The 72,089-nt window shown below is 45.7% G+C and overlaps 2 protein-coding genes across 4 annotated transcripts; one reads left to right on the top strand and one right to left on the bottom strand.

Annotated features, from left to right (window-relative positions):
• Nucleotides 1–46,699: 46,699 nt before the first annotated feature.
• LOC127309015 (uncharacterized) lies at nt 46,700–56,133 on the top strand. 3 transcript variants are annotated; one of them, XM_071821366.1, is made up of 4 exons: nt 46,700–46,834; nt 52,820–52,931; nt 53,327–54,432; nt 55,802–56,133. In XM_071821366.1, the coding sequence occupies exons 3-4, from the start codon at nt 53,804–53,806 to the stop codon at nt 55,812–55,814; spliced, it is 642 nt and encodes a 213-aa protein (XP_071677467.1). In that variant the 5' UTR covers nt 46,700–46,834; nt 52,820–52,931; nt 53,327–53,803; the 3' UTR covers nt 55,815–56,133. The 3 variants fall into 3 exon arrangements, with proteins under 3 accessions (XP_071677467.1, XP_051195950.2, XP_071677466.1); XM_051339990.2 differs by lacking the exon at nt 46,700–46,834 and adding an exon at nt 51,912–52,096; XM_071821365.1 differs by lacking the exon at nt 46,700–46,834 and adding an exon at nt 51,912–52,096 and having other exon boundaries at nt 53,248–54,432.
• A 765-nt stretch (nt 56,134–56,898) lies between these two features.
• LOC127309016 (uncharacterized) lies at nt 56,899–59,667 on the bottom strand. Its single transcript, XM_051339991.2, has 2 exons — nt 59,529–59,667; nt 56,899–58,211 (listed from the first exon to the last, which is right to left on the bottom strand). Exon 2 carries the CDS (start codon nt 57,797–57,799, stop codon nt 57,134–57,136), a length of 666 nt encoding a protein of 221 aa, XP_051195951.1. The 5' UTR covers nt 57,800–58,211; nt 59,529–59,667; the 3' UTR covers nt 56,899–57,133.
• Between the last annotated feature and the right edge of the window lie 12,422 nt (nt 59,668–72,089).

Raw genomic sequence — 72,089 nt, 5'->3', positions numbered from 1 at the left:
TTTTCTTTACATATAGTGCTATGCATATTTGATCATGCATTCTTGTATGCCATTGCCATGATGAGTGTTTGTTTGTTGTTCTAATGTGCTTAAACCCTAACACATGATCATAAAACCCTAATTTGAGAGAAATAAAGAAATTGGAGAAGAATGCCATTTTCACTCTCATACCCATTTAGCCAATTATGCAAATCCTCACCCAAGGCCCCAATTGCTTGTGCCATTGCTTGTGAAACACAAATACCTCAATAACAAACACTTTGGCATCAAAGGAACACAAATCAAATTAAAGGAAAAATAAATTCCACTCACATATGATATGGGTCACTTTGCCACTTTTTAACATCATACCCACTTTGCACCCCTGGTTTGGAAGATTCCTAAACCAAACTTGGCCAACTCTTTCCACCTCATCCAAGACCATGTCAAGGTGAACCATTTTGATGTTGACCACTAAGGTTGACTCTGCCTAGGTTGACCAGAATAGAGATGACAAGTGGAGACTTTGAAACAAAGAGAAGATCATCTCATTTTTTGAAATCTTGCAAACCAGCACCAAATTGACCACCACCACCACCATTCCACTCCTTGAATTATATAAATGAACTTCACCTAAAAGAATTTCAATATTTGAACAAAAGTTTCATGCAGCCATTGTGTCGAACACATGGCAGGCAACCTTTCAGTTTTGACACACACCTTAATACCCACCAGATTTTTGCCTAAACCCCTTTACAACCTTGATGATCATTGCTCCCCTATGACCTCTGCATCAAGCCATGTCCTTGCCCTTGCTGATTAAAGTGAGGAGAGAGAACTTTCTTCACCATGCCATGCACATGCCGGCCACCCTGCTCACTCTTTCTCTGATCTCTCTCTCTCACCGAAACCTTGTCCTGGAGAATCCTCTGGCAACGTAGATCATCACGGTGCACGGCCTCAGCTCGCGCGAAGCTAGCATTGGCCAGGCAACACGCGCCCAGAACCATGCCAGTGCGCGCCCAGGCATGCCAGTCGGCGTGATCACCGCGTACTGGATGCGCCAGAGCGTGGCAACGCCTCGTCGCCTCAGTCCTCTCCTGCATCCCTACCTCTGCGTCGAGCAACGCCTCCCTCACCTCTAGCTCCTAGACATGCTCCAGAGCGCGCAGAAGCAACGTCGCCGTCGTCCTCGTCGGAATCTCGCCGCCAGTACCGTAGCACTCAATACAAGCTCCTGATCAATCCCGTCCACCTTTTTCAGCGCCGAAAGCAGGTTGAGCATCGCCATGCCATCGCCCATCGATTGCCGTCCTTCACTTGCCCCTTCGAGCGTCGGAGACGCCGCGCCATGGACGACCCTTCTCAGCACCCGCGGCACCTCCATGACCCTATAAATACAGCACTCCCGCGGCTCCATCCTTCACACCATCCAGGTCTCCTCCCTTCCCTGCTTCTCCTCGATCCATTAGCTAGCTCAATCGTCGCCGGAGTCGTCGCAATTTGAAGATCGGAGCCGCCAGTACCCGGAGGTTGCCACCGTCGATTGGAGCCTCCCCAAGCGCTGCCACCGGTACCTATCGACTCGCCGTCCTCGCCAACGTCGCCGCGCACCTCGCCGTCGACCGCGGGAACGCCGGTATGCCCTCCGAGCCCCTAGGCTCGACGCCAGAGCTTCGGGTTCTCGCCGGAGAAGACGACGATCGTGCACCGCATGATCGCGTTCTAATCCAACGCTTCTCAGCGCGCGTACCGCTTCGCTAGTTACAGAGCCGCTGACGAGTGGACCCCTCCTCGTCAGGCAGCCCACTCGCGCTGGCCGCGTTGCTGGGCTGGGTTTCTGTGTTTATTTCGTTTCGGCCCGTTAGGCTTTTCCCGCGCGGCCCAAATTTTCAAATCTGGATTAATTCGTTTAACTCAAATTCAATACTGATGTCAACTTTAAATTTGAATAGTTTCAAATCTACTGCACCAAATTTAGCAAACTTTATATCTTTGGAAAGCCCATGAAATTATCTAAACACTCTCACTGGTCTCACCCTCAATTTCATAGTAGAATTCAAATAGTAAAAATGACAAGGCAGGGACTTTTCAAATTTTAACTTTATTTAAAATTCAACCATAATTGATTTTGAGTTGATTCCAACTCTCATAAATCACATTTGATATACTCTAATTGATTATGCAAAAAGATAGCCAAGTTGTTTGTATGATCATGGACTAGATCAAAATAATGGCTATGGAGCCATTTCTAGTGCATTTAAATCATATCATTCAAATTGTTTAAATAGTATGAGAGCTACTCTCTCATTTAAATCTTGCTCCTAAGTAATTCAATAAGAGGTAATGACCTTAGTCTAATGAACCTCATATTCTATTACTTAGTGATTTTAAATCATTACCATGCTATTATTAAAATGCATGAGGTGTAGCACCTCATTTAAATCATACTCCCACCTAATAGATATGACATGTTGACCTTGGTCAACATATATTCATACCTTATTATTATGTGAGGAGATTAAATCTTAATAGGATTTAATGAGAGAAAATTATTTTCTCCAGAGAATTAAAATAGCAAACTAAATCAATAATTGTAATGAGAGGAAATTATTTTTCTCTTAAATAAGAAAACCAAGTCAATCACCATGCTATGAATGATGTGATGCTAGAATAAGTTTGTGTGAACCTTTGGTGTGTTTAGTCTAGCATATAAGTTTGGTGTGGTGATTGTATACCTCGTATTCGTGTATAGACGCTAGTACCGAGGAATATCAAGAGGAGGAAGCCTACTCTCAGGAGGAGGAAGAAAACTTTGACCACTACCCTGCTCAAGGCAAGCTAATATTCCTGCAAAGTGCAAAGCTCTACAAGAGCAAGGCACACTCACCTATTACTTTATGCTTCATGATCCCGTCCCAAGCTTTATTCTTGCAAAGTTTTTACTTTATGTATTAAAGCTTCCTTTTATAGTTAACTTTGGTCTAAGTATAAGAGGAGTACAAGAGCATCAAACTTAGCCTAAATAGCTACAAGTAAGTTAGCACCACTCATGCCTAGTGGCTGGTGCTAAACTAAAATTGACTACTCTAGACAGGAACTTGTGAAAACCAAGGACTTTGAAAACCTTGGAATGATGAGTCATTCTATTGAAAGAATTTGAAGGTGAATATGACTTGTGAATGACATGGTGAACTTTACAAAAACTGATGGTTGGGTTTGAATGCGATACCTTTCCAATTATACAAGTACCCCCACAATACCTGATTATGGGTAGGGCTTAACTAGAAGTTTATGTATCCTAGTATGGGTTCCCTCTAAACAAGCATCATAGGGGTTATGCCGGGGCTGCCTCCGTTAAAGGTGAAATGATGTGAATATGAGGTGAATGTACGACCCAAGCCCTGTGCAGTTCCCGGGTTGACGGTTTGTTTTCACCGGGAGGCCAAACTCATGGGGAGAGGTGCCTATACTAGGGTGTATAAGTGAAAGGTTAAGGTTGATGATCCGCGTACTGAGTTACGATGATTCGGGGTTATCCTCGACGGGTGTAATCAAAAGTTGTGGCACAAGAGTACAACCTCTGCAGAGTGTTAAACCTATTCGAATAGCCGTGTCCACGGTTACGGACGATTGGAAAGGCCATACTGTTCCGTTGTCAGAACTTTTGTCTTAAAAAGGAATGTTGAATTTAAAGGTGATTTGACTTGAATCACAAATGAGTTGTGGGAATGACACTAATGTTCCCACTTGAGTTAGTCTAGCAAATGAAGAGTCTTCACTAAATGTTTATTGAACTAAACTTGGCTTTATGCAAATAAACCTAGAGCTTAGCACCCCTTACTACAATCGATAAGTAATTACATTAGTGTTAGTTTGCGAGTACTTTAAAGTACTCATGGTTGTGTCCCTGGCTATTCAAATGCTAGACTATGAAGAGGAGCAACAGTATCAGGAAGACGGACAACAGGACTTCTACGATAACTAGGATCATCTTCTAACGTCAAGCGTTGCCTGTGGAATAGATAGTCCACAACTACTTCGCTTCCGCTATGTATTGTGTTGTTGAACAATCTATTTGTGTAATATTGGATCCAGTGATCTATTGTTGTAAGACAAGTATGTGTTGTAATAATGATGACTCTATGCTACTTAACTATTACGTCTCGCAAAAACAATCTTCCTGGGATTGCGATGTATGGCATAATAGGCATCTGGACTTAAAAATCCGGGTGTTGACATAGATCTCGAGGGTTTGAGCCGGAAAAGTACTCGACTGATAGAAAACTAGGGTTATGTTGACAATGGAATCGATCCTTTCTTCGTTCCTCGACTCCCCCTTATATAGGAGGCGGAGCCGAGGGTTTCGTGATGTACAAGTTTACAAAGATCAGGAGACTCTTTGAGTTCGTCCCGTAATAGTTACAAGCTCTTATTCCTAATACAATTCTATCTTTCCAAACCGACGCTTAATTGGGCTTCCAGGCTTCTTATTCCTCGAGTCATGGGCCGTTAGTAAACTCCGGGTACCTTCTTCGGCAGGCCCATTGGGGATGCCTATGTCACCAGGTGGTGCACCAATGGTAGGGCACATAGCAGTGGCGCACCAGGTGGTGCGCCACAGATATATTTTCTTGGTGCGCCATAGGTATACTTTTGAATTTCTTTTTGCTCATTTTTTCTCATTTTTTCTCATTTTTGTTTTCCGAATTATTTGTTCTCTAACCCTAGCCGGCGGCCGGAGAGGAGGGATGGTCCGGCGGCCGGAGAGGAGGGAGGGACCGGTGGCCGGGAGCAGAGCAAGGAGGAGCAGAGGAGGGAGGGGCATCGAAGATGAGGGAGGAGGAGAGGAGGTAGGAGTAGAGGGGCGCTGGAGAGGAGGGGCGCCGGAGAGGAGAGAGGAGTGTTGTGGGTATACTTCATGGGTGTACCATCGACAGTGCCTAGATCCGGCAAGCCCGGGTGGCCCATAGATGGCGATGTGGCGTGTGGCCCGTCGGGCGGCCCAGTTGCTGTTGATCCTAAAGGATGAAGTCCAGCCCAGGATAGGGAAGCCGGATCCCAACCGACCATCGGAGGAACCCGGATCCATGGAGGCCCAGGAGTAACCCGGATCCATGGAGGCCCATGTGGAACCCGGATCCAGTACGACGTAGGGAGGAAGGCAGATCCTTGACGTACACGGCAAGACCTTGTACCGTAGTTAGGCGACCTGTAATCCGGCTAGGACTCTCCATGTAAATCCTAGATCCGTGCGCCTATATAAGCCGGATCCGGGAAGCCCTGAGGGGGGATCTGGAGCTAGAAGCGAGACAACCACAACTCATTGTAACAACGCGAAAGCGCCCAGATAATTCCAGACAAGCAGCAGTAGGCCCTGTCATCGTGCAGGTGTTCCGAAGCTGGGTAACTCGCGTACCACCGTCCCGTGTGCACTCCGCCCTATGGCCCCTACTTCTTCTCCCCCTCGTGAGGATCCCTCCTCCGAGGTACCGTCGATTAGGCAACGACAGTTGGCGCCCACCGTGGGGCCTGCGGCGTCTGGAGGCCGGAACCGGGCGGGTTCCACATCTTCATCTGCGAGACCGTTGATTTCAACGGAAACGCACTGGTAAGTAATGTAGCTACGACCGCCGCCGAGCAGGACGCAGCTGCAAAGATCTGATCCGAGTCGCTGGAGCTTTCCACGGAAGAATCCGCCTTAGACCCGGAAATTTCAAATTCTGGTTTTGGTAGCCGGATCCGCGCCTACGTTTTTGGTAGTCGGATCCGCACCTATGTTTTTGGTTGCCGGATCCGCGCCTACGTTTTTGGTAGTCGGATCCGCACCTATGTTTTTGGTTGCCATATCTGTGCGTACGTTTTTGGTAGTCGGATCCGCACCTATGTTTTTGGTTGCCGGATCCGCGCCTATGTTTTTGGCAGCCGGATCCATACCAAAATTTTGGTAGGTGGATCCGCACCTATTTTTGTAGCCGGATCCATGCCAAAGTTTTGGTAGGTGGATCCGCACCTAAATTTTTGGAAGTCGGATCCACACCTAAATTTTGGTAGGTGGATCCGCACCTACAGGACCACTGCGACAATCAATCTCGCACCGGCTCGACGGAACGCCGAAGAAAAACCGCCACGTCCGACGTTTGACTCCGCTCCAAACAGCTAAGTCCCTATTTATATTTAAATTTTAAAATTTTATGATCATGAGATTAAGATTGGTTCACTCATATCCTGAGTCTTTTACCGCTTTCGCTGTTGGTCATATCTTTCCCACGATTTGCCTCGCGCTCGTGAAAAACTTTGTACTGTTTTTGCCGCTTAAGGCTCCAGTACGCTGCAAAATTTCCGCCTTCGGGCGTTAGCTTGAGTTTTCTGGCCTACACGTTTTCTGTTGTTTTATGTGTGGATTCCTTAGTAGTGACATCTCGGTACTTAAAGCCGGCCTCTGTTTCTGAGGTTCTTGATTGTTTCGCTATTAAGCGCTATCGCCTCAGCAGATGTTCTGTGTTTAAAGTTTGCCGTCTCGCGAAAAGTCAAGCATATAAACCAGAAGAACGGATAAACCAGCACTTGCTTAAAACATGTAAATTACATTAACTGTTCAAGATAGTCGAGTTTTTTCCGCCTTGACAGTTTTATGTTGTTCAACTGCTGCATAGTTTCAGCTTTAAAACATTTGTTCAAAGGCCGTTTTTGTTCCGCCTTACATTTGTTCGTTGAACATGATCAAAGAAACAATTTAATACAAATATGTTTTTATGTTTATGTATCAGGTACATGACACTTGGACGTACAACAGTCCTCGATTTAAGGTGTTTTCAAGCAGATCTAGCATCGCGCGAAGCCCCAGGTGAAGCTAGCCGGATCCAATGAGAGAAGGTTAGGCGGATCCATGGCGTGCACAGCTGGAGAAGCAGCTTGAGTCTTGATTCCGCTATGCTTAGCTGGAACCAACCCTCGGGGGCTGCGGTTTGATCTTAGGTGAAAAGTGTGTTTCTTTTCGGTATCAGTGCTGGAAATTTCCGCCTAGATGCTTGGGATTTATGCTATTCCTAAGTCACATATAAAGATAAAGCTACTCTAAGAGCACCAAGCCGGATTTTCAAGAAAATTCACCTTGGCGCTCGGGGGCTACATCGATGAAGTTCTCTGAGTAACAAGCCGGAAAATTTCCACCTTGACGCTTGGGGGGTAAGTTTCTGAGCATCGAGTCTCCTTGGAGCAAGCCGGCTCAACGCTCGGGGGCTAACTAGCCGGATCCGCACCTATATATTTGGTAGCCGGATCCGCACCTATATATTTGGTAGCCGGATCTGCAACTAATTTTTGGTAGCCGGATCCGCACCTAATTTTTGGTAGTCGGATCCGCACCTCAACTTACCGCTCAAATCACGCGAAAATGGCGCCAAGATAGGCGGAACCGTTTGAATCTTTTAAGGTTCCGGGTAACGGCGTGAAGATAAGCAAATTCTTGTCCGCAAGCAGGGGAGTAACCCGGAGACATGTTATGTACTGTCGATGGATGAAGTCCCGCAGGATGAGGGTTTTTTCCGACTGAAAGTTGGGAAAGAAGAAAATATGAAGTTAGAGCTCTTCAAGTTTCTCCGCGTTACCAATATTGCCGGAGACCATGATGGACTAGTGAGGCGGAAACAGCAGGTGAAACTCGGAGAACTCACAGGGGCTACTGTTGTGGGTATACTTCATGGGTGTACCATCGACAGTGCCTAGATCCGGCAAGCCCGGGTGGCCCATAGATGGCGATGTGGCGTGTGGCCCGTCGGGCGGCCCAGTTGCTGTTGATCCTAAAGGATGAAGTCCAGCCCAGGATAGGGAAGCCGGATCCCAACCGACCATCGGAGGAACCCGGATCCATGGAGGCCCAGGAGTAACCCGGATCCATGGAGGCCCATGTGGAACCCGGATCCAGTACGACGTAGGGAGGAAGGCAGATCCTTGACGTACACGGCAAGACCTTGTACCGTAGTTAGGCGACCTGTAATCCGGCTAGGACTCTCCATGTAAACCCTAGATCCGTGCGCCTATATAAGCCGGATCCGGGAAGCCCTGAGGGAGGATCTCGAGCTAGAAGCGAGACAACCACAACTCATTGTAACAACGCGAAAGCGCCCAGATAATTCCAGACAAGCAGCAGTAGGCCCTGTCATCGTGCAGGTGTTCCGAAGCTGGGTAACTCGCGTACCACCGTCCCGTGTGCACTCCGCCCTATGGCCCCTACTTCTTCTCCCCCTCGTGAGGATCCCTCCTCCGAGGTACCGTCGATTAGGCAACGACAAGGAGGGAGGAGCCGGAGAGGAGGAGAGGAGGGAGGAGCAGGAGAGGAGAGGAGGTCAAGCATAGGCGCGCCACGACGAGGCGTAGTAGCGGCGCCGACGGAGCAGGGTCGGGGCAGAGAAGAGAAGAGAAGAGAAGAGAAGAGAAGATAAGGGATGTGTGGATGAAAGGAAGTGGGGGTAGGTGGCCGATGCAAACTTACCAGTGGCGCACCACAGGTAAGTTTTGCCCATTTTGATATTTTTTTAGCGAGATTTAAAACGTTCGAAAACTCTATTTTCCTTTTTTATTTTGAGCAATCTAAAAAAATCGGTAAACGGCCGTAGGCAGTTGAGATCGGATGTAACTTTTCCTGTAGATACTTTTTCATATAAAAAACTTTTTCATTCGACGTCGTATGCAAAATCGAGAGCCGTTTTACCGAAACATGACGCCATTTTACAAAATATATCGAAATTTCTGTATGTTATTTTTCCTAACAACTAGAACATATAACATATGGACATCTCAAAGTATTTCAAAATTTGAAATTTCTATCATTTTCCTTTTTCATCCGACGTCGTATGCAAAATCGAGAGCCGTTTTACCGAAACATGGCGCCATTTTGCAAAATATATCGAAATTTATGTTTGTTATTTTTCCTAACAACTAGAACACATAACATATGGACATCTCAGAATATTTCAAAATTTGAAATTTCTATCATTTTTTTTAAAATTGGAAAAGCGATCCATGGGGGGACCAAACTTACCAGTGGCGCACCATGATGTGGTGCACCACTAGTATCGTGGTGCGCCACTGGTAAGTTTTGCAACCCCATCCAACCTGGCCCAGACATAGGAGTGGCGCACCAATACAAGCAGTGCGTGATTAGTAAGTTGCTACCAGTGGCGCACGTCTTACTGTTGCGCCACTAGTATATTACAGTGTGCCACTAGTAGCAAACCCACGGATAGCTGTTTTTCTAGTAGTGAAGGAAATACCACCCAAACTAACTATGCTTTACCAAGCATTTTATATAATTTCAAAAGCAGCTACTAGGTAAATATAAGTAAGTGGAAAAAGAAAAATGGTATAGAAATAACTGTCACCCTGAAGCAAGCCAGTAGAAGGAAAAGAAAGGAAGCAAGAAACATGTCGAGCTCGGAAAACTCGGACACTAGGGGTGTTGACACCCCCTTTTAGAGGTTCGGGGGGGGGGGGGGGGGGGCAGCAAAGAAACTCTAGATCATCATCAAAGTGGAAGAACACGCAAGAATTACCTAGGTTCAGGCCGCACTAACGCTAACAACCTTATGTCGTTTTTGTGTATATTGATTCTCTCGATGGATGATTACATGATGAACTCCTTGCCGGGGGTTCTGGCTAGGTCTCCCCTTTCTTCTTCTTTGGCCGCAGTCCTCCTTTTATACTGCCGTGGCCCACATGATACTGCACTCTGATTCCTACCGGGAGCGATGACCGGGAAATTATTCACTACACGACAGGAAAGACGGTGGGCAAACGGCGCCGAACGGGCGACAACCGCTATCAGCCAAGCGCTCTACCACCGCCCCATCCCATCTTTTGACCGTGGTCCCCAGCCCGGCATGCTTTCTATTCCCGGGGAACTGTCCTTCCCTGCTCTGTGGGGATCCTCTGCACCGGCCTACGTTTAGGCCTTCCTGAATTAACTTGGACACATTCTTCCACTCCTCTGGCCCCGGTTACACTTTAAACACAATTTGGGGGCATGCTTACGTTGAGGGCGCTAAAGCTGATAACTAAGCCAGAGGGCACACACTCGGCGCTGGGCTATCTCCCTTTTGCATTCGCCGGTCCATGTCCAAAATGGTCAAACTCAAGACCTGGCTGAGTCATGGCTGACGTGGCCCTTTCCGGGGCCACGGAATTCGTCATGGCTGACGAATTCTTCCCACAACTGAAGCTGCGAAGGTAGCTTCCCAGGCTTGTTAGCTGTTTTGACATAGGGTTTACTGTAGTATATAGAAACAAGGTGTGGGAAGCGGGGCTTAGGGTTTTTTATGGTTCTTCCTTCACCATTTCTGGTGCACCAGCCGTGTTCGGTGGGCAGTGTACTTAGGTTTGTTTTGTACTAAGTGTGTATTGAGCCCATTTGAAACTATTATTTGCCTGGCCAACTAGGGAGAAAGACGCTAAACCTAGTTAAAAGAAAAAAGTGGCCACAATGAAGTGGCACCCTCCACAGCTGAACCATTGACCGTGTTCTTTTCTCTTCCCTTACTCATGCATTGATTGGAGCTGGAGAATATTTCTCATGACTATATTATTTGTATAAGGAATGCTAGAATTAAGCCAGAATGGACGGTTCATTTTCACAAGACTGGACATATCAGTAGTTTACATCTCTTCTAATCAGTTCCGTTGTTTTTCTAACACACTGGAGCAAGGCTCTGTTTAAACAAAGAGACTCTTGCAAGAGATTGCCTAGTTTCATAACGAACTTGTTTCTCCTCCAAATTGAAATGTGTTTACTAGAGCTCCACACATGGGATCATAGGTGACCACCTTGCCTTTCGACGTGGCAATGAAAATCACCTTGTTCTTTCCAAACACTCTGACATACCGTGGGCTCAGATCATCTCTTTCGACATGCTGCGCTGCCAAATCGATGCGATGCTCCAGCGACCAGCAGTCATCACCAGCTGCCGTCGCGCTGCTGTATCTCCAGATCTCCAGCAGACCAGAGTTGTTAGAGCGAAGGTCCCGGACCATACACAGCCTGCCATCAAGCTCCGCCAGGTGTGCTTTGTCGTCCCAGTCGAAGGGCGGTGGCCGGACCCAGCAGCCAAAGGTCTCGTCCGCGACGGAGAAAGACAGCACCGCCGCACGCATGCTAGTGGCGGCGGCGGCGGGATTGTTGATGATCGGGCTGACGAGCCAGTGGAGGAAACCGTCCGCGAAAACTGGTGCCAGCTTGTGCTTGGTCGCCGTGCGCAGCGCATCCCGGACGAGCGTGGATGGCACGACGCCGCCGTCAGCTGCAGTGGAGGAGGGTGGCCTCCAGCGGCAGTCTGGGCCGCTGCCGAGGGTGTACAGCTCGCACTTGACCATGCTCGACCTGTCTTCGGGGCGCTCGCCGGAACCGATGAACAGCCGCACCACCTTGTGCTTCTTGGCCCCGGCGTCGAACCCGATCGAGGCCGGCGGTCGATGGATAGAGCGCCGCCCAGTTATCCCGGCAAGAAGGAGGCGGCGGCAACTTGGCGCTCGCTCGCGTGGTCGCATTGAGGACATGGTAGGGTTCTGACATCGACAGTGGTTTGTACAGGAGGCTGAGGCCGCAGCACGACGCCGGCGATATGGCTGCCAAGTGGCTTCGCGCGTCATCGAGGGTGAATAAGGTTAGAGAAGGCGAATTGCCTGTGAATGCTGAAGAAATTCTCTGGCGCTCGGTTTGTCAAACTGATGAATATCTGGAGCTTTTTGGTAAGAACAAGGAACAAGAGAAATTAGATTGGGAGAAGTGGTGTCCGCCAGTATATGGTTATAGCTGAATTGCGATGATGCGTATACTCCAGGTGAAAATCATATAACTTGTAGAGTTGATGTTTGTGATCATCATGGAGAACTGATTGCTGCAAGAGCAGGGAAGGTGGAAGGGATTCGTGATGTTTTTGCTGCTGAATTTTATGCTTTGGAGAAAGTTGTTGATGCTGCTCTGGATATTGGAGCTATACGTGCAGTTTTTGAAACTGACTCTGAAATTTTGGCCATAGCAATGAATTGGCGAGGTCAAGATTTTTCCTAGCTAGCAGCTTCAATTGATGATCTGAAGATCAGACATAAATCATGGTTTTCTACTACTGAAGTATGAGCGTGTAGACGAAATGCAAACAAAGTTGCCAATATGTTCGCTATTGTAGGAAAATCATGTAATGCAAATGAGGTCATACTGTGGGACAATGATGTACCAGCCATGGTGGCTGAAGTTGTGGTGGGCGATTTGCCCCAATAATAAATTTATTTTCCCATAAAAAACGCGGTAATCAGAGCGCCCCTTCCTTGACGTTGAAACAGGGACAATACAAACAGAAAACCGAAAATTTGGCGCTCCGTGGGTAAGGGTCGCCCAGGTCCGAACCAGGATAGAGCCGTGCCCCCCCCCCCCCCCCCCCCCACCACTTACCGCTGGCGCACTATTATATTATAGTGGTACGCCGGTGGTATATTGCTACCGCCGGTGTACTACTATATTGGTGCGCCGACGGTAAGTGTAGGCAGAATTTGCGCCCCCCTAGATCGTCTCTTCAGTTTTGAAAAAATAAAAGACAATGATAAAAATTTCAAATTTCAAAATCCTTTGAGATGTCCATATGTTAGGTAATCTAGTTGTTAGGAAAAATAAGAAACATGAATTTCATTATATTTTGCAAAATGGTGCCATGTTTCGGTAAAACTTCTCTGGATTTTGCATACGACGTCGGATGAAAACGTTTTTATATGAAAAGGTATCTACAGAAAAGTTTCATCCGAATTCAAGGGCCCATGGCGGTTTACCGATTTTTAGATTCCTCAAAATCAAAAAGAAAAATAGAGTTTTCGGAGGTTCTAGATTTCGATGCAAAAGAATTTCATGTTGGGATTCGTAGCATAGAAAACAAAAAAATTCCTATCGCAAGAACGAAAAACAAGCCAAGATCCAATCAAGAAGATGGTAGCAACGAGGTGAAGATCAACATACCCTTGAAGATCACAAAGCGTTAACGAGATCAGATCTCATGGTGGATGTAGACGATCACTTGCCGCTTGCAAAAGCGCGTAGAAGATCCTGACGGTGCCACGAATGGGCAGCACCTCCGTACTCGGTCACACGTTCGGTGTTGATGACGACGTCCTCCTCCCCGTTCCAGTGGGCAGCGGAAGTAGTAAATCCTCCTCGGAATCCCGACAGCACGACGGCGTGGTGGCGGTGGTGGTGGAGATCTCCGGCAGGGCTTCGCCTAAGCGCTGCTGGAGTTACCGGTGGAAGAGGGGGGGGCTAGGGTTTGGGAGAGGGGGAGCTTGGGGCGCCGGCCTCAAGGGGGGCAGGGGTGGTGTGGCCAATGATGTGCTGCCCCCCTCCCTCTCTCCCTCATTATATAGGTGGATCCCCAAGGGTTAGGTCAAAAGTCTCCGAATAAGACCCCAACACAAAACCTTCCATATTGCCAAACCTAGGGGGAGTGGGACTCCCCCCTTCCTTTGGTGGGGCTGGCCGGCCACCATGGGAGGAGTCCACCTGGGACTCCTCCTCCCTTAGGCTGGCCGGCCATGGTGGGTGGAGTCCCTCCTTCCATGGTGATTTCTTCCGGACCCGTCTAGAACCTTCTAGAACCTTCCAGAAAAAATACCGGATCATTTTCAAACCTAGAAAATGACTTCCTATATATGAATCTTATTCTCCGGACCATTCCGGACCTCCTCGTGATGTCCTGGATCCCATCCGAGACTCCGAACAAACATTCGAACTCCATTCCATATTCCATATCTACTTAAACGACATCAAACCTTAAATGTGTCACCCTACGGTTCGTGAACTATGCAGACATAGTCGAGACTCTTCTCCGACCAATAACCAATAGCGGGATCTGGAGATCCATAATGGCTCCCACATATTCAACGATAACTTAGTGATCGATTGAACCATTTACATACGATACCGATTCCCTTTGTCACGCGATATTTTATTTGTCTGAGGTTTGATCATCGGTATCTCCATACCTTGTTCAACCTCGTCTCTGACAAGTACTCTTTACTCGTACCGTGGCATGTCATCTCTTGTGACCAAGTCACATGCTTGCAAGCTAATCAGACGACATTCCACCGAGAGGGCCCAGAGTATATCTATCCGTCATCGGGATGGACAATATCCCACTCTTGATCCATATGCCTCAACTCATACTTTCCGAATACTTAATCCCACCTTTATAACCACCCATTTACGCAGTGGTGTTTGATGTAATCAAAGTACCCTTCCGGTATAAGTGATTTACATGATCTCATGGTCGAAGGACTAGGTAACTATGTGTCAACACCCGGATTTTTAAGTCCAGATGCCTATTATGCCATACATCGCAATCCCAGAAAGATTGTTGTTGCGAGACATAACAGTGGATATCATAAGTCATCATTCATTACAAACCATAATCATCTTACAAAAGGGGATCACATGATCCAATATTACACAAATAGTTGATCTACTGATCAACGAACACATTACATAGCGGAAGCGTAGTAGTAGTGGACTATATAATTCCACAGGCCAACGCTTGACGTCAGAAGAACTCCTAGTGGTTGTAGACATCCTGCTGGCCGTCGTCTTCATATTGCTGCTCCTCTTCATATTCTGGCCATTTGAATAGCCAGGGACACAGCCGTGAGTACTCCAAAGTACTCGCAAACTAATACTAGTATAAGTACTACCAATTTTTGTAAGGGGGTGCTAAGCTCTAGGTTTCTTTGTATAAAACCAATTTTTGTTCATAAACCTTTAGTAACAGACTCCTCCTATGCTAACTAACTCACGTGGGAACATTAGTGTCATTCCCACAACTTAGTTGTGATTCCATTCAAGTCACCGTTCAAATTATCAACCCTTTTCAAGAAAACCTCTGGCAATGGAACAGTATGGCCTTTCCAACCGTCCGTAACCGTGGACACGGCTATTCGAATAGGTTTACACTCTGCAGAGGTTGCACACTTGTGCCACAACATTTGATTTCATCCGTCAGGGATAACCCTGAATAATCGTAACTCAGTACGCGGATCATCAACCATAACCTTTCACTTACATACCCTAGTATAGGCACCTCTCCCCATGAGCTTGGCCTCCCAGTGAAGACCAACTGTCAACCTGGGAACTGCACAGGGCTTGGCCGTACAATTCACCTCAATTCACATCATTTCTCAACAACGGAGGCAGCCTCGGCATAACCCCTATGATGCTTGTTCAGAGGGAACCCATACTAAGATGTATAAACTTCTAGTTAAGCCCTACCCATAATCAGGTACTGTGGGGGTACTCAAAAATTGGAAAGGTATCGCATCCAAACCAATATCAGTTTTATCAAAAATCACCATCTTCTCTTGGTCATATTCACCTTCAAAATTCATTCAATGGAATGAATCATTATTCCAAGGTTTCAAATTCAAAACAAGTCACATGTTCCCTCTAGAGTAGCCACTTTTATTTGTTAGCACTAGCAACTAGTCTTGATGAGTGCTACTTAACTCATGAGCTTCTTAGGCTAAGTTTGATACTCTTGTTCTACTCTATACTTAGACCAAAGTTAACTATAAAAGTAAGCTTTAATAAATAAAGTAAAAACTTTGCAAGAATAAAACTTGGGATGGGATTATGAAGCATAAAATAATAGGTGAGTGTGCCTTGCCCTGATAGAGCTTTGCACTTTGCAAGAATATCAGCTTGCCTTGGTGGTTGTACTGATCAAATTGGGCTTCTTCTCCTTGGAAGTAGGCCTCCTCCTCCTCCTCTTGATACTCTTCCGTACTAGCGTCTAAAATACGAATACGGGGTACAATCACCACACCAATCTTAAGTACTATACCAAGCACACATAAGTCACACAAGCTAGGCTATCCTCATACATTACTAATAAGTTGGTGGATTTGTTTTCTTATTTAAGAAAAGCAATTTCCTCTCATACTCATTAAGGTGTTATTTTTAATTCCTTAGAGCAATAATTTCCTCTTATTATCTTATTACCATTTAATTTCCTTCATGAAGGATATATGACCTAGGTTGACCAAAGTCAACCTCTTCATACTCCTCATTTAGGAAAATGATTTAAATGAGGTGAAGCACCTCATACAATTTAATCCTAACATAGAAATGTTTTAATATCATCAAACAATCTCACATGAGACCTAAATGACCAGAGTCTCTACCTCATTTTGAAATGTTTGTGACAAGATTTAAATGAGAGAGAAACCCCCATGTGATTTTTAAATAGTTTTGGACAATATCTTTGACTAGAAATAGCCATATAGTCCTTTAATTAAACCAGGCCATGATCATTCAAAGTAAGCATGGCATATTTTTGCAGAAACAATTAGTGCAAGTGAAATGTGATTTATAGGAGTTGGAATCAACTCAAAAGCATTTTTGGTTGATTTTTAATAATTATTTTAAGTCACAAAAGTCCCTGCCTTGTTTATTTTGCCACTTTAATTATACAATAGATCTAGGGTTCAATCCAGTGGCATTGTGTAGATAAAATCCTAAGCTTTCCAAATATATAAAATTTGTAAAATTTGGCCAGGTAGATTTGTCCCTATTCAATTTTGAAAAAGTAACCAGTAATCAATTTTGGAAATAACTGTAAATTCGAATTTGAATTTAAACGGGCTGGCGGGAAAAGAGATGGGCCGGCCCAGCTTCGCGTCTGGCACGAGTGGGCCGCCTGACAAGCGGGCTCCACTAGTCAGTGGTTTTAAACGAGCGAAGCGGTACGCAGCGCGGTGACCGTCGGATTAAAACGAAGATCTACGGCTGTGGGTCGCCACCTTCCTCGACACGGCTCGCCGGAGAGCTAACCCTACCGGCGGCCAGACTAGGGGGTCGGGGAGCTACCTGGAGGCAGGCGAGCATCGGCGAGGCGGGCAGAGGTCATGGAAGACGGTGGTGAAGCTCCTGGCACCAACAGCGGCTCCAATGGGGGCTCCAATCGCCGGCGAGGTAGCAGGGGTACTGGCGGAGCTCCGGCAAGCAATTCGGGGGCTACGGCTTAAATTGGTGGGCGGCGCTGCTCGAGGAGAGATTGTGAGATGAGAGAAGAAGGTTGGCGTGCTCAGATCGATCGGAGGGTGCCTCTATTTATAGGGCGAGGGGGTGGCCGTGGCGGAGCGGGCAGGGCGCCTTGATAGGTGGTCTTGACAGGGATAAAATGGGCTACCTTAGTCAATCTATCGACTACTACCCAAATGGAATCATTTCCTCTGCTAGATTTGGGCAATCCGGTGATAAAATCCATTCCTACTGAATCCCACTTCCATTCCGGAATCTGTAATGGTTGCAACAATCCTGCGGGTCGCTGGTGTTCTGCTTTGACTCTCTGACAGATATCACACTTGGCGATGTAGCTTCCAATTTCTCTCTTCATTCCATGCCACCAGAATTGTTCTTTCAAATCTTGATACATCTTGGTCCCTCCAGGGTGAATGGAATAAAGGGTATCATGAGCTTCCTTCAGAATGACCTGCTTCAACTCTGAATCTGAGGGTACACAAAGGCGTCCGTTGTACCAAAGAACTCCTTCTTCATCTATGGTGAATCCCTGTGCTTTTCCTGTAGCTATCTGACTCTTGATTCCGTCAATGCTGGCATTTCCCTTCTGGGCTTCCTTTATCTGACTCATCAAAGTGGGTTGGAGCTCAATGCTGGCTAAGAATCCTTCGCTCACTAGCTCTAGTCTGAACTGTTCAAACTCTTGATACAGGCTGGGTTGCTCTATTGCGATCATGGAGTTCAACTGACATGGAGTCTGCTCAAAGCATCCGCTACCACATTGGCTTTGCCGGGGTGGTAGTGAATTTCCATGTCGTAATCCTTGATTAATTCTATCCATCTGCGCTGTCTCATATTCAGCTCCTTCTGTGTGAAAATATACTTTAAGCTCTTGTGATCTGAATAAATCTCGCATCGATTACCCATGAGGTAATGACGCCAAACTTTCAGGGCTAAGACTACGGCTGCTAACTCCAAGTCATGAGTTGGGTAGTTCTGCTCATGTTGCTTCAGTTGCCTTGACAGATATGATATCACCTTGCCTTCTTGCATCAACACACATCCAAGACCAATCTTGGATGCATCACAATAGACGTCGAATGGCTTAGTGATATCGGGCATGATCAGGATTGGGGCTGTGGTCAATCTTCTCTTGAGCTGCTGAAAACTCTCTTCACATTTATCAGTCCATTCAAACTTCTTATCTTTCTTCAACATTTGGGTCATTGGTCTAGCTATGCTTGAAAAGCCTTCCACAAATCTGCGGTAATATCCCGCTAACCCAAGAAAAGCGCGGACCTCGGTCTGGGTGGTTGGGGCTTGCCATTCGGTAACGGTCTTGATCTTAGCGGGATCTACGGCAATACCTCCGGCAGACAAGATATGTCCCAGGAATCCTACTTCCTTCAGCCAAAACTCACATTTGCTGAACTTGGCATACAACTGATGCTGTCTAAGGGTTTCTAGGATAATCTCTAAATGTTGCTCATGTTCTTCTTCGGATTTGGAGTAGATAAGAATGTCGTCGATGAAGACAACGACGAACTTATCCAAAAAGTCCATAAAGATCTTATTCATGAGATTCATGAAATAAGCAGGGGCATTGGTTAATCCAAATGACATGACATTGTACTCGTACAATCCATATCGGGTGGTAAAGGCAGTCTTAGGAATATCTGTGGCACGGATCTTCAGTTGGTGGTAACCAGTCCTAAGATCAATCTTAGAGAACACTTTGGCACCGGCCAGCTGGTCAAACAGGTCTTCTATCTTTGGCAGGGGGTACTTGTTCTTGATGGTGACATCGTTAAGCTTACGGTAATCCGTACATAAATGAGTGGCACCGTCCTTCTTATCCACAAACAAAACTGGGGATCTCCAGGGTGAGGCACTTGGTTGGATCAAACCTTTGGCTAGCATATCATCCAGTTGCTTCTTCAGTTCGACTAACTCGGCGGGGTTCATGCTATAGGCTCTCTGGGCTATAGGTCCGGTTCCAGGGATTAACTCAATGATAAACTCGATATCCCGATCTGGGGGCATACCAGGTAAATCATCAGGAAACACATCAGGGTATCGAGAGACGACCCTGATCTGATCCAAGGTTGGCTGGGCTATACTCTAGTTGCAGGTAAACTTTCTGGGCAGCCTTTCAGATACATGCTCTACTAATATTCCGGTGCTACTAGTCATGGTGATGGCCTTCTTGGCACAATCAATCAATCCATGATGTTTCGACATCCAATCCATACCCAGTACTACTTCCAAACCTTTTGTTCCCAGAACAATCAAATTTGCATAAAAATCTACTTCATGCATTCTGATAGGCACATCTTTGCAAATTTTTCTAGCTTTTGTAGTTGAACCAGGTATTTGTACTATCATGACATGCTTCAAACTGATTGGTTGAATTTTACTTGTGCATGCAAAGTTTTCAGTGACAAATGAATGTGATGCCCTGGAATCAAACAACACTCGTGCAGGTACTGAATTAACAGAGAACATACCCAGCACCACGTCTGGTGCTTACTGGGCTTCCTCGACGCTCATGTGGTAGAGGCGACCGTTGCGGTTGTTGGGGTTGTTGGGGATGAACTTCTTGCCGGTGGAGACACGGCGTTGCTGCTGAGCAGGTGCAGCGGTGTTGGCGGCATTCTTGGCTAACCTTTTGGGGCACTCATCGGAGTAGTGTCCCACGACTCCACACTCGTAACAAGTGATGGTGGACTTGTCCTTGGGGGTGACGGGGATGGCGTTGCTCCCAGTCCTCGGAGCGGTGTTGGTGTTGCTGTTGTTGTTGTTGGGGGCTCTTGGCGGAGCGCGGTTGAAGTTGTTGTTGTTGTTGTAGTTGCTGTTGTTGTTGTGGTAGCCTCCTGGCCTGGGGTTTCCTCCACTCCGGTTCTGAAAACCCGGACGTGACATCGGTGCATTGGGCTTGTTGTTCCTGGGGGTGACACCTCCGCTTGAGCTGGGGCGATACTTCTGAGAGTTGCTGGGCCCACTTTGGTGCATCATGCGGCGTTTGCGGTTCTCGTTGGCTTGGTGAAGTTTGCCTTCCATCTGGATGGCGGAATCCACCAGGGCTTCAAGGTCGGCGAAGGGGATATTGACCAAGACTGTCTGCATCTCATCATGCAGACCATTCAGGAATCTCTCCTTTCTCTTTTCGGTGGTGTCGGTTTCATCGGGGGCGTACCTTGACAGGGTGAGGAACCTGTCGCGGTATTCTACCACCGACATCCGGCCTTGCTTCAATTCAAGGAATTCATCCCTCATCTTCTTTATCAGACCCGGGGGCACATGGTACTTGCTGAACTTGAGCTTGAAATCTGCCCAAGTCATGAATTGTCCCGCGTTCATGGCACGGGTGCTTGTCCACCAAGCTCTTGCTGGTCCTGCTAAGTAGTGCGTGGCAAACAGCACTTTCTCATTGTCTTCAACTCCAGCTACTTCTAGATTATTTTCCATAGTCTGGAGCCAATCATCGGCATCCAGGGGTTCTTCAGTTTTGCTGAACACAGGGGGATTAGTGTTTTGAAAGTTCTTGAGTTTTGATCCTGGGTGATCATGGTTTCCATGGCCTTGATTGTTCTGAGCTAGCTGCTGGAGTGCAGCAAGATTGGCCTGTCTTTCGGCTCTTTCAACTTCTCTGTCAGCCATCAAAGTCTGCAGCAGTTGCATCATGGCATCCTGACTTGCGCTGCGAGTTGGAGGGGCCATCTGAACATGGAAATAGATCATGAGATGAGAGGGAAATTTCTATGGCTTATTTTGAGTCGGTTCAAAAATTTAAATCTTGAATTCTTTGGATGGTAAACATAAACACACATTCATTCATTCAAACATCACATGTTACAAGCTAACACCTCCATGGTTTTAAGAACCATTTACTCGCGCTACGATACAAAGGACGGGATACAAACTCACACCTACTCAAGTGATCAAGTGCAACTACTCATCATCCACATCGATCGGGATAAAGTCATCTTCTCCGGCCTCCAGGAACTCGTAGTCTTCCTCCTCGGTGTTCTCATCCTCCTCGAAGTCGTCATCATCACTCAGGAAGGCTTCTCCTCCCTGAAGGTCTTCACCGTCTTCTTCCATCTCATTTAGCTGGTCCTCTTGGGCCTTGACAGTGGCCTCCAAGGATGCTATCCTGGCGCGAAGGCGCGTGATGGTAGCGTTCTTCTTGGCACGCTGCAGGCGGAGGGTCTTGCGGTCCTTGGCAAGCATCTTGATTGCATCGGCATGATTTGCCAGTGCAAGGTGAGTCTGGTTGGCGTAGGCGCGGGCGTTGTCCAGATCCTGCTGAGTGTGGTACAGCATGAAGTCCAGATGATCCACATGGTGCCTCAGCTCGGGGTGTAACGGCAGGTCCATGGGTTCTCCGGCGGAGTTACGCCTTGCGAGATGCGCAAAGCGTTCTTCTTGGAGGGCTGCCACGTTCTGTCCGCACAAACGGGCAAGTGCTTCCTGAAGAGCACGAGCGAGTCCGTCCAGCCAGTTGCTTTCCCTGAAAGAAAAGAGGATCCTCTCAGAGGTAGGAGGCTCCATCTTGCCCCTCAGATCAGCGGTGATAACCCACTGAAGCTCCCCTCCGGGCTGGTCGTTGACCTCGACTCCGTGGAACTCTGGGTGCGGGCGTCCAAGAAAGTCAGACAGGGCATTCAGGTCATTCTCGAAGATCAGGGCACCGTCATTGCCCAGCTGGTAAAACTTGGTGTTGGTTGGCTCCATCTGAAAGCGAAATGGATGAGTAAGTTAGAGATGTGTAAGTGTATCAAAATTTTATGTAGAATTGCAAAGTGAAGCATGAATTTCCTCCTTTGATAAAAGTCTTCAGGGTAAGAGAGTGAATAAGTTTTTCGTAAATATTCACTTCATTTGTTTTTGAAACTAAGTTTTCAGACGTCCATTCTAAATAGGGTCTCCTAAGGTCAAACAATGGCTCTGATACCAACTTGTCAACACCCGGATTTTTAAGTCCAGATGCCTATTATGCCATACATCGCAATCCCAGGAAGATTGTTGTTGCGAGACATAACAGTGGATATCATAAGTCATCATTCATTACAAACCATAATCATCTTACAAAAGGGGATCACATGATCCAATATTACACAAATAGTTGATCTACTGATCAACGAACACATTACATAGCGGAAGCGTAGTAGTAGTGGACTATATAATTCCACAGGCCAACGCTTGACGTCAGAAGAACTCCTAGTGGTTGTAGACATCCTGCTGGCCGTCGTCTTCATATTGCTGCTCCTCTTCATATTCTGGCCATTTGAATAGCCAGGGACACAGCCGTGAGTACTCCAAAGTACTCGCAAACTAATACTAGTATAAGTACTACCAATTTTTGTAAGGGGGTGCTAAGCTCTAGGTTTCTTTGTATAAAACCAATTTTTGTTCATAAACCTTTAGTAACAGACTCCTCCTATGCTAACTAACTCACGTGGGAACATTAGTGTCATTCCCACAACTTAGTTGTGATTCCATTCAAGTCACCGTTCAAATTATCAACCCTTTTCAAGAAAACCTCTGACAATGGAACAGTATGGCCTTTCCAACCGTCCGTAACCGTGGACACGGCTATTTGAATATGTTTACACTCTGCAGAGGTTGCACACTTGTGCCACAACATTTGATTTCATCCGTCAGGGATAACCCTGAATAATCGTAACTCAGTACGCGGATCATCAACCATAACCATTCACTTACATACCCTAGTATAGGCACCTCTCCCCATGAGCTTGGCCTCCCAGTGAAGACCAACTGTCAACCTGGGAACTGCACAGGGCTTGGCCGTACAATTCACCTCAATTCACATCATTTCTCAACAACGGAGGCAGCCTTGGCATAACCCCTATGATGCTTGTTCAGAGGGAACCCATACTAAGATGTATAAACTTCTAGTTAAGCCCTACCCATAATCAGGTACTGTGGGGGTACTCAAAAATTGCAAAGGTATCGCATCCAAACCAATATCAGTTTTATCAAAAATCACCATCTTCTCTTGGTAATATTCACCTTCAAAATTCATTCAATGGAATGAATCATTATTCCAAGGTTTCAAATTCAAAACAAGTCACATGTTCCCATCTAGAGTAGCCACTTTTATTTGTTAGCACTAGCAACTAGTCTTGATGAGTGCTACTTAACTCATGAGCTTCTTAGGCTAAGTTTGATACTCTTGTTCTACTCTATACTTAGACCAAAGTTAACTATAAAAGTAAGCTTTAATAAATAAAGTAAAAACTTTGCTAGAATAAAACTTGGGATGGGATTATGAAGCATAAAGTAATAGGTGAGTGTGCCTTGCCCTGATAGAGCTTTGCACTTTGCAAGAATATCAGCTTGCCATGGTGGTTGTACTGATCAAATTGGGCTTCTTCTCCTTGGAAGTAGGCCTCCTCCTCCTCCTCTTGATACTCTTCCGTACTAGCATCTAAAATACGAATACGGGGTACAATCACCACACCAATCTTAAGTACTATACCAAGCACACATAAGTCACACAAGCTAGGCTATCCTCATACATTACTAATAAGTTGGTGGATTTGTTTTCTTATTTAAGAAAAACAATTTCCTCTCATACTCATTAAGGTGTTATTTTTAATTCCTTAGAGCAATAATTTCCTCTTATTATCTTATTACCATTTAATTTCCTTCATGAAGGATATATGACCTAGGTTGACCAAAGTCAACCTCTTCATACTCCTCATTTAGGAAAATGATTTGAATGAGGTGAAGCACCTCATACAATTTAATCCTAACATAGAAATGTTTTAATATCATCAAACAATCTCACATGAGACCTAAATGACCAGAGTCTCTACCTCATTTTGAAATGTTTGTGACAAGATTTAAATGAGACAGAAACCCCCATGTGATTTTTAAATAGTTTTGGACAATATCTTTGACTAGAAATAGCCATATAGTCCTTTAATTACACCAGGCCATGATCATTCAAAGTAAGCATGGCATATTTTTGCAGAAACAATTAGTGCAAGTGAAATGTGATTTATAGGAGTTGGAATCAACTCAAAAGCATTTTTGGTTGATTTTTAATAATTATTTTAAGTCACAAAAGTCCCTGCCTTGTTTATTTTTCCACTTTAATTCTACAACAGATCTAGGGTTCAATCCAGTGGCATTTTGTAGATAAAATCCTAAGCTTTCCAAATATATAAAATTTGTAAAATTTGGCCAGGTAGATTTGTCCCTATTCAATTTTGAAAAAGGAACCAGTAATCAATTTTGGAAATAACTGTAAATTCGAATTTGAATTTAAACGGGCTGGCGGGAAAAGAGATGGGCCGGCCCAGCTTCGCGTCTGGCGCGAGTGGGCCGCCTGACAAGCGGGCTCCACTGGTCAGTGGTTTTAAACGAGCGAAGCGGTACGCAGCGCGGTGACCGTCGGATTAAAACGAAGATCTACGGCTGTGGGTCACCACCTTCCTCGACACGGCTCGCCGGAGAGCTAACCCTACCGGCGGCCAGACTAGGGGGTCGGGGAGCTACCTGGAGGCAGGCGAGCGTCGGTGAGGCGGGCAGAGGTCGTGGAAGACGGTGGTGAAGCTCCTGGCACCAACTGCGGCTCCAATGGGGGCTCCAATCGCCGGCGAGGTAGCAGGGGTACTGGCGGAGCTCCGGCAAGCAATTCGGGGGCTACGGCTTAAATTGGTGGGCGGCGCTGCTCGAGGAGAGATTGTGAGATGAGAGAAGAAGGTTGGCGTGCTCAGATCGATCAGAGGGCGCCTCTATTTATAGGGCGAGGGGGTGGCCGTGGCGGAGCGGGCAGGGCGTCGACGAGATCGCCGTTCCAGGGCAGCGAAGGGGCAAGTGATGGGCGCGGCGTGTTCCTGGTGTCACGGTGAGCACGACGCGCATCCAGGAGAGGCCAGGGGTGGAGTGGCCGCGTCGTCATCGTCATCGGGTACCAGGGTACAGCGGCGGATGGTCGCCGTCCGTGTCGTCGTCTACAGGGCTGGCGCGTCCAAGTGGAGTTGTCTGGGAGCTTGTTGAGGTCAAGGGGGTCGTGCAGGTGCGAGGAGAGAGGGAGGGGAGAGCTGAGTCGACGGGGCACGGCGGCGTCCGGTCGCGTCCAGGGACATGTCCTGGCGCGCTCTGGGCGTCGTGGGCGAGTCTGGGCGCGCGTGGCCTGGGCAGTGTCGACGCCGTCTCGGTCAAGGGCGTGCATGGTCAGCATCAGCCATGTGTGGGCAAGCTCAGAGACATGAGGTGGCTCAGCTGAGGTGAAGGGATGAGGTGATGGCATGGGGAGGACATGGTGAGCACGGCATGGTCATGTCTGGGTCAAGGTGAGCAAGCCCCAGTGCTTGGCAAGTGGTGGTGAGGTGAGAGGGTGCTGCAGGGAGGCAGAGGAGAGCCAGGGCTTGGACTTGGTCTCCTCAAAACTCAGCATGGGCACAATTCTCCTCTCTGCCCACCATGTGTTCAACATAATGCCCGAAAGAAATTTATTTTCGAATTTTGAAAATCTTTTTGGTGGGTTGTAATCATATCTTATTTGAAGTAGAATGGTGGTGGTGGTGGGCAATTTGGTGAAGGTTGGCAAGATTTCAAAATGGGGTGAATCTTCTCTTTATTTCAATGTCTCCACTTGTCAATTCTATCCTGGTCAACCTGGTCAAAGTTAGCTCTGGTGGTCAACAGCAAAGTGGTTCACCTTGACATGGTCTTGGATGACATGGCAAGTGTTGACCAAGTTTGGTTTAAGAAACTTCCAAACCAGGGGTGCAAAGTGGGTAAGATTTTATAAAAGGGCAAGGTGACCATTATCACATGTGAGCTCAAATTTGATTCAAATTTGATTTGATTTGGGTTTCTTTGATTCCCAAAGTGTTAATAAGTGTTTAGTATCCATTTACAACCAATGGTGCAAGCCAAAGTGGGCTAGGTTAAGAATTGCAAAAATGGCATAAGCCATATGGGTGTGTTGAGTTGATTTTTATAATTTCTTTTCTCATTTCTTTTCCTTTGGATTTGGATGATCATGAGATCATGGTTAGGGTTTTAGAGTAAGTGTAAACACATAAACAAGCATCATGGCAAAATGCACACTCAAATAATTAATAGGGTGAGCTATATGCATAGTCATATATGATGAGAAAAAGTTTTTGTTGGTTCTAATTTTTGGTATTTTGGGAAACTCTCTCTTTATCTCTATATTGAAAAGTTGGGATGTTACACTATGTATCGAAAGCTTATAGCAATTTGAACTTAATGACGTGATCTTATGCTACGCTTAATTGGGTGTGTCCATTATATCATTCATCTAATGATATAACCTTGTTATTAATAACATCCAATGTTCATGATCATGAAACTATGATCATCTATTAACCAACAAGCTAGTTATACAAGAGGCTTACTAGGGACTCCTTGTTGTTCACATAACACACATGTATCAATGTTTCGGTTAATACAATTATAGCATGGTATGCAAACATTTATCATAAACATAAAGATATATAATAACCACTTTATTATTGCCTCTTGGGCATATCTCCAACAGTCTCCCACTTGCACTATAGTCAATAATCTAGATTACATTGTAAGGTACCTAACACCCGTGGCATTCTGGTGTTGGTCATGCTTTGCCCTAGGGAGAGCTTTAGTCAACGGATCTGCCACATTCAGATCTGTGTGTACTTTGCAAATCTTTACTTCACCATCTTCGATGTACTCGCGAATCGAATGAAAACGCAGCTTGATATGCTTCAGCTTCTTGTGTGACCTTGGTTCTTGTGCATTGGCGATGGCACCCATGTTGTCACAATAGATGACTAATGGGTCCAATGCACTAGGAACCACACCAAGCTCAACAATGAACCTTTTCATCCATACCGCTTCCGATGAAGCCTCCGAAGCCGCTATGTATTCAGATTCAGTTGAAGACTTCGCCACCGTGCACTGCTTGGAACTCATCCAGCTAACTGCAGCACCATTCAATATAAACACGTACCCAGACTGAGACTTAGAGTTATCAGGATCAGTGTTCCAACTTGCATCGGTGTAACTGGTTACAACGAGCTGTTGGTCACCGCCATAACAAAGAAACATATCCTTAGTCCTTTTCAAGTACTTTAGGATATTCTTGACCGCTGTCCAGTGTTCCATTCCTGGATCACTTTGATATCTGCTGGTCAAACTAACAACATGTGCGATATCCGGTCTAGTACACAGCATGGCATACATGATAGAGCCTACTGCTGAGGCATAGGGGATCTGATTCATCCTCTCTCTTTCTTCTGCCATAGCCGGACCTTGAGTTTTACTCAAGACCTTACCTGGCAACATAGGCAAGAACCCTTTCTTGCTTTCATCCATTCTAAACTTCTTTAGAATCTTGTCCAGGTATGTACTCTGTGAAAGCCCTATTAGGCATCTTGATCTATCTCTATAAATCTTGATGCCTAAAATGTACGCTGCTTCACCAAGGTCTTTCATTAAAAAACACTTATTCAAATAACTTTTTACACTGCTTAATAGTTCTATATCATTCCCAATCAATAATATGTCATCTACATATAATATCAGGAATGCTACAGAGCTCCCACTCACTTTCTTGTAAATACAGGCCTCTCCATGACACTGTATAAACCCGAAGTCTTTGATCACTTTATCAAAGCGTCGGTTCCAACTCCGGGATGCTTGCTTCAGTCCATAGATTGAACGCTGAAGTTTACATACCTTGTCAGCATTTTTAGGATCGACAAAACCTTTGGGTTGTACCATATACAACTCTTCCTCAATGTCACCATTAAGGAACGCCGTTTTGACATCCATCTGCCAGATATCGTAATCGAAAAATGCAGCTATTGCTAACAAAATCCTCACAGACTTTAGCTTCGCTACAGGTGAGAAAGTCTCATCGTAGTCAACTCCTTGAATTTGTCGGAACCCCTTCGCGACAAGTCGTGCTTTATAGACAGTAATATTACCATCAGCATCTGTTTTTCTCTTGAAGATCCATTTATTCTCGACAGCCTTGCGGCTATCAGGTAAGTCTACCAAAGTCCACACTTGGTTATCATACATGGATCCCATTTCGGATTTCATGGCTTCATGCCATTTGTTGGAATCTGGGCTCATCATTGCTTCCTCATACGTCGCAGGGTCTTCATCATTGTTGTCCACAATCATGACATTTAGACAGGGATCATACCAATCAGGAGTGGTACGCTCCCTCGTCGATCTGCGAGGTTCAGTAGCTTTCTCGTTCAAAGTTTCATGATCATTATCATTTGCTTCCTCTCCTATCGGTGCAGGCTGTACAGGAACATCTTCCGGTACTGCGCTACTCTGATCTATGAGAGAAGGTTCAGTAACCTCGTCGAGTTCTACTTTTCTTCCAGTCACTTCTTTAGTGAGAAACTCCTTCTCAAGAAAGGATCCGTTCTTAGCAACAAAGATTTTTCCTTCGGATCTGTGATATAAAGTATACCCAATAGTTTCTTTAGGGTATCCTATGAAGACGCATTTCTCCGCTTTGGGTTCTAGCTTGTCAGTTTGTAACTTCTTTACATAAGCTTCGCAACCCCAAACTTTAAGAAACGACAGCTTAGGTTTCTTGCCAAACCATAACTCATACGGTGTCGTTTCAACGGATTTAGATGGTGCCCTATTTAAAGTGAATGCGGCTGTCTCTAAAGCATAACCCCAAAACGATAACGGCAAATCAGTAAGAGACATCATAGATCGAACCATATCCAAGAGAGTTCGATTACGACGTTCGGACACACCATTGCGCTGTGGTGTTCCCGGCGGTGTCAACTGTGAAAGTATTCCGCATTTCTTTAAATGCATGCCAAACTCATAACTCAGATATTCGCCTCCGCGATCAGAACGCAGAAACTTAATCTTCTTGTTACGTTGATTTTCTACTTCACTTTGGAATTCCTTAAACTTCTCGAAAGTTTCGGACTTATGTTTCATGAAATAGATATACCCATATCTACTCAGATCATCCGTGAAGGTTAGAACATAACGATAACCACCGCGCGATGCTACACTCATTGGTCCGCACACATCGGTATGTATGATTTCCAATAAGTCTGTAGCTCGCTCCATTGTACCAGAGAATGGAGTCCTAGTCATTTTTCCCATTAGACATGCTTCGCATCTATCAAGTGACTCAAAGTCAAGTGACTCAAGAAGTCCATCAGAATGGAGTTTCTTCATGCGCTTCACTCCAATATGACCAAGACGACAGTGCCACATATAAGTAGAATTATCATTTAATTTAATTCGCTTAGCATCAATGTTATGAACATGTGTATCACTACTATCGAGATTTAACAAGAATAAACCATTCATCTTAGGCGCATGACCATAAAAGATATTATTCATATAAATAGAACAACCATTATTCTCTGACTTAAATGAATAACCGTCTTGCATTAAACAAGATCCAGATATAATGTTCATGCTCAACGCAGGCACCAAATAACAATTATTTAGGTTTAAAACTAATCCTGAAGGTAGATGTAGAGGGAGCGTGCCGACGGCGATCACATCGACCTTGGATCCATTTCCAACGCGCATCATCACCTCGTCCCTCGCTAGGCTTCGTTTATTCCGTAGTTCCTGTTTCGAGTTACAAATATGAGCAACCGAACCAGTATCAAATACCCAGGGACTACTACGAGAACCAGTAAGATAGACATCTATAACATGTATATCAAATATACCTTTCTTTTTCTTGACAAGGCCGCTCTTCAGATCAGCCATGTACTTGGGGCAATTCCGCTTCCAGTGCCCCTTCTCCTTGCAGTAATAGCACTCAGTATCAGGTTTAGGGCCAGCCTTAGGCTTCTCAGGAGGCGCAGCAACTTTCTTGCTACCCTTCTTGAAGTTGCCCTTCTTAGGCTTGCCCTGCTTCTTGAAACTGGTGGTCTTGTTGACCATCAACACTTGGTGCTCTTTCTGTATTTCCACCTCAGTAGATTTCAGCATGGAGAAGAGTTCAGGTAACTCCTTGTTCATGTTCTGCATGTTGTAGTTCATCACAAAGTTCTTGTAACTAGGTGGCAGTGATTGGAGTACACGATGAATACCCAGCTTGTTAGGAATCACTATTCCCAAGTCACTGAGCTTCTTCGCATGCCCGGACATAGCGAGCACGTGTTCACTAACGGAGCTACCCTCTTCCATCATACAGCCAAAGAAGTGTTTCGATGCCTCAAAGCTTTCCACGGCCGCATGAGTTTCAAAGATAGTTTTTAGCTCATGGACCAGCTCATAAGGGTTGTGGTGCTCAAAACGCTTTTGGAGCTCCGCCTCTAGGCTGCACGGGATGGCACACTGAACTTGAGAGTACCGATTTACCCGAGTCTCGTAAACATTCTTTTCATCCTCGGATACTGCAGGTGGTGGTGGGGGACCTAGCGGTGCTTCGAGCACAAATTGCAGATTTCCACCATTGAGGAAAATCCTCACATGACGGAACCAGCCGGTGAAGTTGCTACCATTGCTTTTAAGCTTTTCTTTCTCTAGGAACAGGTTAAAATTGATGGAGGGGGACGCCATGATCTACAACATATTTGCAAAGACTTTAGACTAAGTTTATGATAAAATTGAGTTCAAATTTTAATTCTTAAATTAACTAGGTGAACTCCCACTCAAAACAATATCCCTCGCATTGTCTTAGTGATCACACGAACCAAATCCACTACACCAATTCCGATCATCACGAGAAAAGATGTAGCTTCAAAGGCGAACACTCAAAGTGTTCATCATATCATTCATATGACTCATGCTCTACCTTTCGGTATCCTGTGTTCCGAGACCATGTCTGTACATGCTAGGCTCGTCAAGGCAACCTTAGTATCCGCGTGTGCAAAACTGGCTTGCACCCGTTGTATGCACATGTAGAATCTATCACACCCGATCATCACGTGATGCTTCGAAACGACAAGTCTTAGCAACGGTGCATACTAAGGATGAACACTTTATTATCTTGATATTTAGTGAGAGGGATCATCTTATAATGCTACCGTCGCGATCTAAGCAATATAAGATGCATAAAAGGATTAACATCACATGCAATTCATATGTGATATGATATGACCCTTTTGTCTTTGCGCCTTTGATCTTCATCTCCAAAGCACGGACATGATCTCCATCATCAACGGGCATGATCTCCATCATCGTCGGCGTAGCGTCAAGGTCAATGGCGCCGTCTTCATGGTTGTGCTCCCATGTAGTAACTATTACAACTACTTTGAAATAATACTTCAACATGAAATTTAAAGACAACCATAAGGCTCCTGCCGGTTGCCACAATACAATAATGATCATCTCATACATATTCATCATCACATCATGGCCATATCACATCACCAAACCCTGCAAAAACAAGTTAGACGCCTCTAATTTGGTTTGCATATTTTACGTGGTTTAGGGTTTTCGAGTAAGATCCAATCTACCTACGAACATGAACCACAACGGTGATACTAAAGTTGTCAATAGAAAGAGTAGATTGAATCTTCACTATGGTGGGAGAGACAGACACCCGCAAAGCCACTTATGCAATCCAAGTTGCATGTCAAGCGTGGAGCAAATCTCATGAACGCGGTCATGTAAAGTTAGCCCGAGCCGCTTCATCCCACCATCCCGCAAGATGCAAAGTACACGAACTAAAGACAACAAAAGCATCAACGCCCACAAAACCATTGTGTTCTACTCGTGCAACCAATCTATGCATAGACACGGCTCTGATACCACTGTTGGGATTCGTAGCATAGAAAACAAAAAATTTCCTATCGCAAGAACGAAGAACAAGCCAAGATCCAATCAAGAAGATGGTAGCAACGAGGTGAAGATCAACATACCCTTGAAGATCACAAAGCGTTAACGATATCAGATCTCGTGGTGGATGTAGACGATCACTTGCCGCTTGCAAAAGCGCGTAGAAGATCCTGACGGTGCCACGAATGGGCAGCACCTCCGTACTCGGTCACACGTTCGGTGTTGATGACGACGTCCTCCTCCCCGTTCCTGTGGGCAGCAGAAGTAGTAGATCCTCCTCGGAATCCCGACAGCACGATGGCGTGGTGGCGGTGGTGGTGGAGATCTCCGGCAGGGCTTCGCCTAAGCGCTGCTGGAGCTGCCGGTGGAAGAGGGGGCGGCTAGGGTTTGGGAGAGGGGGAGCGTGGGGCGCCGGCCTCAAGGGGGGCAGGGGTGGTGCGGCCAATGATGTGCTGCCCCCCTCCCTCTCTCCCTCATTATATAGGTGGATCCCCAAGGATTAGGTCAAAAGTCTCCGAATAAGACCCCAACACAAAACCTTCCATATTGCCAAACCTAGGGGGAGTGGGACTCTCCCCTTCCTTTGGTGGGGCTGGCCGGCCACCATGGGAGGAGTCCACCTGGGACTCCTCCTCCCTTAGGCTGGCCGGCCATGGTGGGTGGAGTCCCTCCGGGACTCCACCTTCCATGGTGATTTCTTCCGGACCCGTCTAGAACCTTCTAGAACCTTCCAGAAAAAATACCGGATCATTTTCAAACCTAGAAAATGACTTCCTATATATGAATCTTATTCTCAGGACCATTCTGGACCTCCTCGTGATGTCCTGGATCCCATCCGAGACTCCGAACAAACATTCGAACTCCATTCCATATTCCATATCTACTTAAACGACATCAAACCTTAAGTGTGTCACCCTACGGTTCGTGAACTATGCAGACATAGTCGAGACTCTTCTCCGACCAATAACCAATAGCGGGATCTGGAGATCCATAATGGCTCCCACATATTCAACGATTACTTAGTGATCGATTGAACCATTTACATACGATACCGATTCCCTTTGTCACGCGATATTTTACTTGTCCGAGGTTTGATCATCGGTATCTCCATACCTTGTTCAACCTCGTCTCCGACAAGTACTCTTTACTCGTACCGTGGCATGTCATCTCTTGTGACCAAGTCACATGCTTGCAAGCTAATCAGACGACATTCCACCGAGAGGGCCCAGAGTATATCTATCCGTCATCAGGATGGACAATATCCTACTCTTGATCCATATGCCTCAACTCATACTTTCCGAATACTTAATCCCACCTTTATAACCACCCATTTACGCAGTGGTGTTTGATGTAATCAAAGTACCCTTCCGGTATAAGTGATTTACATGATCTCATGGTCGAAGGACTAGGTAACTATGTATCGAAAGCTTATAGCAATTTGAACTTAATGACGTGATCTTATGCTACGCTTAATTGGGTGTGTCCATTATATCATTCATCTAATGACATAACCTTGTTATTAATAACATCCAATGTTCATGATCATGAAACTATGATCATCTATTAATCAACAAGCTAGTTATACAAGAGGCTTACTAGGGACTCCTTGTTGTTCACATAACACACATGTATCAATGTTTCGGTTAATACAATTATAGCATGGTATGCAAACATTTATCATAAACATAAAGATATATAATAACCACTTTATTATTGCCTCTTGGGCATATCTCCAACATTTCAAACCTCACCCTAATCTGAAAACCATACCATGGCTCTTCTCCCTCTAGCCTTTCTCACTTTCCCACCTTCTTTCCTTCCTCCTCTTCCCCCTTCTCCACCTTCTTTCCCTCCTCCTCTTCCCCCTTCTCCACCTTCTTTCCCTCCTCCTCTTTCCCCTTCTCCACCTTCTCCCCTCATCCTTATCCTCTTCCACTTCTCCACCTTCTTTCCCTCATCCTCTTCCACTTCTCCACCATCTCTCCTCCTTCTCCCCTTCTCCCTCCGGCGCCCCATCCTCTCCCTCCCTCCGATGCCCTTCCTCTATCTCCCAACGGCAACCTCAAGCTCGAGCAACTCCCTCTGGTGACCACCTCCGAGATGGATGCCTCCGGCGACCTCGAGCTACTCTCGGGGACCCACCTCCTCTCCCTCCCTCCAGCGACCACCTCATATACCTTCCTCCATCTTGCACGATGCCCACGGCCACGGTTCCCGGGGGATTGCCAGATCTAAAACTAGATCTAGGTCGAGGATTTTTTATTTCTAAAAAATAATACCGTCGGCGCACCATAGTGGTGTGTTGGCGATACATGGTTTTACCGCTGGTGTCCCAGGCTGGTGCACCGGCGGTATTCTGTTACCACCAACGTGTTACCATCGGTGCACCCGCCAGTGTACCAGGCTGGTGCGCCGGCAGTATGTTGTTACCGCTGGCATGTTACCACCAGCGTGCACGGGTGCGCCAGTGGTAACCTTTTAGGTTTTTTCCTAGTAGTGAGTTCTAAGTTTTTTACTCAAAGGTATGACCCAAGATATATTAGCTCATGTTCTTGGACTTCACCATGCGGCCAAGGTATGGGCCACCGTTGCCGATTTGTTTAAGGAGCTGCCCAAGGCCAAGATCGGCATGCTTAATGGCGCCCTCACCAACACAACAAAGCTTGACATGACCACCACCCAATTCCTCTCCAAGATCAAAGGTTAAGCCTCTGAACTTTCCGCTACAGGTCGCATCATTAGCGATGAGGAGCTCAAGGAGTAGCTCCTCGCCGGTTTGGACAGGATTTACAACCCCCTGGTTGGCTCCATCAACGCCAACCCGGCCATATCCTTCACCGACTACTGCAATTAGCTTACTGCCTACGACCACTAGTGGAAAACAGGGCTTCCGTGGGAGCCTTTTGTCGCGGGCGCGCCTGCACCCGCGACAAATGGCCTGGCCACGTCGCCCCGAAACCATGTGGAGCGCGCGGAGGCTTTTGTCGCGGCCTTTTGTCGCGGGCCGTATTACGACCCGCGACAAAAGGGGTAGGAGCGACGTGGCCACCCCTTTTGTCGCGGGTCGTAATACGGCCCGCGACAAAATGTCCCCGCCCTATATATAGAAGCAGCCAGCCACCCCCCCCACCTCATTTTTTCCTTGGTGGTGAAGGTGGAGGTGTATGCTAGCTCATTTTTTCTACATGTGCACAAGAGGTGTTTGATGGAATGCTTGTGAGAGGGATGCCACTTGGTTTATTTGATAAGATTTCTCCTCTTTTTGATCCAAAAAGGTTAGCAACTATTTTCTTGACTATATATATATGCATAGTCCGTACAATACTAATTTTAGCAAGGTGATTGCATCTGATACATATATAATTGTGCTTATGATGCAGATGAGTCATCCATGGATGTACGGTAACCGATGTGCTCCCGCTTTCAGAGAGGGCGTGAATTCTTTCTTGCTTGTGGCCGAGGCCAACAAGTCGAAGCAAGGTTTTATGTGCTGTCCATGTCTAAAATGTAAGAACGAGAAGGATTACTCTTGCTCAAGAGATATTAAGAGCCACCTGCTTCGGTTTGGGTTCATGTCCAGTTATAATGTTTGGACCAAGCACGGAGAAGAAGGGGTTATGATGGAAGACGGCGATGAGGAAGAAGATAATGATGAGAAGTATTATCGATCTATGTTCTCTGAATGCTTTGATACCGCAATGGACGACAATGAAGAAGAAGGAGGTGAAGAACAGGCATCGAGATGATCCCGTTGATGATGATCTTCGTCGGGCCATTTCTGATGCAAGAAGAGACTGTGACACGGATAAGGAGAGGTTGCGGTTCGACAAGATGTTAGAGGACCACCACAAATTGTTGTACCCAGGTTGTGAAGATGGGCATAGAAAGCTGGGTAGCATATTGGAATTGCTGAAATGGAAGGCAGAGGTCGGTGTGACTGACTCGGGATTTGAGAAATTGATGATAATATTAAAGAAGCTGTTTCCAAGAAATAATGAATTGCCCGTCAGTACATATGAAGCAAAGAAGCTTGTCTGCCCTCTAGGATTAGATGTGCGTAAGATACATGCATGCATTAATGACTCGTATCCTCTACCGCGGTGAGAAGTACGAGAAGTTGAAAAAATGCCCGATATGTGGTTCATTGCCGTATAAGAACATAAAAGATGACCCGGGTCATGTTGAGGGCGAGCCACCCAGGAAGAGGGATCCTGCGAAGGTGATGTGGTATGCTCCAATAATACCACGGTTGAAACCTTTGTTCGAAACAAAGAGCATGCCAAGTTGTTGCGATGGCACATGGAAGAACGTAAGAAAGACGCGATGTTGAGGCACCCCGCTGATGGTCGGCGGTGGAGAAACATCGGGAGAGAGTTTCCGGATTTTGCGGGTGAGGCAAGGAACTTATACTTTGGTCTAAGTACGAGATGGCATGAATCCTTTTGGGGAGCAGAGCTGCACACGGCACTGGCCCGTGACTCTATGTATCTACAACCTTCCTCCTTGGTTGTGCATGAAGCGGAAGTTCATTATGATGCCAGTGCTTATCCAAGGCCCAAAGCAACCGGCAACGACATTGATGTGTACCTAAGGCCATTAGTCGATGAACTTTTGGAGTTGTGGGCCAAACCAGGTGTACGTGTGTGGGATGAGCACACGGAGCAAGCATTTGACCGACGAGCTTCGCTATTCGTAACCTTCATTGCTGGGCCTGCTCTCCGTCACATGTCAGGACCGCCGAACAAAGGAGACCCTGCATGCACACACTGCTGTTTAGATGAGACCGAAAGTAAATATTTGGGAAAAAGCAGAAAAGTTGTGTACCCGTTCAATCGTCGTTTCCTTCCGCGCAAGCATCCCTTAAGGAAAAAGGCAAGCATTTCGATGGCGAGGCAGACCGCCGTCCGAAGCCTGTCCCCGTAGTGGTGCTGATATATTTGACATGGTCAAGGATTTAAATGTTATCTTTGGAAAGGGTCCAGGCAATCGACCTGTTCCGAAAGACGATGACGGACACGCGCCCATGTGGAAGAAGAAATCTATTTTTCGGGAGCTAGAATATTGGAAAGTCCCGGAAGTCCGCTCTGCAATCGACGTGATGCACCTGACCAAGAATCTTTGTGTGAATATTCTAGGTTTTCTCGGGCGTGTATGGAAAGACAAAAGATACAACGAAGCACGGGAGGACCAGGAACTTCATAAAGGACGAAACGGCAATCATCCAGGGCAGTTTGTAGGGCCTGCCAGCCTATGCTCTTACCAAACAAGAGAAGGAGATCTTTTTGAAGCCCTATTCAGTATCAAGGTTCCGTCCGGTTTCTCGTCGAATATAAAGGGGATAGTAAATATGAAGGAGAAAAAATTCCAGAACCTGAAGTCCCATGACCGTCACGTGCTTATGACACAATTGCTTCCGATTGCATTGAGGGGACTTCTACCAGAAAATGTTCGACTAGCCATTGTGAAGATATGTGCATTCCTGAACGCAATTTCTCAGAAGGTAATGGATCCAGAAACTTTGTCAGGATTACAGGAAGATGTGGTCCAATGTCTTGTCGCCTTCGAGTTGTTGTTCCCACCATCCTTCTTCAATATTATGACGCACCTCCTCGTTCACCTAGTTGAAGAGATTAGAATTCTCGGTCCCGTATTTCTACACAATATGTTCCCCTTCGAGAGGTTCATGGGAGTCTTAAAGAAATATGTTCATAACCGAGCTAGGCCGGAAGGAAGTATCTCAAAGGGCTACGGAATCGAGGAGGTCATTGAGTTTTGTGTTGACTTTCTTCCCGACCTTAAGCCGATTGGTGTTCCTGAATCTCGGTATGAGGGGAGGCTGACCGGAAAAGGCACACTAGGAAGGAAAGCAACGGTGTGGAGGGACAAGATTTCTTTCAATCAAGCGCACTACACGCTTCTATACAATTCCAGCTTGGTGGCTCCGTACATCGAGAAACATAAGAATGTTTTACGAGAAATAAACCCGGGCCAGCCCGAGTCCTTGATTACACGTCAACACATGAATACCTTCGGCAGCTTGGTTGCAAAGACATCTCATTAATGACCCATCTGCGGTGGAGCAGCTGTACTTGTTGGCCAGGTTACCATCTTCAAACATATGTACATTCCAAGGGTACGAGATAAATGGGAATACATTTTACACGATCGACCAAGATAAGAAGAGCACCAACCAAAACAGCGGTGTCCGCTTCGATGCAACAGACGAGAATGGGCAGACCACCACATATTATGGATACATAGAGGAGATATGGGAACTTGACTATGGTCCCACTTTTAAGGTCCCTTTGTTTCGGTGCAAATGGGTGAAGCTCAGCGCTATACATATTGACGATAAGTACGGTATGATAACAGTGGATCCCAACAATCTTGCGTACCTGGACGAGCCTTTTGTCCTAGCCAGCGAGGTGGCTCAAGTTTTCTACGTGAAGGACATGTCTAGCAAATCAAGAAAAAGAAATCAACAAAAGAATACATCAATCGAGGAGCTAAAGCGCCACATAGTTCTTTCGGGAAAAGAAACATCGTGGGAGTGGATGACAAGACAGACATGTCGAAGATTATAATAAGTTTAAAGAAATTCCGCCCTTCACGGTGAAAATTGACCCAAGCATCTTGCTAAATGATGAAGATTCTCCATGGCTACGGCGTAGAAGATCACAACACTAGATGGCGATGTAATAATGTATTCTTCATATATAGTTCCCAAGACAATCTCTACATTTATGTAATAATGAAGATTAAACTGTGCTTGGCTTGTTGATCTGCTTGGCAAGGCGTATCGATGCTCCTTTTATAGGCACGGCACCGCTTCTACTTTGTCTTATTACTTCGACAGGCCGTCGTGCGCTACATGCTTTATCTCATCGAGCAGTGCGTCCACCCACGCGTCCTTATCCTGCCGACACCTTTAGTCGCGGTTGCAGCCACCAACCGTGACAAAAGGTTACCGACACATCCTTATCCTGCCGACAGCTTTAGTCGCGGTTGCAGCCACCAACCGTGACAAAAGGTTACCGACACATCCTTATTATCCTGCCGACATCTTTAGTCGCGGTTGCAGCCACCAACCGTGACAAAAGGCCCTCCTAGATAAGCCTCCCCCAGTCTTTTGTCGCGGTTTGAGCCTCCACCCGGGATGAAAGTTTCGCGCGCCACTTCGTTCCCGCCTATTTTCTTCCCGCATTCCCGCCATTTTCCACTATATATATGTAGGCTTGGACTCTCATATCTGCAAACCTCATCACTCTCTCCCATGGCTTCCATCGTATGTCTAACACCCCGGGAGGCGGAGGCGCTTTGCGCCTCGAACTACCCCTGCCCGCCCGGCTACCGCGTCCCGACCGGCTGGTTGCTGAGCGTCGGAGGGTGAGGCGGAAGCCACCGGCGCGTATCTCGGCGGTGAACCTACCGCTCGGATGCACTCGAACGCCACGGAAACCGGACGCCCCTCGACGACATGGAGGCATCCCGGAGATGAATGAGCGGAGGCGGTGGCGACGTGTGGTTGCGCCCGCACTCGTCGCTCTATATAGCGCACGCGGGGCATGGCACGTGTTAGCGGTGGCTACACGTCGCACGCCGGCGGCCGGGCGGGTGAGGCACGTGGCAGCGGTGGCTACACGTCGCACGCCGGCGTCGGCGGGGCGAGGCACGTGGAAGAGGTGGCGACACGTGGCACGGGGACGCGACACGAGTGGATATGATGCGAGATGCAAATAGTTATATGGATATCATATTCATGTTCATTGGATTTTTCTGATCAATTTTCATATATAAAACTTTTCTTTTTGAGTTACCATTTAAAAGTTATTGAAATAATAGTTTTTATTAAAAAAAAACAGAAAAACAAAAAACAGAAAAAAACAGAAACACAAAAACTGTTGCAGGCCTGATCCGCGTGAAGCGCATCCAACGGCTCCAGGCCGTTTGAATCCAACGGCCTGGAGCCGTTGGATGCGCTTCACGCGGATCGGCCGCCTCCTCCTCCCACCCCCTTTTGTCGCGGGTCGAGCCACGGCCCGCGATAAAAGGACCCCTTAGTCGCGGGTGGTGGCACGACCCGTGATAAAAGGGGGCCTTTTATCACGGGTCGTGCCACCACCCGCGACAAAAGGGGTTAGGTATAAATACCTAACCCCGCGGGCGGAGCCCCACCCGCGACACACGGAGGCCAACACTTAGCGAAATTCACGCCGCCAGGCTGCCGGATTTTGCCGTGCCGCCGTCGATGGCTGCGCCGTCGCCGCCGTCGATCTCCTCTGCGCGCCGTCGCCGCCGTAGGCCTCCTCGAGCTCCTCTCGCCGCGCGTGCCCTCTGCCGCCCGCGCCCTCGCTGCCGCCGATTGCCGCCGCGCGTGCCGCCCGCGCCGATTGCCGCCGTGCCGCGCGCCCGCCGCCGCCGCCAGCTCGTGCCGGCCCCGCCGCCGCGCCGCCGCGCCCCTCCGCAGGTACAAGCCGCCGGCCATGTGCGCAGCGCCGCGGCGCCCGGCCGGCCCTCTTTTTTTTTAATTTTTTTCTTAGTTAGATAATTTGTATAATTAGTTAGTTCATTTTTGTAATTAGTTATTAGTTAGTTTATTTTTGTATATAGACATTTTAGTAATTAGTTATTAGTTAGATAATTAGTATGTAATTAGTTAGTTCATTTTTGTATATAGACATTTTAGTAATTAGTTATTAGTTAGATAATTAGTATGTAATTAGTTAGTTCATTTTTGTATATAGACATTTTAGTATGTAATTAGTTAGTTCATTTTTGTAAGTATTTTGTTGTAATTAGTTAGTTTATTTTTGTTGTAATTAGTTAGTTCAAATTTGTAGTTTAAATTTTGTAAGTATTTTGTTGTAATTAGTTAGTTTATTTTTGTTAAATGTAATTAGTTAGTTCAAATTTGTAGTTTAAATTTGATTAGTTAGTTCAAATTCGGATCGGCCGCCGACACACCCCTCTAGCAAACACACGCCGACACACCCTCTCGCAAACACACCCTCTCGCAAACACCCGCCGAGACCCCTCTCGCAAACAACCGACGCCGACTCCTCCCCTCGCAAAAACCCGTCGCCGACACCCTCCCCTCTCGCAAACACGCGCCTCTCCCGCTCGCAAACACGCGCCGACACCCTCACCCTCTCGCAAACCCGCGCACACACCAACACGCAACCACGCGCCGACACCCCTCTCCCTCTCGCAAACACGCGCCGCCGAGACCCTCTCCCTCTCGCAAACACGCGTCGCCGACACCCTCTCCCTCTCGCAAACACGTGTCGCCGATTAGGGTTAGGGTTTGGTTTGTGTTTGATTAGGGTTAGGGTTTGGTTTGTGTTTGAACATTTACTTATCGATTTAATTCTTTTGCAGAAACAATGGATCAATTCGAACGGGACTTGGAACAGGAAGACATATTCGAGGACATGATCCGCGATGGTACAGAAGCCGACCGAGCCGGCTCCGGTCATGGAGAACCCGACGGCTCCGGTCATGGAGAAGCCGACGGCTCCGGTGACGGAGAAGCCGACGGCTCCGGTGACGGAGAAGCCGACGACGGCTCCGGTGACGAGGTATTAATGGAATTCTATATGTACATATGTATTGAGGCATTAGTATAGAGGCATTAATGCAATTCTATATGTATTCTCTTAGGCCTCCGAAGATAAGATAGAGAAACGAGGCCCGGCAAAGAAGTTGACCAAGAAAGACCACTTCACAATTGAAGTTATATCACCGGAAGGCCAACCGGTGGCACCCGAGAATGTCGGAGTGAAGTTCAAAAATCAGTGCGGAGTTGTGGTTAGAGATCGTGTCCCGATCACTGTCAGAGAATGGAACAAGACGAAGAATGTGTCCGAAAATCAGGTTGCCGATAGGTACAAGGACACACTTTTCAGAGACCTCATGGCACATTTCACTTTGCCAGATTTGGGATCGGAGTCTGAGAATGCTAAGCAGCGAGAGCTAGTGAAGAAATGGGCTCTTAAGAAGATGGGCGAACTTTTCCGGGCGTATAAGAACCGGTTATGGAAAAATTTGTTTGATCGATCTATATATATATATAATGAATGAATGTGTACAACTTCTAGTAGCGTACAAATATATGCAACTTTTATTTTCGAACGAAAAAAATGAAATAACAGGCGGTCGGTGGCGGGGGGGGGAGGGGTGCTGCACCCCTCAAACCCTAAAGCAGAAGCGTTGTGCGCGCGCCACGTAGAAGGCCTTTTGTCGCGGGTGGTAATACCGCCCGCGACAAAAGGGCCTGTGCCCTGCGCGCCCCGCGGCTGCCACGTGGTGGACCTTATGTCGCGGGTCGTAAGTGACCCGGGATAAAAGGCCACCCTTTTATCGCGCCTTGCTTGTCGCGGCTGGCCGCCCGCGACAAAAGGCCCTAACCACCCGGATCAAAAGGCCTGTTTTCCACTAGTGGACTAGTGGCAACAAATGATGTCCGTGTCGAGGCAGTCCTCTGGCACCTTCTCATCATCCGTGAACCCGGCATGCCTCCGTGGTCACCGCCTAGATCATGCTGGTGGGGGCAATCTCCGCATACATGGAGGTGGTGGTCACTACCAGCAGCGAGGACACCCGAGCCATGGCATGCCACGAGTACAACACGCACCACACAACATACAATGCATAAGCACGTGATTGCACAGAATACATGTAGACTGCCATGAAGGCACACGCCTCGAAAGCATTGGACACGAGGCAACATGGGTCCCATCCATCAGACCCGGTAAGACATGCAGCTGACCCGGTAAGACGGGCGACAAGCGATGGCATCTCGAATGATTGCATGGAGGCTGCCATGTAGTTAGCCACATAGACGATCATGTGAGCCTCGTGACAGGACACATCAAGCCGGGCAACACCCGAAATGACCAAGTAAGGGAGAAGAAGACTAGATCGTCGTGGCAGCCGGGTAAACATAATGTCGAACGCCACCACGCAAGGCTGACGATAGAGGCCACATCACCACGAGGGCCCACACACACACTCATGAGTGGCTCACATGTACCACACTCGCTCGCACAACATCGACTCGCATGCAGCGTATGACTTGCGGACACGTAAGACGGATGGCACGCTGCTAGAAGGGCCCCACACATACATGGCTCACATGCAGCCCGCCTCGATCCACACTGTCAAATCCAGGATCAGGCGGACAAACTAAATCAGGGGGGCTGAAAAACTGCAAAAATTGGGTGTTGTGTAACTTAGTAGTTAGTATATAGTATATTTGTATAGCAATTCAATAGGAGTAAGAACATAACAGGAACAAATTTCGTAGCATAATCAAAGCAGTTTTTCACTACTACATTTTATTACCGAAAAAACCATGTCCAATATGCAGTTTTCCGGTACTACAATATTACACACTATAATTTTTGTTGTAGAATCACTTCCTTCTAGTGCTCCTCCTTTTTGGTAGTGGTGGTGGAGTTGGATCCTTGTAATGTTCGTCATCTTCTTCCTCATACTCATCATCTTCTCCATCATCATCCTCGTATATTCAATTATTTTTTATCATCGTCATAATTTTCTTCTTGGCCATCTTATTCTTCATCAGTGTCAACCACCTTTATCTTTTTGTTTTGTTCTGATTTTTTTCTTTGTCCATTGTTCTAGCTATTTGGAAAGCATTCCTCACCAATGGACAGATCAAAAAGTTGTGACCCTCCATCTTGAAGCATCCCTGGTATATCCTTTTCATTTTTCTTTTCCTTTTCTTGCCCACTATATTCCCTTTATCATTATTCTTTGGTCGCTTATCTGGGCATGATTGAGCGTTGTGGCCATCCTTCTAGTGGCACATATTGCATGTCATCTTGCCTATGATAAGATTGTCATTCGTGTTATACTCTGGTTCCGCTTCCTTCTGTTACTTCTTCTGTTCCTTCTTCTTCTTCTTTGTAGCTTCCGCAGGTTTACAGTTTGTTGTCTGCTTGTTCTTGTTGTCACTGCCTTTAGTTTTTGACTGTGGTGGTGGTAGGATAAGGTTTTGAGGCTCAGTGTTGCTCTCAGGCCCACTGTTGCTCTCAGATTGAGGAGCATTGTTGGGTATATGTTCTCCGACTACTGTTCCAAGGCTTGCTCGAACTATTTTACATTGGGGAAGGTGTTTATTTCATCGTCATCAGCTAGCATCGCGGAACCCATTGTCATGAGCTGCTACAACAGTTCCTGCAATCCATGATTAGCTCGAGCACTCTGCTCATCAAACTTAGTAGCCATCCTAACCACTTTCTTTGCCAATGGAAGAAGTGCATTCTGCTGGTATAGGAATAATGTCCCGTCAAATGGCATAGTCTTGTAGTCTCTCTTGTCAAATGTTTCCTTAGTTTGTTCTTTTTTGTCTACCTTTTTAGGATGTACTCATTGGGAGCTCCTTTCACCCTCAGGTGTTCCAGCATGAAAATAACATGTAGGCAAAAAAGACCTAGCATAAGGTAATGTTGTTAGTTTTAACATTTTTCATTTAGGAAAAATATTGCTTTTTGGCTAGTTGAAACTGCAGCAAATTGTTTCATCTTTTAAACGATGTGTACCTCTATACTCCAAAATCCGGCACACTCGCAGGAGTACTCTCTGCCATTAGGGTTTGCAACAACCTTGAAATCGTGGTTTGACCAATGAAAATGCCCCTGTTGGTTCATGATAGGGCACAAGACAGTTCTGTTCATCAAGACCTGGGTCCGGGATTTGCTTCACCCTGTATAGGATGCTGTTCTTCAGCTTCCTACGGAACTCTTTGAGGACGGCTTTGGTGTACTCCTAGCTGAACTGTTTCTCGAAACAATAGTAAGTTCATGTTACTGGTTGTGTCTGCAATATGGATTTAACACGGTTACTTTTACTATTTTGTATAGTAGACACATGATAAAAAAAACTCATATAGGGTGTAGGCCATGTTAAAAACACGTACCATGGAGGCCAATGCTTGTGCGTTCTCCGTTATTTGCCGCCTTGCAAATATGCAGTTGTTGACTTGCTCTGTGAAGCGGTTTAGATTAATTTTTATTTATATTTACAAATAAGTTCTTGAGGACGTTCATGCATTACTCCACTAGGTTGACATCATCCTTGCAGAGAAGACATCTTTGAAGTATGCGAAGATCTACTCCATCGTAGTTTCGCACATCGATATCATCATAATGTCACCGTGCATGTTGTACTTGTCAACCAGTTGCCGCCAGGCATTTTCAAATAGTGTTGGCATAAGTGTCCAGTTTAGAATTGTTGTGAATTCATCCTTGAAGTTGCGTTGCACCTTGTAAAGCATGGACATATCGAGGTTGTACTTCCTGCTTGTGATGTGCCATCGACACCATTTGGGAAGTGTATGAATAAATACTCGAAGGAATGTTGGTGTCATCGAAGGGCACTGTTCTGGTGTTCAAAGAAATCTTGTTAGTTCGATAGAAAACCGATAAGTGACCAGATGCAAGGATTGAACAATGTGTATATGAATTTCAGCTTTCATGAATTGGGAACAACTAACCTATCAAATTGCACCTCAAGTTTGAAACAACCACACAATGGATTCTTCACTCTCATTCGTGACTAGAGTGCAAGCGAAACTTGTTGACTGCGGGTGGTTATTGACTCACACAAAAACACCAATCGGGACTTTGTAAGGGTTAGTTTTGTACGCGTTGACTGCAGCTGGCATTTGCCAACAAAATGTTCTTGATATGGTCACTCTCATCGATCTGAAAGTCAAAGAAGAACTCTTTGTTGACTGGTCTTTTTTTTGCTATGCTAGCGCGAGCGCGACGATTATGTCGTGCCTCGGCGTTTAAAAATGACAGGGCCCGCGTGTCGTGTTGGAATGAATCAAACATCTCTTTATAGATTATCCTCTAGCAAAGATTATTTGGTGTATTGGTCCTATGACTTTCAATATTTAACCCCAACTAATATAACGAATATGTTCGGTAATTGGTTGCATGGGGTATTTAAAAAAGATAAAGTTCAAATTCAGGTGGGAGTTTGTGCTTTACTTTGGACCATATGGAACACACGCGATGATTTTGTCTTTAACATAACAAAGAATCCTTCTTTTATGAAGGTTATTCCGCGGGCTACACATTGGATCCGTATGTGGTCGTTTCTTCAGCCGGAGGAGCCGCGGCCCGCCATGGATTTTGGGTGCAGCCAATTGGAAATGGTGTACGGTATTTATTCAACCAATTCGGCACCGGATGGCGGTCTGTTAGTACACTTGCTTCATCCTGATCAGCACCGGCTTATGTAATCCATGGCGTTACACCTCTTTTGGTGAGTGGTTGAGTCATGTATCGACCTGTGAGACCAATGAATTAAAAGGTTTTGTGCATCATTTGATGCAGAGGCCAGGTCTTCCCCTTTTCGAAGAGAAAAAAACACCCCAAAACTATTGTGATCCTTCACCGTCACATCTTTACCACACACCCACCCCATCTCGCACATACATGTTGCATTTTTTGTTAAAATTAATGTCAGTGCCACGGTGGATTGTGAAGCTATAATACTTCCCATTAATAATTCTGAAGCTACTTTTGTTATATTTATGCAAATACCACTCGTGTGTCACTTTTGATTTTTTGCCACTTATGCATAACAACTTTTGTGCTAATGTGCAAATGTCACTAGTCCATTAGGTTACCTTTTGTTTTACCCATTTCCTATTCGACGTGGCCGAGTACAAAGCCATGATTTTCTTCTGCCACATGTTAAGATGATCACCGCAGTGGTAGACACCTGTGGTCACCCGCCCCATCAGATTTCCAGATCAATATTTTTGTCTGTTGAATTGTCCGCCTGCAACAACAAAAAACAATCCTAATTTTCCTTGTCTTTCCACATCATATTGTGCCTCAAGTACATAATCAGTTTTGAGATATGTAGGGAAGGAGAGCAATATGCAACATTGAGTTCTAGATGAAACTTTTTGGGGGCAACAAGGGCCAACAAGATCAAGTTACATGCAGTTGCGGTGCTCCGAGACGTGGCCGCCGTCGCTCCTTTACAAAGGTAACCTCTAGCTTGCATCCATCCAAATACAGTCCTTTGAAAGCATCTACAGCATCTTGCCGATGGGCATACACCATTGACACGGTTATGACACCGATACGCTCGGAGCGCCTCGTCTTTCTGTAGACTACCTCGGCACTTGAGACTCTGCCGTGCTTGCTGAACAAGAGTTGCAGCTCAGAGCTATTCACCCTTGGAGGCAGATTACGCACTATCACCCTGAACCAAGGCTCGTAATGCCTCGAGATGTGGGTCATGCATGTTGGAATTGTCTTTTGTCGCTTCAGGTTTGGTTCTAGAGCCTTTCGCGACCTCTTGGTGATTTCCTGATACAACAAAACATAAGTTAGCTTTGTAGCACTTGGTCAATTCCAGGTGATCGTGTGCTACACAGTATCATGGGATTAAACTCCTATATATGGGGTTGTATTAGATCGATGCGACCATAAAATTATATGAGAGATTTTATCATCTGAAAAGACTAATTCTAGAATGTTTTAACAGTACATACTTGAATTGGAGACATAGCAGGTTGGGGAAGGAGCCAGGTGCACTTCTCGTTGTCCCATCCTGGAGGCACCCGCTCAACGAACTCCGTCTCGCCGTCGACGAGGTTGTATCTGTACACACCGAACAGCTCACCCGGGAGAGCCTTACTATGGTTGCAGTACACGAAGTAGACGCACCCGCCGTGGCCGCCCAGCTGTGGCGCGTCCATGGCGAAGCTATTGGGCGAGCCCAGGAAGAAGACACGATCAGAGACGCTAGGACCATCTTTTCTGACCCATCGCATCTTTGTCAGCGCCGACGCATCATCCTCTAGCGCGTGCACCAACACCGACAAGGTGCGAGACGAGGAGGCCACTTCCTCCCCATTCTCGTAACTGTGTTTGATCCATGCGTGAACCGAGACCCAAAGAAGCTCGCCGCGTGACTCGAAGATGTAGTTGGAATGGCTCGGGTAGTTGCAGGCTGGCAACGGGACCAGCACGTCACCGGCGACGGCGCCGTCTGGAAGAACGACGCGCCAGTGGCTATCCTCCAAGATGAGAATCCTTCCGTGGTGGTACGCGGTGCAGAACCCACCATGCCTCCTCGGGGTCTCGTTCTTGAGGATCCTCTCGACGAGCGTCCACTTGGCTTCCCTGCTGCGCAGTAGCGCTGCACTGAACGAGGCCACGTCGCGATTGTGCTCAAGGTCAACTCGGTTGTAGAGTAGGACGGTGCCGTCGCCGTAGACGATGCCCTGGGGTTTATCCCTGTCCCAGTAATGGTCGTGGAGGAAGTACAAGATTGGAGGAACGCGGGTGACTTCTCCAGCGAGAGGGTCGTGGAGGCTAGCGTGGTCGTGTTTCACGGTGATGTACCGGACGGCGGTAGCGTCGGCGCTGCCCACCCAGTTGCTCCGGGACACAGATGGAGATGGCGGCGGCGCGCGGTAGCTGGACTTGGAGAAGATGCACCTGAACCTGAGAGGGGTCGACGAGTGTCCGTCGGCAGCTGCGAGGAGCCACGGCAGAAACTGATTCGTCGTCGTCGGCGGCGGCGCGTCGCGGGAGCTGCGCCACGGCTTGCAGACGGCGTGGAGGCGGACGAAGTCGCCTGCGTCGTGCAGCCGGCTGGCGACGTCGCGGACCACGTCTGGCGCGAGACCCGGCCACCGCGTCGTCCGGTCCATGGCGGCGCCGGACTGAGATGGGGAATACTCCGTAGATCGTATCGAGGGTTGTTATCTGTAGTCTGAAGTCTGAAATACATACTCTCAAAAACAAAAACAAAAATGAGATCACGTCATTAAATTTTATTTTGAAAGGGAGCAGGAACCGCATGTAATATTTGACTATAGCCGCAAGAGTTACCGCCGCGTCAACTTTTAGGTACACTGGTGCTATTTACCGCTGGCTCACCACTCTAAAGGGGCGCAGGTGATACCGAAATACCACCGGCGTACCACAAATTTGGTGCACCGGGGTAATGGTCGATTAGGTTCGGACCAAGCAAAAATGGCAGCGCCCCTTACTGCTAGCGCACCAATCACCATCCCTGGGAAGTGCCTTTTTAGTTTCGGAAAAAATAATAGAAAATGATAAAAATTTCAAAAAAAATCCTTCGAGATGTCAATGGTGTCATGTTTTGGTAAAACGGCTTTTTTGGTTGCATATGACCTCCGACGAAAAAGTTTTTTATATCAAAATATATCTACGGCCATTTAGCGATTTTTTAGATTCCTCAAAATCGAAAAGAAAGTTGCAAAAAAATTGCAAATATCGCAGGCGTACCTAGGAGGGTTGTGCGCCGGCGGTAAGCTAGTTCTATACATGCATCCCCCTACTCTCTCACTTTCTCCTCCTCCTGCTCCATGTCTCCACTTCCCCTCTTCCCCTCTTGTCCTCTCCTCCTCCTCCTCCTCAATGTGTCCATTCTCTCATCTTTCTTCACCTTCTCCCTCCTATCCAGTGCCAAGACTCTACCTCCGGTGATGGCGGCAACCTCCTCTTCGACGGCGCAGGTGGCAACCTCCTCTCCAGCGAAGGTGACGGCCACCTTCTCTCCAGCGACGGCGACCACCTACGGTGACGATGACCATCTCCTCTCCGGCGGCCCTTCCTCCGGCGACAACCTCCCTCACGGTTCCCGAGCAACACGGCCAAATCTCGATCTAGATCTTGATCTAGTTCGAGCCTTTTTTTTTATTCTGACAAAACTTACCACCGGCGCACTGGGCTGGTGCGCCGGCAATAAATCGTGTTACTGGTGTGCCGGCGATAAGCTATTACCACCGGTATGTTCCCACTGACGGGCTTTGGTGCGCCGGCAGTAGACCTTTTCCTAGTAGTGTGTTGTTCCCACCCAACCTCCACTATTGTGGTGTGACAATATTGGTGCTACATATTTGTCATCCAACCCAGTCTTTCATGCAAGGACAAAACACATTGAAGTAGACTTTCATTTTGAATTTGATTCATCTCATCAAATGATCAAATTGCTGATATTTTACTAAGCCACTGCATTTACCTTTGTATGAGCATTGTAAGCGCAATTTCAATCTTTCATTAATTGAGATTGAGTGAGGGTGTTAGAATACATATTTGTATACGAAGAAGACATTGTAGTATTTATACACACTATATAATAGAAAGATCCCTAGCCGGCGAGGCGGGTCGGCCCAACTATTCTCGTTAGGACATCTCCAACGGGGCGACGCACTTCGCACGGCAAAAATATCCTCGCGCGTCCGTTTGCGTCGGGCAGCGAACACGAAATTGGTCGTTTTTGACCACGCGTCCGTTTGCACCTGGGGTGCCTGCAGTGGGGCGATGCATTTGCGCGTCCGCATGAATTGGGATGTTTTAAACAACAGAATAAACAAGTTCAAGTAGTCTCAGTTATTACATCCAAAATTTTAAAAGTCTACATGAAAATAAGATGATATTGACCTCTACGCATTGTCTTCATGGCCAGCCAATGCCCACTGATGCTCAATCAGATCCGCCTGTAGGCGTCTGGACATGTTCTCGTCAGTGACTTCAACATTCATAGCCTTGGTACGAGGTGAAATCTAACGCACCTGTTCATCGGGCCTGCATTGGAAGTACGGGTCGTAGTCTCTGACGTTCGGTAGAATGACCATGAACAGGTCTCTTGACATCCTGTATCGGCGCCTAAACATTTTTTGGGAAACACCAGATTGGTGCGGACGAAGCAGTCCGCGTGGAGCTAGAGGTGCCCTTCCACTCTGTTGCGTGGCAGGTTTTTTGAGCGGCCCTTTACAGAGCCCCGGTGCACCGGAATCTGGCTGGCATTGTGCTCGTGGAGGATGGAGGCCGCCGCAGTAGCCATGGTCTGCGTCGTCTGATCGGATTCTTCGTCGGAAGAGGAGTCCATGACCTCAGCGCGGAACTTGTCCAGCATCTTCCACATGTCCATTTGCCACAATATCGCCCAAAAGATGAGTTAGAAAACTACCGGCGCAATTGACCGAACAGGTCGTGGGCGGCAATGCCGGGCGGCGGAAACGGCAGATGTTTGGCCCCAGAACACGCGACAAATGCGCCCCGGAACGTACCCCGACTCAGATCCTGTTCTCCGGCATTGCGAGGCCCGAACAGATGACGTGTACTGCGGTGGTGCGGCAGGGGTGGGGTTGAGGTGGTGGCGTCGCGCTAGGGCAGCAAATAAGGGGAAGAGGAAGCAAACCCGCGCGGTCGATTTAGCTCTCCCTGACGTGTGGGACCGGATAAGAAAAGGTGGATGCTCGGCGCGACCGCGCAGCGTTCGCCGCGACGCAAAAGTGCCGCATATTTGGGCCGCGTTTGGGTCTCCGCGGACGGCCCGATCACTATGCAGCGCCCCGCTGGAGCAGAATGCATGCGCATTTTTTTAACCGTGCGGACGCAAATAGTCGTTCAACGTCCATTTGCATCGCCCCGTTGGGAGATGCCCTTACGATTTCACCATAATGTCGTACAAGCACACAAAAGGCTTGGATGTTTGACCCCAGAACACGCGACAAATGCGCCCCCGAACGTACCCCGACTCAGATCCTGTTCTCCGGCGTTGCGAGACCCGAACAGATGACGTGTACTGCGGTGGTGCGGCAGGGGTGGGGTTGAGGTGGTGGCGTCGCGCTAGGGCAGCAAATAAGGGGAAGAGGAAGCAAACCCGCGCGGTCGATTTAGCTCTCCCTGACGTGTGGGACCGGATAAGAAAAGGAGGATGCTCGGCGCGACCGCGCAGCGTCCGCCGCGACGCAAACGTGCCGCATATTTGGGCCGCGTTTGGGTCTCCGCGGACAGCCCGGTCACTATGCATCGCCCCGCTGGAGCAGAATGCATGCGCATTTTTTGACCGTGCGGACGCAAACAGTCGCTCAACGTCCATTTGCATCGCCCCGTTGGGAGATGCCCTTACGATTTCACCATAATGTCGTACAAGCACACAAAAGGCTTGGATGTGTATTTTTTATCATCAAATGAAAAATGAGAAAAGTCAGTTAGGCGCATTTTCGAATTTGGGACCCCAAAAATAAAAACAGCTTGAGGCCCAAAATTTGCCTACTCTTCCAAATTCGGATGAAATAAAAAGGAAACCTGGCATCAGATTACCGGGTACTCTCCTCCCACTCCGCTCGACCAACCCTCCACAGGCGCCGCCACCCAATCCCTCCCGCCGGTGACACCTCCCACCGGTGCAAGGGGTCACGAACTCGGAGCGATGTTTGTGTGAAGCTTACGGTTTCCTGCCTGGTCGATTTTTACTGAGGTACGCATCTCTCCTAGCTAGGGTTTCCAGCCGAACCCATGGATTTATTTTATCGATCTATGATGTCCTCTAGTATTTACTGGCCTGGATTGCGAGTCAAACGCAATGCACATTTCCTTTGTTTCAGTCTTTTTCGTTAGCCCTAAATCAGATTCAGTGGCCATGGAGTACATTTTTTCCCCCAAACCAGATCCACTGATCATGGAGTACCAAACATCAAGATGCATAGCTTTGTTATCATGTTGACCACTTTATATTCCTGATATATTGTCTCAAACCCATCAGGCCTTCAATTTTAGCTTCCAGTTTCTCAAAATTAGTTATGGTGTAATTTTTCTGTTATGGTCATAGGCCACCTTTGAACTGTGAACCTCAAGCTAGCATGTACGAGATTGTTAATACTTGTTTTTTTTCTTTCAAATATTGCTGTTATATTGAAGCATTCAATTGTTATTTAAAACTTCAGCGGGTTGTATTGTATATTTACATGGGTACACGTAAGCGTGTGCATGATTGCTGATTCACGTACCACTACGAAAATTTTCCTTTTATATGACAGATGATTAATCCAAGCTAGCAGCATCTGTCCTTCTCATTATTTCAAATTTTGAGTGCACGTGATGTTTGATTATTGCTGTACTAGCCACTTGTCTTCGTGTCGATTTGACATTCTGACACTAAATTATGTCCATCCTGGCCCTTCATTGGTTTTGCGTGGAACAGAAATGCCATGTGAAGAACAAAAATATCATGAAACTCTTGGATGGTTCTTACACCGTCGGTGAAGATGGCGGCATCAAGGGACAACAATAGTGAGCTGTATTTCCTTAAATAGGTGATGTCAGTACTGAACATTTTTATTGTAACCTCCACTGGATTTATAGATATGTATTATGATGCTTATGTAACTGGAACAGGAACTCCTGTCCTCCTATGGTATCGTTGCTGCTTTTTTTATGGAAATACCATTCCAAATCATTCCCATGCAGTATTCCCCTTAGCCCCAAATCAGATTCACTAGCCAGTAGCCATGGAGTATTATTTTACAACCTGATCAATTCACAAATCACTAGCCATTGTTGACCAAATCTATTGCTGAATTCAATTGACAACACTAATCCCATTTTCTACACTGTCTCCCAAACCTGCAGACGTCAGCTCAAAATGGAATGTGCTGAATTCAATTGACAACACTAATCCCATTTTCTACACTGTCTCCCAAACCTGCAGACGTCAGCTCAAAATGGAATGTGTGTCCGCCACCGTCTCTAAGGTGCTGGACGACGACAACCTCCTCATCGAGATCCTCCTCCGCGTCGCCTTCCCCAGCACCCTCGTCTGCACCGCTCTCGTCTGCAAGCGCTGGTTCCACCACATCTCCGACCGCAAGTTCCTCTGCCATTTCCGCAAGCTCCACCCACCCTGTCTCCTCGGCTATTACCTCTATGGACGCTTCGTCCCTATGCTGCCACAGCCCCCACGAGCTACAGCCTCGGGGGCACCGAGGACGCTACTGTATTGATCAGGGACTGCCGGAACGGTAGCGTCTACTCCCTATTGTGTAAACGAGGAAGCGGAGTCACTGGTGGAGTGCACAAGCCGCTGTGCCAGGACAGAGCCGTGGCCGCCATCCCACCGCTCTCACACCCCAATTGCACCGCAAGTAGAATCCTCTCCAAAGAAGAGGAGAGTGGTGGCTTGTCCTACATGTATGTAACGTTGGGGCCCCCCTTCAAGAGGACATGTTTTACGGTGTTTATGTTGCAAGATGGAGTCTGGTGTATGCATATGTCAGTCACAGCCCAAATATGTTGCCGCTTTGAGCGACTACAAGCTGTGTTGGTGGAGAATAAAATCTATTTGATGGCCACCATGAGTGACATTATCGTCTTGGATTTAACGACCTCAAGTATGTCCACAATTCAGCTCCCACAAGGAGTGGAGTATATCACTTCGGCCACTATCTTGTCACGAGCTGATGATGCTTCTGGAGTATATCTCATCCAAGTGGATCTTGAACTTCGCATCTGGCTCCACAGTGGGGAGAACTGGTCACTGGTGGACACCATTTGTTACCGTGAGATGGTTGCTAATTTGAGAATGTCAGATTGCACGGTTGATCATGAGAATACTGCTGATGTGCATATAAGCCAAGTTGGAGACAATGCTGAATTTGCGTTCTTGCAAATGGGCCGATGCACATTCTATTTGGATATCAAGTGCAGGACATTGCGTAAAGTGCATGAGAGGAAACATTGGGATCCATTCGAACAAATATATCCTTTTATGATGATCTGGCTTCCCACATTCCCTACGCTCAAAGATGATTTCGCAAGGTTTGCCTTTTGCCCTTTAGATGATATGTATATATAGTGCTCTCGTTGAGTTTGCAAAGTTTTGTAATGTGCATTGTGTTAATCTTTTCTCACTTTTGTTTTTGCCATATGTTTTAAAGTTGACATTTGTAGCTGTCATCAATACACCATCGTAATTGATTACTGTGGCATGAATTTGTATTGTTACTTTTGTGATGCTCTGCCATTCCTGTTAGCAGTTCATCAATCATCGTACTGTTTTCTATAAACTATGGAATCGTGTTGGGTGTATGATTCATTCCTTCAGCCATTTTAGGAATACTAATTCAGTATCATTAGTGTTGGGTGCTTTTACTTCCTCCATACTCTGAAAAACAATAATGTGCATGTATTGCCAATTATCGGTCCTCTGTAAGTCTGCATTGCCCTGTATATTTTCATCCGATCATAAGCCAGCTAGTCATTTATTTTACATTTAGTGAAGCTAGCAATATTTTTGGGAGCTACAGAACTGCATCATTGTGCAATGGTAGGCGTCGTTGTCGTTTGCTGGGCGTATACTAAAATTTCAGTCTGTCAGATGAGCCCATAGAATGGTTAATAATACTATAAAGTCCGCGTTGGCATGAGGCGCTGTGACATGCTTCTCCAAACTTGTTTCCTCCCCTTATACGGTCTCATAACAGTAATTTGTGTTGGTACTGAAAAAAAGACCGTCTATTCTGTTGTATAATTTTTTTTCTGAAAGGCGCAAAAGATGGTATAAGAGCTGAACGATGCCTAGCCTTGTTATTGTGTTACCGCTTGTACTGAAATATTATCACAACCATCAAGCCAGAAATTCTGGCTTCCTATGTCTCAAAATTAGTCATGGTCTAATTTTCTGCCACTGTCATGGGTTTCCTGCCAACTGTGAACCTCGAAGTATATGTATGAGGTTGTTAATACTTGGGGTATCCCAAAATTTTACGTTATGTTGAAACATCCTATTACTTAGTTACTTACTAAAGTTTTTTAGTGGGTCACATGCATATTCTGTAACGGTTATGCTTCCGCGAACGCATGGTTCCAAATCCGCATATATCACGGTGAATTTTCCATTTTTACGATCAGTGGGCAATACAAGTTGAGAGCGGTTAATTTCTGCTTGTGTGGCATTTGTCCTTTTTTATGCCAGAGATTTGTTTTACTAAACTGTAAACTGTACAATGGGAATATTCTTGGCTGGGATTTGAAGGCATTTACTATCTTTTAGGGACATATGCATAATCTTTCAATCCTGAAGTGCGCATAGTATCCATATCTGACGATCATTGTACTAGACACTTGTCTTGGTTATCCATACTTAATTATTCCCTTCCTGACGTTTGTCTTGTTCTCTTTGATACAGAGATGCTGTGTGAAGAGGACACCATCGAGCGAGCTGCACTTTGAGTAGCTTGTCCTAGTTCTGTTTGGATTAGTTAGAAAACCATGTAACTGGAGGCTAGATCAGATATGAACCTGCATCTATGTTTTATGTTGTTGAGAAGATAAAACTTGTATGTTGAGTAGTCATCTCGTGTAGTATCCTTGCGCTGCAGTCTTGGGGTTCTACTACTTGCATGGATGCGTGCTTGTTACTTGGGACATTATAAGAGAATTGTCTTCTTTTTTACTGTTGGAAAATGTGTATGTCAAATTTAATGGCTAAAAGAAATGTTTTATAAGTCATTCTGTCCATTATACATGGAAGTAGGCTCCAAGATGGAAGGTTTGTATGGTACTCTCCAAGCAACAAGTACCACAAACTGGCTGGATGCAATCTCAGCTACAGCCAGGGCGAGGCCGAGGCGCCCCTGGAATAGCTTTTTGCCCTTGCCGGGAGTTCAATGCAATCAATATAACTTCTCTTCAGAAGTATCAATCGATGATAAAACAAAACGATTTATGTGACCAGGATTTGGCACAAACTGACTTCACCACTTACATATTACTGAAGAAAAAGATAACAATTTTGAACAACAAATGAGAGAGCAACCGTTCCAGTTTTCAAATGCATAAAAACAGGGTTGAGGTGACCATGCAGATAATGGTAGAGCATACATACAAAGGAAACAGATGGATGCAAATAATTAGAAGAGTAGATCATTTATTCTCACATATATGGATTCACCTGACATGAGAAACAAACAAGGCACCAGAGCATAACTAGGTCCGTTTCATTTGGTAACAGCGTGCTTGGTACATATTAGCACAACAAAATACTGTCACTGTCTTGTGAATAATGCTTAACGTAAATGATACAGAGAGATGAGTGATAAATACATTCCATAAAGGTATAAACAGAAAGTTTATCAACTCCACACACAGCTTGTATCTCCGAAAGAAAGTGGAGAAGGCTAGAATTATATATAGAGGGAGGTATAAATGCAGAGAGATGAGTCAAAAATACATAAACGGAGGTATATACGGAAAATTCATCAACTCTACACAACTCAAAGAAAATGCAAAAGGCTAGACTTATATTCTGTAAGAAAACAAGCAGAGAATCAAAACAATACAATGATTCATTACAATACCGATAATAGACGCAAAGTATATCCTATCAGACCAACGAAAACAAACAGTATACTATCAGGTTCTTCTGATAGCAGAAACAACTGCATGCAGGCTAAAGAGTCAGCACTCCTTTGGTGACTATATACAAAAAATACTATATGGCAGGGTGTATACTTTCTCTTTATATCTCTCTGTAAAGGCTGAGCCTGTTGGTGCCGCCACCAAGCATCCTATTAACGACGCTCGCTGCAGCTACTCCCTGGCTCGAGGAATCTTCTCGTATCTGCAGCGACGAGACCGCCTGGGCCGCCATGAAACCTGGGCAGGCAACCGACTGGTGGAATGTTCCCTGGTAGTATGACCCTTTCAGTTCCCTGACTTCTCCCCAGGTTGGCAGTGGATGGGCCTTGTCCCAGTCGATCCACCTCCCCTTGGTAGCATAAGCATGATTGGCGCAGGTAAGCCCACCAGGCGAATAGATATCATCAGCGCCATGAGCGTCCAGGGTGAAATCAAAACCAGCGGAGGGGTCCCAGTCGTTGCATCTCCTGTGCTTGTTTAGTATCAGATGGCGGGATTCATCGGAGTCCTCCTCACCTATGAGGACGTGAAGAGCAACTGCTTCAGCTATCGAAGCACCTTCCTCGTCCAGCCTTTCCTGCTCCTCTCTCTTCTTCTGCTTCTTCTTTTCCAGCTCCGAGATGATGGCAGCAGAGTTTGCGAGCGCTTTCTCGAGCCGCCGCCTCTTCTTCTCGGCCTGCTTCTGCCGGTCCAGCTCATCCTTGGCTTGTTTCTTCTTTCCCTTCTTGGAGACCTTGCCTGCCTGGTTACCAGCACCCTTTTCCATGGCAAGTGTCTGTGCCTGCCTGACTGCTACTGACTATCTCAGCTAAACTCCTCTACTAGTTATAATTACGGGAAACCAAAATCTCCAAAGCTCATAACTATTGGACTCGTGTCGTCTAGATGCTTGTTCCTAAGGGGCCTGTTGACTTTCTTTATCTGACCAACTGCTAGTGCTGAAGCGGTAGCTGCAGAACGCTACACCCACTCAGGTCTGAACGAGTATCTTATCTTGCGGAAGATGCAGTCCCAGTAGGAGACAACAGGGGAGAGCAGGAGGGAGAAGTAGAAAGCGCTTGCTATGTCATCAACCGTTAAGTTTGATCCAGGCTTGTCTGTGCCCAGCTCCTGACCCATCTTAGTAGCCCCCAGATTGACGAGAAACCACGGCCGGCCAGCTCATAAGGGATCGTCTACTGCATAGAACAGAAGAAGCTTCAGGTGAGATGTGGTAACCAACTTTTTTTTCTTGAGAAATGAACAAATATGCACCTAATAATTACTTCCCCGTCACGCGTAACAAGGTCACTGCCAATTCAGACGTTTCCAAACAAACACAGACATTAGAAAGAGAGCACGGAACGCTCAAAATTCACTCTGCGCCACGACAGCAAGATAGATCTATCTTGATTCCTAAATAAAGCGGTTGACGAAGAGACTAGAAAGAGAGATCTGGCTAAACCTACCGTTATTACCAGGTGAGTTGACGAGCAGATCCTGGGCTCAAAACCAGGCCGACAAAAATTCGACAGCAAAAACTCGAATTGGTCCCAAGGGCACGACCGTTCAGACTAACACGGCCAACCAGGCCTTGACTTAGCAGCCAATCCATTAATTCTGCGTGATTATGGAGTCACATCCAGCTTGGCATGTATGTATCTAAATGGCAGAGGCATAGCATTCCCCTAAAAAAACGGCAAGAAATGCCGTACTCTACGCCACGACACAGGATCCAGAGCATAATCATCCAATTAATAATGAGTGACGCCATTACCGCGTAACTAGACCGTCGCCGATTCGCAAGGTGCCGAAACAAAGACCTTGCATACCAGAAAGAGATGACGCAGAAGACCCTTGGCCGCGTGCCGCCGCGAGAGCGAGGAGGTCGGCGAGACGTGATGTCGCCAGCAAAGACATGGTATCCGAATCCCCTCGGTAAGAAATGCCGTACTATAGGCCACGGCACAGGATCCAGAGCATAATCATCCACCTGATAACGGGTGCCGTACTGTACCACGTAAGTAGATGGCTGCCAATTCAACGACTTGGCAGGAAGCATGCAGATCATTCTTCGCAGCTAGAGCGAGGAGCTCGGCGAGACGGCACGGGATCTGGCCAGCGGAGATGTATAGCGTCCGAATTCCCTGGCTAAGCCTGCCGTTACTGCCAGGGCAGCCGGCAGCAGATCCTGAGGTCTGTGTAGCACGTCGAGAAACAGCCGAATTCCAACATCACGCATAACAAGGTCAACAACCGATTCGGCGGCGGCCGGCGAAACGGTGGAATTCCTCAACTCCGGCGGGGGCAGGACTGGCCCCGCCGGATCGCGCGATCGGAGGTAGATCAATTCGCCGAATTGAACCGAGTGCCCTGGTCGCCGGCCCGAATTGGGCCGATTCCCGTGACTAACGTCGCCAATCAGCGCGGTACTAACCGAATTGCAGGTGGAATCCGCGAGATCCGAGCGGAATTACGAGGAGAGATGGCGCGAAGTGGGAAGCGGGGGGAGTTACCTGTGAGGAAAGCCTGGGGGCGGTGATGGGGAGGCGGTGGGTGGAATTGAGGCGGGGGATCTGGGCGCGGGCGGGGAAGGGGATCGAGCAGAGGATCGGGGTGGATTTCTTTGCGAGTCAAGTGTCAAGTGGAGGAGGAGGAAAGAGAGATAGTAGATTGATTGGGGAATTCTTCTCTTCTTTTTCGCCTTCGGATGGCGGAGCACGTGAGAGGTGTCTGCGTCACACGCGCTATCTTATCCTCTCTTGGTTCGCCCCTGGCCCCTGCCTGCCAACTGCCTCCACTTGCACTGCACACCCAAATACTAATGACTGCTTTGCTTTGCCTTGCCTTGCCTTGCGAGTACAGAGATCAGGTGACACCGACAAGGTTTAAGAAGTTGGTTGTTCATGCCACTTGTAACCTTACAATGCATAGAATCAACAACGGCAGTGGAATCGCAAGGCGGCTCGGACGAGAAAAGGTTACCGTAGAAACTCTTGGCCATAGACATGATCTCAACGAGCTCTCCGCACCGCGAACCATCCTCGCGGATTAAAGCACGGATCCTATTGGTACGGCGACCAGCGGATGCGCGGGCGTGAAAAAAAAAGCAGTGTTCCTGTCCCCCTCACGGAGCCACTCCACCCGCGGGCGCTGGCGAGCCATCGCCTCTTCACGCTCAAATAGTTCGCACAGCCTTCTTTCAATATCTTGAGCAGACCGGGTGCTAGATGGATTGATTGGTCGGAGACGAATCACCTTCAGCTTCTTCTCCAGCTTCCTGATTTCACTACGGGACTGAACCAAAACTCACCCGACTCCGATCCTGAAGCGAAGCTGCCATAAATTGCATATTGTCCCACATAGACTGCGGTGATTTCGGTGTGTTGTTCGTGGCTTTCCAAATCCTCTCCACGGTATCCCTGTAGTCTGGGGCCCGCAACCATGCTTCTTCGTATCTAAAGCCACTCTGAACCGGTTTTCTCTCCTCCCTGTCGTTGAAATTAGCTAACCGAATTAAGATGGCATGATGATCCGAGGTGGTGTTGATGATATTCTCAACGCTGCAATCATCAAATAACGCTGAAAAGGCCCCATTTACCACAGCTCGATCAAGACGAACTTGCACCAGAGCATCTCCTTCTTGTTTATTGGACCATGTGAACATAGGACCAGAGAAGCCCAAGTCCATAAGACCACTGATGGTGATGGCGCCAGACAATCTTGTCGGCAGTTGTTGTGGAAGCGGTTGGGAAACCCCAAGAGGAAGGTGTGATGAGCACAGCAGCAAGTTTTCCCTCAGTACGAAACCAAGGTTTAATCGACCAGTAGGAGAAAGACGTGACTTCTGAAGGTGTTGCTGGCTGACTTGTGGCAGGGCGCACTACCGGCGTCAGCAACAACGTGAAAACTGCACACAACACAACCAAAGTACTTTGCCCCAACTTACAGTGAGGTTGTCAACTGAACACAAAGGATTGGACGTATCGACTGGAAGGAGATGTTTGCAGAAAGTAAACGGAACAGGATTGCGGTAGAATTTATCAGTAAAGGAAATAGGATCGGGGTTCATAGGTCACTAGAGGTGTCTCTCCATAAAGAAATAGCATGTTGGGTGAACAAATTACAGCTGGGCAATTGACAGAATATCGACCATACATGACAAGATGATTACTATGATATTTGGTATTGGGCATTACAACATAATACATAGACCGTAATCCAACTGCGTCTATGACTAATAATCTGATACGTCTCCTACGTATCGATAATTTCTTATGTTCCATGCCACATTATTGATGTTATCTACATGTTTTATGCACACTTTATGTCATATTCGTGCATTTTCTGGAACTAACCTATTAACAAGATGCCGAAGTGCGGTTCGTTTTCATTGTTTTTGGTTTCAGAAATCCTAGTAACGAAATATTCTCGGAATCGGACGAAATCAACGCCCAGGTTCCTATTTTCACCGGAAGCATCCAGAACACACGAGAATGACCAGAGGGGGGGCACTGGGCCCCCAGACCATAGGCCGGCGCGGCCCAGACCCTGGCCGCGCCGCCATATGGTGTGGCCACCCCTTCGACCCTCCTGCGCCGCCTCTTCGCCTATTTAAAGCCTCCGTCGCGAAAACCCTGATGCGTTCGACGAAAACCACAGAAACCTTCCAGAGCCGCCGCCATCGCGAAGCCAAGATCTGGGGGACAGGAGTCTCTGTTCCGGCACGCCACCGGAACGGGGAAGTGCCCCCGGAAGGCTTCTCCATCGACACCGCTGCCATCTCCACCGCCATCTTCATCACCGCTGCTGCTCCTATGAGGAGGGAGTAGTTCTCCATCGAGGCTCGGGGCTGTACCGGTAGCTATGTGGTTCATCTCTCCCATGTACCTCAATACAATAATCTCATGAGCTGCTTTACATGATTGAGATTCATATGAGTTTTGTATCACTACTATTCTATGTGCTACTCTAGTGATGTTATTAAAGTAGCTTTATTCCTCCTGCACGATGTAATGGTGACAGTGTGTGCATCCGTGTTAGTACTTGGTTTAAGCTATGATCATGATCTCTTGTAGATTATGAAGTTAACTATTGCTATGATAGTATTGATGTGATCTATTCCTCCTACATATGCATGAAGGTGACAGTGTGCATGCTATGTTAGTACTTGGTTTAGTCTTTTGATCTATCTTACACTATAAGGTTACTAAAATATGAACATTAATTGTGGAGCTTGTTAACTCCGGCATTGAGGGTTCGTGTAATCCTACGCAATGTATTCATCATCCAACAAAAGTGTAGAGTATGCATTTATCTATTCTGTTATGTGATCAATGTTGAGAGTGTCCACTAGTGAAAGTGTAATCCCTAGGCCTTGTTCCTAAATACTGCTATCGCTGCTTGTTTACTGTTTTACTGCGTTACTACTGCTGCAATACTACCACCATCAACTACACGCCAGCAAGCTATTTTCTGGCACCGTTGCTACTGCTCATATATATTCATACCACCTGTATTTCACTATCTCTTCGCCGAACTAGTGCACCTATTAGGTGTGTTGGGGACACAAGAGACTTCTTGCTTTGTGGTTGCAGGGTTGCATGAGAGGGATATCTTTGACCTCTTCCTCCCTGAGTTCGATAAACCTTGGGTGATCCACTTAAGGGAAACTTGCTGCTGTTCTACAAACCTCTGCTCTTGGAGGCCCAACACTGTCTACAGGAAAAGGAGGGGGAAGTAGACATCAAGCACTTTTCTGGCGCCGTTGCCGGGGAGGAAAGGTAAAAGGCACTCATACTCCGGTTCCAGGTAAAGTACTTTTCTGGCGCCATTGTGTTTGTGCTCGAAGCTATTTCCTTTAGATCCTGCAATTGCATCTTTTTGTTTCTTGTTTACACTAGTTTGGCATAATGGACAAAAATGAGCTTCTATTTCTATTTCCTGATTTAAAACATGGATTGTTTGATGCGAAAATTAAAAAACCTATGGAATCTTATTTGCATGCTGGTAGTAATATTAGTATGAACGCTTTGAACACCATTGTTGATAATAATATAGAAAGTTCTAAGCTTGGGGAAGCTGGTTTTCATGATCTTTTTAGTCCCCCAAGCATTGAGGAGAAAATTTTCTTTGATGATACTTTGCCTCCTATTTATGATGATTATAATGATAGTGGTCTTTTGGTGCCACCTACTATGGAGAGTAAATTTTGTTGTGATTATACTATGCCTCCTACACTTGATGAGAATAATAATGATAGCTACTTTGTTGAATTTGCTCCCACTACAACTAATAAAATTGATTATGCTTATGTGGAGAGTAATAATTTTATGCATGAGACTCATGATAAGAATGTTTCATTTGATAGTTATATTGTTGAGTTTGCTCATGATACTACTGAAAGTTATTATGAGAGAGGAAAATATGGTTGTAGAAATTTTCATGTTACTAAAACACCTCTCTATGTGCTGAAATTTTTCAAGCTACACTTGTTTTATCTTCCTATGCTTGTTACTTTGCTCTTCATGAATTTATTTGTGTACAAGGTTCCTTTTCATAGGAAGCATGTTAGACTTAAATATGTTTGGGATTTGATTCTTGATGCTCTCTTTTGCTTCAAATACTATTTCTTGCGAGTGCATCATTAAAACTGCTGAGCCCATCTTAATGGCTATAAAGAAAGAACTTCTTGGGAGATAACCCATGTGTTATTTTGCTACAGTACTTTGTTTTACATTTGTGTCTTGGAAGTTGTTTACTACTGTAGCAACCTCTCCTTATCTTAGTTTTGTGTTTTGTTGTGCCAAGATAAGTCTTTGATAGTAAAGTCAATACTAGATTTGGATTACTGCGCAGAAACTGTTTTCTTTGCTGTCACGAATCTGGGCAAAATTCTCTGTAGGTAACTCAGAAAATTATGCCAATTTACGTGAGTGATCCTCAGATATGTACGCAACTTTCATTCAATTTGGGCATTTTCATCTGAGCAAGTCTGGTGCCCTTTTAAAATTCGTCTTTACAGACTGTTCTGTTTTGACAGATTCTGCCTTTTATTTCGCATTGCTTCTTTCGCTGTGTTGGGTGGATTTCTTTGTTCCATTACCTTCCAGTAGCTTTGAGCAATGTCCAGAAGTATTAAGAATGATTGTGTCACCTCTGAACACGTGAGTTTTTGATTATGCACTAACCCTCTAATGAGTTTGTTTCGAGTTTGGTGTGAAGGAAGTTTTCAAGGGTCAAGAGAGGAGGATGATATACTATGATCAAGGAGAGTGAAAGCTCTAAGCTTGGGGATGCCCCGGTGGTTCACCCCTGCATATTCTAAGAAGACTCAAGCGTCTAAGCTTGGGGATGCCCAAGGCATCCCCTTCTTCATCGACAACATTATCAGGTTCCTCCCCTGAAACTATATTTTTATTCCGTCACATCTTATGTACTTTACTTGGAGCGTCGGTTTGTTTTTGTTTTTGTTTGTGTTTGAATAAATTGGATTACATCATGCTTGTGTGGGAGAGAGACACGCTCCGCTGGTTCGTATGAACACATGTGTTCTTAGCTCATAATATTCATGGCGAAGTTTCTTCTTCGTTAAATTGTTATATGGTTGGAATTGGAAAATGATACATGTAGTAATTGCTATAAATGTCTTGGGTAATGTGATACTTGGCAATTGTTGTGCTCATGTTTAAGCTTTTGCATCATATGCTTTGCACCCATTAATGAAGAAATACATAGAGCATGCTAAAATTTGGTTTGCATATTTGGTTTCTCTAAGATCTAGATAATTTCTAGTATTGAGTTTGAACAACAAGGAAGACGGTGTAGAGTCTTATAATGTTTTCAATATGTCTTTTATGTGAGTTTTGCTGCACCGCTTCATCCTTGTGTTTGTTTCAAATAAGCCTTGCTAGCCTAAACCTTGTATCGAGAGGGAATACTTCTCATGCATCCAAAATACTTGAGCCAACCACTATGCCATTTGTGTCCACCATACCTACCTACTACATGGTATTTCTCCGCCATTCCAAAGTAAATTGCTTGAAGTGCTACCTTTAAATTTCTATCCTCTACCTTTGCAATATATAGCTCATGGGACAAATAGCTTAAAAACTATTGTGGTATTGAATATGTACTTATGCACTTTATCTCTTATTAAGTTGCTTGTTGTGCGATAACCATGTTCCTGGGGACGCCATCAACTATTCTTTGTTGAATATCATGTGAGTTGCTATGCATGTTCGTCTTGTCTGAAGTAAGAGCGATCTACCACCTTATGGTTAAGCATGCATATTGTTAGAGAAGAACATTGGGCCGCTAACTAAAGCCATGATCCATGGTGGAAGTTTCTGTTTTGGACATATATCCTCAATCTCAAATGAGAAAATTATTAATTGTTGTTACATGCTTATGCATAAAAGAGGAGTCCATTATCTGTTGTCTATGTTGTCCCGGTATGGATGTCTAAGTTGAAGAATAATCAATAGCGAGAAATCCAATGCGAGCTTTCTCCTTAGACCTTTGTACAGGCGGCATAGAGGTACCCCATTGTGACACTTGGTTAAAACATGTGCATTGTGATGATCCGGTAGTCCAAGCTAACTAGGACAAGGTGCGGGCACTATTAGTATACTATGCATGAGGCTTGCAACTTGTAAGATATAATTTACATGATACATATGCTTTATTACTACCGTTGACAAAATTGTTTCATGTTTTCAAAATCAAAGCTCTAGCACAAATATAGCAATCGATGCTTTTCCTCTATGGAGGACCATTCTTTTACTTTCAATGTTGAGTCAGTTCACCTATTTCTCTCCACCTCAAGAAGCAAACACTTGTGTGAACTGTGCATTGATTCCTACATATTTGCTTATTGCACTTATTATACTACTCTATGTTGACAATATCCATGAGATATACATGTTATAAGTTGAAAGCAACCGCTGAAACTTAATCTTCTTTTGTGTTGCTTCAATGCCTTTACTTTGAATTATTGCTTTATGAGTTAACTCTTATGCAAGACTTATTGATGCTTGTCTTGAAAATACTATTCATGAAAAGTCTTTGCTTTATGATTCAGTTGTTTACTCATGTCATATACATTGTTTTGATCGCTGCATTCACTACATATGCTTTACAAATAGTATGATCAAGGTTATGATGGCATGTCACTCCAGAAATTATCTTTGTTATCGTTTTACCTGCTCGGGACGAGCAGAACTAAGCTTGGGGATGCTGATACGTCTCCGACATATCGATAATTTCTTATGTTCCATGCCACATTATTGATGTTATCTACATGTTTTATGCACACTTTATGTCATATTCGTGCATTTTCTGGAACTAACCTATTAACAAGATGCCGAAGTGCCGTTCTGTTTCTGCTGTTTTGGTTTCAGAAATCCTAGTAACGAAATATTCTCGGAATCGGACGAAATCAACGCCCAGGTTCCTATTTTCACCGGAAGCATCCAGAACACACGAGAAGGACCAGAGGGGGGGCACTGGGCCCCCAGACCATAGGCCGGCGCGGCCTAGGCCCTGGCCGCGCCGCCATATGGTGTGGCCACCCCTTCGACCCTCCTGCGCCGCCTCTTCGCCTATTTAAAGCCTCCGTCGCGAAAACCCTGATGCGTTCGACGAAAACCACAGAAACCTTCCAGAGCCGCCGCCATCGCGAAGCCAAGATCTGGGGACAGAGTCTCTCGTTCCGGCACTCCGCCGGAACGGGGAAGTGCCCCGGAAGGCTTCTCCATCGACACCGCTGCCATCTCCACCGCCATCTTCATCACCGCTGCTGCTCCCATGAGGAGGGAGTAGTTCTCCATCGAGGCTCGGGGCTGTACCGGTAGCTATGTGGTTCATCTCTCCCATGTACCTCAATACAATAATCTCATGAGCTGCTTTACATGATTGAGATTCATATGAGTTTTGTATCACTACTATTCTATGTGCTACTCTAGTGATGTTATTAAAGTAGCTTTATTCCTCCTGCACGATGTAATGGTGACAGTGTGTGCATCCGTGTTAGTACTTGGTTTAAGCTATGATCATGATCTCTTGTAGATTATGAAGTTAACTATTGCTATGATAGTATTGATGTGATCTATTCCTCCTACATATGCATGAAGGTGACAGTGTGCATGCTATGTTAGTACTTGGTTTAGTCTTTTGATCTATCTTACACTATAAGGTTACTAAAATATGAACATTAATTGTGGAGCTTGTTAACTCCGGCATTGAGGGTTCGTGTAATCCTACGCAATGTGTTCATCATCCAACAAAAGTGTAGAGTATGCATTTATCTATTCTGTTATGTGATCAATGTTGAGAGTGTCCACTAGTGAAAGTGTAATCCCTAGGCCTTGTTCCTAAATACTGCTATCGCTGCTTGTTTATCGTTTTACTTGCGTTACTGCTGCAATACTACCACCATCAACTACACGCCAGCAAGCTATTTTCTGGCACCGTTGCTACTGCTCATATATATTCATACCACTTGTATTTCACTATCTCTTCGCCGAACTAGTGCACCTATTAGGTGTGTTGGGGACACAAGAGACTTCTTGCTTTGTGGTTGCAGGGTTGCATGAGAGGGATATCTTTGACCTCTTCCTCCCTGAGTTCGATAAACCTTGGGTGATCCACTTAAGGGAAACTTGCTGCTGTTCTACAAACCTCTGCTCTTGGAGGCCCAACACTGTCTACAGGAAAAGGAGGGGGAAGTAGACATCATAATCCACCTTCAGGTTAGCGTCCGCACCCCTTCCAGTATAAAGTTGCAAGCAACAGACTATCGCATTAAGCAATGTGTGTAAAGTAAACAATAGAATTACTCTTGGATAAAACATTGTTGTTTTCTCCCTAGTAGCAACATCACATCTACAACCTTAGAAGTTATAAAGTTACTCTCCCAGGAAACTAGAGGCATGGACCTACTATCGAGCATAAATACCCCCTCTTGGAGTCACAAGTGTCCACTTGGCCAGAGTTTCTACTAGCAACGGAGAGCATGCAAGATCACAAATAACATATGACATGAATGTATAATCAATCTCAACATAGTATTCAATATTCATCGGATCCCAGCAAACCAAACATAGAGGATTACATAAAGATGATCTTGATCATGTAGGGCAGCTCACAAGATCGATACATGAAGCACAAAGTGGAGAAGACAACCATCTAGCTACTGCTATGGACCCATAGTCCAGGGATGAACTACCGACGCATCACTTCGGAGGCGGGCATGGCGATGTAGATGCCTCCGGCGATGATTTCCCCCTCCGGCAGGGTGCCGGGAAGAGCTTCAGAACCCCCCGAGATGGGTTTGGCAATGGCGGTCGCGATAGAACTTTTCGTGGATGGAGGCTCGGGTATCCAGGGTTTTCCCGAGAAGATGTATAAATAGGCGGATGATTCAGGTCGGTGGGGCGCCTGGTGGCCCCACACCTACCCTAGGCGCGGGCCAGGCCTAGGCCGCGCCTAGGGGTGGTGTGGGCACCCTGGTGCGCCTCTTCGTCCCCCTCCGGACTTCGTCTTCGCTTCGGTAAAATATTGACTTCGGCTTTTGTTTCGTCCAATTCCGAGAATATTTCCTGTACAACTTTTCTGAAATACAAAAACAGCAGAAAACAGGGAACTGGCACTGTGGCATCTTGTTAATAGGTTAGTGCCGGAAATCATGTAAAAGTGCAACAAAGTGTAAGCAAAACACATATGAATTGGTGTAAAACAAGCATGGAGCATCAAAAATTATAGATACATTTGAGATGTATCAGCATCCCCAAGCTTAACTCATGCTCGTCCGCGAGTAGGTAAGTGATAACAAAATAATTTTTGAGGTGACATGAAGCCAACACAATCTTGATCAAGCATGTAAAGCATTGTGAGCTGGGATCTAAGTACTCTAACATAGTCATGATAGATATGATTCAATTGAACTTAGCAACTATGTTATAACATGAAGAGTAACTCAAACAAAGGATCATGAATAATAGTGCATTGAAAGCAACTGTGTGTTTATGATTATAGAGTAAACATAATAAAGTAGTACTCAACATGTCCTTGTGGAATAGCAAAACATAAATGCAAGGACACCTTCAAAGTTCAAAGGGTGACTAGATACAAGTAATTTGAGAGCAAGCAATAGCACAATCAAGAATCAATCAATAATAATTTTGGGACTATGCACATTGCACTAAGAATGACAACTATGCTCTCTTAATTGGTGCATAAAGTAGAAGGTGGAGACTGAACATAAAAGTAAAAGAAAGGCCCTTCGTAGAGGGAAACAGGGATCACCCATGTGCTAGAGCTTTTTATTTTGAAAGCAATAAGAGTGTTGAGAATATTTATTTTGAGAGGTGCTACTTATGTCAACGGTAGTGATAAATAGTATGGCTTATGCATAATTACTTCCTATAAGTTTGCTTGCCTCATGCATAATATACCAATAGTGCTCACACCTTGTCCTAATTAGCTTGGACTTCCATGGATTTTCATCGCATACATATGTTTTAACCAAGTGTCACACAGGGGTACCTCCTTGCCTCATGTACAAAGGTCCTTAGGAGATGGATCTCATTTGATTTCTTAATTTTGATGAATCTCAACTTTTTTGAACATCCATACCGGGAAAGCAAGAACAACAGATATTTGGACTTTTGTCAAGCTGAAACTTCCACCATGTGAACATGGCTTTAGTTGGCGGCCCAATGTTCCTCTCTAACAATATGCATACTCCAATCTTTGCAACTCATGGTAAATCTCCCTTACTTCAAACAAGATGAGCATGCATGGTAATTCACATGATATTCAACAAAAGCATATTGATGGTGTTCCCCATGACAGCATGGTTATCACACAACAAGCAACTTATAAGAACTAAAAATGCATAGGATATAATACCTACCATAATAGTTTTTAGACTACTTTCCCATGACCTATAATTTACACAAAACAGGTGATAATTTTTGAAGGTTTAAAGGTAGCACACAAGCAATTTACTTTGGAGTGGCGGTGAAATACCACATATAGGTAGATATGGTGGACACAATTGGCAACTTTGGTTTTTGGTGGCTGGATGCACGAGTAGAGCTCATACTCAGTACATGTGAAGGCTAGCAAAAAGACTGGAAGCGACCAACTAAGAGAGCAATAATGGCCATAATCATGCATAGCGACAAAACACTATCAATCAAAGCATAAAGTGATATTACAAATCAAAAACTAAATGATCATAGAGGCTTTAGTTGACTGGTTATAGTCATAACATGTTATAAGCATGCGCCAAGTCAACCCAATAAAGCATCAAAAGAGAATACCACAATATTATGCTTTTATGATAGAAACAACACATGATTCCTTAAATGACACATTATGCACTCTTAGCCATTTCAAACAAGTCATGCTAAAACAATAAATACTAAGCATATGACAAGAATAACATCCAACATGACATGCCAAAGTCTATGCCCCAGTCTAGACAAGCTTCCATTTGCATCACTATAGTCATGAAATATTTTACTCGTATCCAACACCAATCAACTTATTTGAAATAACTCTCAGAGATGAAATACAATATGGACCAGAGAGCTAATCATACATAAATAATGAATACTAACGTGCTCTGAACAAAATTCAAGTGAACGAACAAGAGCTAAACGCAGTACCAGAAAACTAGAACACTCGCAGAACATTAACAGCGAAAACTAGAGCGTTCTATGCAATTAAAAATGAGCGGGTCTTTCTCCAAAACAAATATGCCGGGATCCAACATATTCTACAACAAACACAACAAAATAAAATAAAGATGCTCCAAGAACAACACATAGCGTATGAAGCAATAAAAATATAGCGCATAGAGAGATGACCTATTGCTTTGTTGATGAAGAGGGGATACCCAAGGCATCCCCAAGCTTTGATGCTTGTACCTCTTGAATATGTCTTTGGGATGTAGGGGCATACCCAAGCTTGAGCTTTTGTCCATTCTTCATCTTATCACATCATTCTTCTTTCCCTACACTTGAAAACTTCCTTCATACAAAAACTTCGCACAATTCTTCATTAGCAGCATTAGTACAATCAAAATAAACAAATTCACTTGTGTTCAGTACTAACATATATCAAACATCTATTAAAGCATAGGCTACTGTAGCAACCTTTAAAAAAGCTCTTTGATCAAAAGAACTAAAAAAGAAAGAGATTTAAGAGGTAAATGCAAATAGTGCAGAAATCTGTCAAAACAGAACAGCACGTAAATATCGATTTTTCCGAAAATTCTCTGTTGCTTATATCGAAAAGTGGTCAACTAATGAAAGTTAGATAATTACCTGGGGCATATTCATAAAAAATTACAGCTCAAAATTCCGCTCTGGCTATTTTTAAGAATTTTTATGGTAACAGCACAAAATCTGTTTTCAGCACAGCAACTTCCCCAAATCTTACTTTCTTCCAATTAGAGGCTATTCTTGGCACAAAAACGAAATAAAAATGATAAGGAGAGGTCATTACAGTAGTAATAATTTCCATGACTCAACAAAAAGAAAAATTACTGTAAATAAAATATGGGTTGTCTCCCATAAGCGCTTTTCTTTAACGCCTTTCAGCTAGGCGCAGAAAAAGAGCGAGCATCAAGTATTATCAAATGAAGAAGCATCAAGAAGCAAATTCAAAACACATTTAAGTCTAGCCCACTTCCTATGCATAGGAATCTTGCACACATATAAATTCACAAAGAACAAAGTGACAAGCATAAGAAGATAAAACAAGAGTAACTTCAAAACTTTCAGCATATAGAGAGGTGTTTTAGTAACATAAAAACTTCTACAACCATATTTTCCTCTCTCATAATAACTTTCAGTAGCATCATGAATAAACTCAACAATATAACCATCACATAAAGCATTCTTATCATGAGCCACATGCATAAAATAATTATTACTCCCCACATAAGCATAGTCATTCTTATTAATTGTAGTGGGAGCAAATTCAACAAAATAGCTATCATTATTATTCTCATCACCATAATCATCAGATATAGGAGACATATTGTAATCATATTTAATATTCTC

Source organism: Lolium perenne, chromosome 6, assembly GCF_019359855.2.
Source record: "Lolium perenne isolate Kyuss_39 chromosome 6, Kyuss_2.0, whole genome shotgun sequence".
NCBI classification, from domain to species: Eukaryota; Viridiplantae; Streptophyta; class Magnoliopsida; order Poales; family Poaceae; genus Lolium; species Lolium perenne.
The sequence above is the reverse complement of the archived record's forward strand: the minus strand, read 5'-3'. Positions and strand labels throughout refer to the sequence as shown.

Coding starts and splice junctions, on each gene's coding strand:
- LOC127309016 (XM_051339991.2), bottom strand. CDS start 57,799: ATGGAAAAGGGTGCTGGTAACCAGGCAGGCAAGGTCTCCAAGAAGGGA.
- LOC127309015 (XM_071821366.1), top strand. CDS start 53,804: ATGTATGTAACGTTGGGGCCCCCCTTCAAGAGGACATGTTTTACGGTG.